Below are 72,089 nucleotides of genomic sequence, written 5' to 3'. Positions count from 1 at the left end.
TTATAGCGTAATAGCCTGAAGGCCGTGTCGCTGATTGTTTCAGCGTGTTTATAGTAGTTTTTCGACGACTGTAAATGTGATTCTGGAGCTATCCTGAGTAATATTTTATCAAGTGTCGTCGTTACTCATTCCAAATCCACGAACCCATACGTAAGAATATTAAATTCTTAGACTGACATTCCTTTCAAATAATTCCAGCATGTTTAATTAATCATTAATTAATTTACTTAAATTTAAATTACAAATAAACAAATTATCAAAAATTTCCAACTTTTCAGAGAGATTTTTCTAAATGAGACCAAACTTGAGAATAAGCGATAAGCAACGGAGGACGTGGGCACTGCCCCTTTACCAAAAGGTTAATCGGTATAGCACCACGTCCACCTATATCTAGAGCCTAAAGAGGAATCACAAGACGCCACTCACCGGGCGCCCAAACCCAGAGCCAAATTCAACCCGGGGGCAGTCCAACAGACCAAATGCCCACGAAAGACAGTCCCAACAACCGCCCAGGCCCCACATTTATTAAATAAAATAACAAAAGCATGCAGGGCTAAAAAGGGCGAGTTTTGACAATAAGCAAAAATTTTACAAAGGTGTAATACACACAAATATAGAATATACATAAGCTAAAGTACAGTCTGATGTTGGGCAGCCCAATAATATACAATGAGTAAAATATAGACAGTAGAATTAGACTTAATGACAATATAACATAAAAATAGAGAACATAGTGAAATAATGAATGTAAATGATTACAGCAATACACAGAGGATATACCAAAAGAAATAAAATTAAAAGAATACAATGTAATAGAATGCAATAGCGGTACAATACAATTGATCACGTGGTATTGTGGGAAAAACATGCAATAAGGCTAATTATACGATTATGAGGAATAAAAATAACATATTTAGCCTGCATAAAAGTTAACGAATATAAGATACCATACAATACTATACAATATTACAATACAATACAATACAAAAAAAAAAAAAATAACATATTTAACCTGTACTAAAAGCCAACTGATATAAGATACTATACAATACTATACAATACCACAATACAATACGATACAGTAGATACAATACCACAATATAATAAGATACAGTAGATGCTATACAATACTATACAATGAAAATACAAAATACATTCAGTGTTGGTGACATAAAAATACATTTAAAATTGTCATGACACTAGTGATGAAAATACAAAATACATTCAGTGTTGGTGACACAAAAATACATTTAAAATTGTCATGACACCAGTGATCCTAATGCAGCAAATAAATAGATGCAGTTACCTGCATAAAAGATAACTTATATAAGATACCATACAATACTATACAATACTACAATACAATACAATACAAAAGCTAATTAAACGATTATAATGAATAAAAATTAACATATTTAACCTGTATAAAGCCAACTGATATAAGATACTATACAATACAAAACAATACCATAATACGATACGATACAGTAGATACTATACAATACTATACAATAAAAATGTAAAATACATTCAGTGTTGGTAACACAAATATACATTTAAAATTGTCATGACACTTGTGATCCTTATGCAGCAAATAAATTGATGCAGACAGTTAAATGTGTTACTATACATTTGCAAAGGATGAAATATAGACTTAAGTATGCTACAAATTATGAACATATATTATACCGTGAAAAACACAAAATACATTCAATGTTGGTATAAATACAATGGATATATTTAAAACAATGGATGTATTTAAAACAATGGATAATGGTTGGATATATTATACAATGAAAATCTCTAGTGACCCCAATACATTCAGTGTTATTATTACACAGAGAATTAAATGTATGATATTACATGGGCAATTGATGAAAAGAAGACAGTAACAGTATAATGTATAGCCAAATATGCAAGTATATGGTATACCGATGTTTAACAGCAACTGGCAAACAATGTACCATTAATACGCCCAACTAGATATGCCAAGATATTATATACTATTATACAGTGAAAAACGCAAAATACGTTCAATGTAGATATTATCATAGTGCATTGTGAGGGAATACAGACAGTTATATGTTTGATAATACATGGGCAAAAGATAAAAATAAAGACAATAACATTATTATTCATAGGTAAATATGCAGATTTAATATATTCAGATATTTAACAGCACCTGGTAAAAAATGTACCATAAGTACATTGATAGCTGCTATGGACAGCAAAGAGATTATTAGGACGGGACATATGTAACAGATAAATATGCGAATTCAATATATTCAGATATTTAACAGCACCCGGTAATAAATGTACCATAAGTACATTGATAGCTGCTATGGACAACAAAGAGACTATTAGGACAATACATATGCAACAGATAAATATGCAAATTCAATATATACAGATATTTAACAGCACTTGATAATAAATGTGCATATGCAAAAGATAACATTATTATTCATCGGTAAATAGGCAAATGCAAGATATACAGATACTAAACAGCACCTGGTATTAAATGTACCATAGGTACAAGGACAGCTGTTATAGACAATATTACCTGGTTGCACTTAGAAAAAGATGCTGAGAGAGAATATACAAATATTTGACTGCTGCTATACACAGCGACTTATAACAGATGGATTACAATAGATCACAATGGTTACAAACACTTCAGAGCATAAAAGTAGATGGATTATAATATATACAAGCAGTTGAAGAAGTTGAATCATATGTCGACATTATAAGGCACAAAGATCAAGTCCCAGATTCATCAGTTTTTCAATTAAACGGACTATCTTTTTGACTTGATGCCGTTGCTTAATCAAAAAACGACTAAAGGCAGTCCTATCCGTTGGTGGAAAAGGAATATGGAATTCAGTAGTAAGTGGACAATCGATTAGATAGTGTTCTGGATTGCCCAGTTGTCCACAACTACAGAGTGCTGAGGAAAAGAGTCCATGTCTCTCGAAATATAAGGGAAAAGGCCCGTGGCCCGTAATGTAGAAGATCAGCTGTGGTGGCATGATTAATCGGTCTAAATCTACTTTAGGGACATGGGCAAATGCTCGGCGACCAGTTTCCTCCGAACTCCATGCATTTTGCCACAAGGAGATGGCTGTGAGAAGTAAGTGACGCTTTAGATTAGATACTGGGCGTGAAACCGTCAAAGTCTGTGTTATCTCGTGATTCTGTGCTGCTTCTTTAGCAAGCCTATCGACAGTTTCATTACCGTAGTTCCCCACATGAGCTTTTGTCCATTCTAAACAAATGTGTAGATTTTTATGTCGAGACAAGCTAGTTTGAATGTCCACAATAATGGGGGATGAATGCAGAGGATTTAAAATGGCATACAATGTGGAGAGACTATCGGTAAGAACATAGGAATGTGAATATCGATGATTAATGATTGTTTGTATGGCTTGTCGAATAGCAATAGCCTCACTCTGGAAGACGCTGTTAAAAGAAGACAGATGACATTTCCACTGGTGAAGAGTTGTTTGATCTTGTAGTGTGGCTATATATGCACAGCCAACCTGATCTTCCAATTTAGAGCCATCAGTATAAAAGACCAGATCAGCATGAGAAACTTGATGACTCGGTTTGAGATTAACTTTAACTCCCGTACCATAGAGGGAGGGGTGTTGATCTTCTCTGTTTATTGCTGCTTCGTAATCATGGGAGGAGAAAGAGTGATCTCCAAACTGAACTGAACAGCCAAGTTGTCTAATCAACTGATAAGCTGCGTCCTTTTCAACCGCAATAGGTAAAGGCAAGACTCCAGCTGCAACTGCGAGGGCGTTAGTTGGTGATGTGCGGAAGGCACGAGTGATATTTAAGAGAAATGGTCTCTGTATACTATTTAAATGTCGGACTTTGCGTCCTTGCATTGGTGCTGCCCAAATTGCAGCACCATATGAAACAATCTTTTCAGTTACTGTTGCATATAAAACTTTAAGAAGATGTGGATTTAAGCCCCAGTGGATTCCCTTCATAAGTTTAAGGCGTTGAGCAATCATAGCAGTACGCTTCTTGAGATCTAACACATGGGAATCCAATTGAGTTTGTCGTCGAAAATAATTCCAAGGTATTTAAGTTCACGTTTAATACGAAGACGCTTGCCATTTATGGTTATTCTCGGCTGACGAGTCATAGAACCACCCTTCTTAGGAATGATCAGAATTTGCGATTTCTCTTCAGAGATTTGCAATTTAAAATCTTCACATCTAGTCTGAAACAAAGAAAAGGTCTCCTGTGAGTTTGCTTGAAGTTTATCACGAGTCCTACCTCGCACTATGAATGCGGTATCATCGGCATAAGTAACCACAGTTGTATGTTCAGGCCATGGCTGCTTAAGGATAAGATTGTATGTCACATTCCAGAGAAAGGGGCTCGCACATGAACCCTGCGGGCACCCTCGAGTCTGACATCTATGTACCAGGCCTCCATTATAGGAAATGATCAAATGCCGATCAGACAGATAATGTGCAAGAGTATTATATAAATTGCGGGGGCAATTGGCATCTCTTAATGCATATAGAACTGCCGGCCTCCACAGCGTATCGAAGGCGCTCTTTAAATCCACTGAGATAAACGCTGTGTGGTGGCCGGAGAACTTATTGCGCAGGATGGTATCTTGAACTTCCTTTAAAGCGCGCAGTGTTGATCTTTTGGTGCGAAAACCGTATTGAAAAGGACACAGATAATTTGTTGAGTGCAAATGAAATCTCAATCGTCCCATAAGAAGTTTTTCAAAAGTTTTGCCAAAAGCTGACAACAAACAAATAGGGCGATAAGAATCGGCACGGGCTGAATCACGGTGTTTCTTTAAAAATAAGGTCACTTGGCCAATTTTAAAACATTGAGGAAAAGTTCCACTATTGAATAGCTTATTAAACAGGCTTTGGAAGAGACTGAGATTGGTGCTAATAATCAATTTGACAATACGATAGTCAACACCATCTCGACCCGGTGCGCGCTTATTAGGGAGTTGGCGTAAGACTTGCCGAATTTCTTGAGTAGTAAAAATAACATCGTCTGGTGTTTGAAGACTAGAAGTTTGATTTCGAATAGTCTGATGAAAGGAGGAATCAGTTGAATTATCATCTGTAGAAAAAACCGTATCAAGGACTTTTGATAGAGTTGATTCAGTCAGGTGATTATTAGAACTAACTGTAGGTAAAAGATGGAAAGTTGCTGGCTTAAACAGCTTGTCGGTCGCAATCTTATGATGAATACCATAAACAGATGTTGTCTCAGAACAAAATTTGCGCCAGCTAGTTAATTTGGCACGTATAATCATTTGTTTGTAACATGCTCTTTCCTGTCGGTAAAGAAGCAGAGTATTGGAGCTGATATTATTTCGACGCTCTTGCTTTAGCCGACGTCGAAGAGCTCTACATTTTTGTTGTTGAGTACGAAGCTGAGCATTCCACCAATTTAATGTACATAACTTCTTAGTGGTACGAATAGGCAAAACACTATCACATACTATTCGAATGGTAGCCATAAGATCACTAGAAAAATTTTGTAGATCTTCACGAGAATGCAGAGATTGAAGACGAGAATGATAAGAGGCCAAATTGGCTTGAATGGCTGCAGTAAACTGTCTGACCTTTCGGCCAGGTAAATTATAACGCCGTATGATTGAGGTGGCTGTAGTTCCCGCGAGTGAAAAACGTATATAGTTATGGTCTGATAGACTTAGACCCTCAATTACTCGCCAATCTTGAAGAAGAGAGGCCATAGGCAAAGTAGACAAAGTCAAATCTGGCCAACCATGTGAATGTTGACGATCAAAAGTCGGAGGAGCATCATGTGAATTATGTTTCACGAGATTAAAACTGGATATAAAATCTTCCAGAAGTCTACCCTTTACGTCCGTAGTAGCATATCCCCACGAAACATTATGAGCATTAAAATCACCAGAAAAGAGCAAATTTGGAATTTGAATTGAGGTCAGTAAATCTTGCATCGCAGAGAGCACAGGTTCAATTTCTGAAGACGGTGAGGAATAAATGGAAACCAGGAGGACTGTCAGATGATGAACTTCCAGAAGAACAGCAACAATATCTCGCTGCGCAGTGACAAGTAAAGGAGACCAGGAAGAATTACAATTGACAATAATTGCACGGGGTGGAAGTAAAGGATCTTCCTTTTGATATAGTGTCCAGTGCAGTGGAAAGCCAACCGCCTTACCATTTAGACAATACGGCTCCTGGATTAAGATGAAGTCAATATGCTCAGAAGTAGCATATTCTACAGTCTGTGCCGTCGCAGCTCGAGCATGTTGAAGGTTTATTTGTAGACATTCCGCCGGTAAAGTTCGTTGCAGAAGAGTGGTATTAAGATCTTTTTGTATATGATCCAATGAAGAATCAGATACTAAGTTACCTGATGCTAGACTATAAGGATTGAAGTTAGTAGTCTGTGTTTGCCCTGATGAGCTGGACGCGACGTTGATACTCTGGACAATCGGGGTGGTAGGCGGGATGGGCGAAGTCATATCTGGCACCGTAACGATTATTGGCTTCGCCACAGTTGATACATTCAGGTGTTTGAGCTGTACAATCTTTGAGCCCGTGATCTCCTGCACAGTAGGAGCAGTATTTTCGCTTACTTTTGCATTCTGTTTGCACATGGCCATATTGCTAACAGGAGTAACATCTTTTAATTCCAATAAATTCAGTGGCTCTGTGAGCTTGCCAGCCGACGAAAATTTTTCGCCGACGCATGACCGCAGCAAAACCTGGGGAGTCGCATTCAACAATCCATTTAATGTATTCTTTCCGTCGTTCCCTGAGACGGAATTGCATCGTGAATGCTGTTTCTGGCAATCCCGTGGCTCCGCTGAGTTCTGAAAGTACTGTTTGCGGTGTGATTGATTCCGGCAAGTCATGGATAGCAATTCTTGGTTTTCGTCTGATTGGTCTACTGACATCTGCTGGTACATCAGAGCGCGTGAGTTCTTGTTCGAGTGTCGCAACATCATCAGGGGTTTGACAGAAGACCTCCAAACCTCCGTTATTTATTTTAGTAATACGATCTATTCCAACTTTAAGTTGTGAGAGCGGAACTTTGGTATTAAGCTGTTCTTTAAGCGTATCACTAGTAGTGTCAGCTTTAGGACGAATAATAAGGCTAGGCTTTTTAGGTCGTCGAACAATATCCGCAAAAGATGGAGCAGGAGCCAAAGCCTGATCAGCTGTAGATGGGAGAACAGGTGACTGGAAAGAATGTTGTCGAACCGCTTCACAGCAAAGTATGGTAGATGTATTGACTTCAGCGTCCACCAATTCTGGAATAGGTAAGCCCTCAGGCCCCTGTAAGGCCAAAGTTTGCAAAGTTGTCAGAGATTGTAACAGATGTTCTCGAAGGTCCGAAGATAAGAGAATTCTGCCACCTCTGCTGGTGGTAGCTACTTTGCGTATATCAGCACAGAGTAGTGTAATTTTATCCGCATAAGGTAAGTCAGAGTCTAACAAATCGGGTGCGCTAGTAGCCCCCTGTGATGTTTCTCTGGCAGTTGTTAAAACAGATTTACGGGACATTATAAAGTATTAAAGAGCAGTAGTAAAACATAGACTAAAAGTGCAATGTCCAAAAGTCACTAAGAACGATCAGATTAAAATGTCTATGTGACACGTGATAACAGAGAATAATACAAGCAAAATTCCTGTATAACTAATCAATATACACAAAGTATATTATGTTTAGACAGCAGAATGACTAAAATTTTAACTGACTCAAATACATATCGAGGTATATTATCAGCAGTTATAATAGCAAGACACTAAATATAGGCAGAGAATATAGATTTCAATCTTCACAATATGAAACAACTAAGTCCAGTAAAATTAATTAAATTACATAAAAAAAACCCATAAAATAAACTGAAACAATGCTTAAGGAATATTATAAGACAGTTGAGAGATCAAGAAATATACTTAAAACACTATTTTAATCAATACAAATGTCAAAAAACGAAAACCGAACACTTGTCGAGTGAGATTCGACAATAGTCTAATGACGAGAACTGGATCTCGACAAAAAGTTCAACTTCTCGACAATGTTAAAAATTTCGCGAAAAACAACTGCCAAAAGGACAAACCCTTTGAAGCAAATACATATGAAAATACAGTTAAGCCTATTTAAATACAGGGTGAAATTTAGCATAAGTGCATATAAACATAGCTATTATATACTAACTCGTTAAATATCAATACAAGATTATATTAAGTAATACAAAAAGATAGAACTTAAAATTTAACACATTTTGAACAAAACCCGGTATGAAAATCACTAAAATTTGAAGAGTTATGGATTTTTGAAAACAATTGTCTAATCTCTGGACTTACAAAATTTCAAGCAAAAAGTTAAGCCTACCTCGGTGCCACGTGTTTGGCCGGCGGGAACCTTCCGTAGGGAAGGCGGCGATGTAAGTGAACAGAAGTCCGCTGAAATTGCAGCAGCCTATAATCCTTTGTTATTGCACTAAAACACTTATATCTCCGTAAAAAATGGTCACACACACATAAACAAAGTATCCACGCATGTAGCAGATATTCATACACACTTTAAAACCAACGGCGCACTTTCGGCGGCAGAATTTCCAATAGAAAATCTCGAAAAAACAGGAGCGAAACGACACACGTCCGATCTCTCAAACATATTGGCAACAAGAAACTTGAGAATAAATAAGAAGTAACTATAAACTCTTTATTTCTTGACTACAGTTTCACACTTGATGGTATTTGATTCTCATAAAGTTTGTAGCCTTGGCGAGAAATTACTGAAAATTATCTTTCTTCCATTGCGGTTTGTACATACCAGTCGGTCAATCGGGTTATTTTCTTACCAATTTTCAGCAGTGAAAAAAAAGCTGTTCGCATATAAATAAATTCTCAAACATTATTCTTTTTGTGTTATTCTTTTTGTAAATGTTCGTAACTGAGCTTATTTTAACAAGTACAAATGAATTTTATGCAATCTGTATTTTGGAATGTTTGAATAAGACTTATATCACATTTAAATTAATGAACTACATTCATAGATATTTTGGCGCGTTGATCATGTTCATTTTCACTGGAAATGAAAATAATATCAGCTTGGACTTGAATAAAATCTTTACAACACCGTATTTGTAACAAATACCATAATTGAAACGTCTTCGCGGGCCGCATAAAATTGCTTCGGGGGATGCCAGTTTGAAACCCCTGCTACATATTCTAAAAAATGTAAGGGGATCGATGAAGAAAACGATTCCTTTAAAAGGGGTGGGTGCAACAAAAAGGTTGAGAATCCGTGATTTAAAATATCTTAAGTAACGACGATTAAGAGGCCATAAAATTAAATTTGAGAACCATGTACAACAGTGGTTCTTAACCTTTTTGAGCCGCGACCCAAATTTGAGAAAAATGTTTATGTCGCGACCCAAAAAAAGTCAATATTTTTTCATTGCTTTATTTTAGAGCATATTTGTAAAAACCTTTAATCTTACAATGATGACTTATTTAACTTACAATTTTTTTATTTTTTTTATAATAATAAAGTTAAACAAAAGTACTTTTGATCCAAGAAAAAATTAATAAATAATTAAGTGTTTTTAATATTTTTATTGACCAAACTAAATAAATTTAAAACTTTTTAAAAATAATTGAAATTTAATCTTATAATAACATTTTATACGCTTTTAATGAGAACCTTGTGCTTGAATACATTTTGAAAGATCTGCAAACCTGGGTTGAATGCTTGTCAAGGAGCACCTTAAATCTATTTCTGGATTTAACTTGTTCCGGTGGTTGTTTTTGATTACACAGACAGCCGAAAAACCAGCCTCACACATATATGTTGTTGAAAAAGGTAATAATACTTTTAGGGCTTCTTCAACAATTATTGGCTTTTCGGTTTTTAGATTTAACCAGAAAGCACATAAAGATTGAGTTTTTCTGTAAAAATTGTATCGAAGTGCTTGGTCACTTTGAATTTCTATTAATTGTTCTTGAAATTGATTAATATTAACAAATTCCTCATGCAAATCACTTACGTCAAAATCAAATGGCATTCGAACCCAATTATAATAAAAAACATGGTCTGCAGGAAAAGTCTGCTATTAGTTTTTCTAAATGATTGATAATAATTTTCTGTATTTCAAAATCTGTGATATTAATATTCTTGTCTTCAACAAGTAAATTAAGAGTCGGAAATGAAGCAAGTTTCTTTACTTCAACCTTATTTCTCCATAATTTGAGTTTATTTTTAAAACATGTAATTTTTTCAGTTAATTCAATAATAATATGATTACGTCCTTGCATAGACGTATTTAGATTATTTATTTCAAACAAAATATCTGCCAAATAAGCAACTTGAGTAATCCACTTCAACTCGGAGAATTTAGATGCTAATGGGTGTTTCTTTTCTCTCAAAAAAATTCGACTTCTGTCCGCAATGATAATACTCTTTGAACAACTTTGCCCCGGGACAGCCATCTAACTTCACAGTAATATAATAAATGTTCGTATTCTGCACCAAATTCTGAACACAGTTCGCGGAAAATTCTACAGTTAAGAGCTCTTGATTTTATAAAATTGACTACCATAACAATTTCATCCAAAACGATACTTAATTCGGGCGATAAATTTTTTGAAGCAAGATTTTGTCTATGTAAAAAACAATGAACCGATAAAATTTGTGAATTCATTTGTTTTGCTCTTGTCGAAAACCCCTTTTGAGATGCTGTCATGGCAGCTGCACCGTCGGTGCAAATACTGAAACACTGATTCCAATTTAATCCTTCTTCTTTAAAAAACGAATCGACAATGAGAAATATATCTTCACCTCTAGTTTTTGTTGACATTGATTTGCAAAATAAAAAATCCTCCTGTATATCTGTTAACCCTGGATACCGCACGTAAACCATTAGTTGAGCATCGTTACTTAAATCTGTCGTTTCATCCAGTTGAATACTAAATAAACCAGCAATTTTTATCGCAGAAATAAGTTCATTCTTAATATCAAATGACATATCATTAATTCGTAAACGAATTGTATCATTTGATAATGGTACCTTTTGTAATTTCTTTGAAATTTCATCTCCGCACATGATACGTGCCATGTAAATGGCAGCAGGTTTTATAAGTGTTTCAGCAATATTATGGGGTTTCTTTTGTCTTGCAATATGCCAAGCCACATAAAAAGAAGCAAGTGTAGCTTGTTTGGTAGAAATTAGAAAACTATTACTACTTGGTGCATCTAAACGCTGTCTTTTTAAATCGGCTTCGTTTCTTTCGAAACGAAAAAAAAGTACGATCTTTTCCCTCAAAGGAAAAATTTTTATGTTTTGCATCAAAATGTCTTTTAAGTTTGTTCGGTTTCATCGATTCATTACTTAGTATTTCACTGCACAAGACGCATTGCGGCTTGTTCATTCCTCCATCATAAATGCAAGTAATAAATGCAAGTGATTCTAAAAATGCTTCCTTGTATTCACGTTTTGCCATTTTAGGGTGATTACAATTTTACAAAACGCACTGCAGCTTGATCACTCCACTTTTAATAAACAGACAAAAATTAAAATGCTTGTATTCACGTTTCATGATTATTACACATTCCACTGTTATTCACAACATAATACACAGAAACGAGTTTTTGACAAAGAACTTGCAGCGGAGTGCAACTTTTTTACGTAAATATCATTAATATGCAAACAGAAATTAACAGAATACAATTTTCCGTTATTACTTCTTTATTCACACGAGTTAAATCGATAATATCTGCTTACATGTTTACAACCAACGGAAATTCCCCGGTTTCTTAAAAGTCGAAGTAAAAGTAGCTGATTGAAAGCGCTTTTAATTTTTACCAAAAGGTGTCACTACCAGAGAATGACTATGTTACCTACAATCTTATTGTGTCTGCGCGCACGTAAAGCAATGGCGTGAGTATTACTAACACCTCATAGAAGAAAGCTATAAGACAGAAATTGGATGTCACTTCTAGAAGGCCATTCGCGAAGAGCGGTAAAACCAATGCATTGTTTTAGAGAATAACTTGTATTAGAAATAATTTGACTTAGCGCGACCCAAAAAATATGCTTCGCGACCCAATTTTGGGTCGCGACCCATACGTTAAGAACCGCTGATGTACAACATAAGACGTGTCTGAACTTAGAATATTTTTAATAATTTTTAAATCTAAATGCAGCTGAAATTAAAATCTGTAATCTATGAATTTCAAAAAAAAGGTGCGTAAATAAAAAGGTTACAAAATGTTGACTGAAATTGCTTTCTATTAAAAGCCTATTGCGAAGAAATCGTCAGTTTTAAAAGAATGATAGATTATAAAGTCTGATAAATATGTAACAATAATCGATACGTAAAATCTGATTATCGGACATATATCAAACTGATATCCAGATTTTTATCTGCGACGTATTTGTAATGGACTGCGAGATTTCAAGAACATGCATAATAACAGAAATTATTTCACTTAAGAACTTATTTCTTTGAATATTTAATTTAATTTTCATGTAATTTTTTAAAATATCATTTTAAGCAAGCGCCGTCTAACGTGATCACGTTTATAACCAAATGATAATATTAAATGATGAGAAAAGTTATCATTCAAAATAACAATGGAAATTAACTAAATTAATACAAATTTTGCTACAAACATATAAATATGTATTTTCGCAGCATTTTAATTTGGAAGAAAATCATTTTAATTACGAAGACGAGGAATTTGTGCAAGTTATTACGAAAAATTTCATTTATGAACTGTTCATAATGTTGTAAAATCTCACCTTCTTGGGAAGCAATTACTAAATCGAGACGGAATATGGATGTAAGCGATTTATCTCTATGTCCCCAGTAAGGAAACAAAAAACCTTAAGAAGAGTGCAAAAGACCTTTATTAAAGATCCAAATAATTTAACAGAAGGCATTCCTTGTGATTACAAACCAGTCAAAATTTATGGTGTAACTCAAAAGTAATGAATTCAAGTTAAAACTAAGTTAAGTCGTGAGTTAGTGCCACGCAGAACTGTTAAATGCGCAAGTTGGCTTAAACCTCTACCGGCGTGACAAGCACTATGGGCAAGAATAAAGCAACGCCGCAGAGAGACTGCTATAGTAGAACTGTAACTACCAGCGTGGCCTTCAGCAGGCAGAACACGCTTTGAGTAAACAGTCTAAAACCTTCCTTTTAACACTGTCTCTTTCGACTTCATTCGAATAGCGCGAACTAAAAATTCGCATTCTGGCAGGAAACTGGAGAGGGAGAATGACAGTAAAGTTACTGAACATAAAACAATTGGTTAGATAAAAAATAAATAAATATTTATAATGTTTCTGGGAATTATTTAACGGATTCTATTTTCCCGTAATCTTAATAACTGGAATCCCATATCTCAGCATGTGTAGGAAATTCACCAATTTCATCAAAATCTTCCCAAAGTTTGTCACACGATCTACTTAGATTTGTTTCCAGAAACACTTGGTGGATTTCATCCCGTTAAGCTGGTTAAAATTGGGCAAGAAAGCAACCTTAGTAGATTTTTTTCCTCGGAATTTCTTTTATAGAAGAGGGGGGAAAAAGAGATTTCTAACTGGCCTCCGAATTCCCCTAATAAAAATTTGCCTATATTCTTCCACCATAGCGAGGCCTGTCCTCTTAGTGCAGATGTAGCGATGGCAACTTTTTGTCTTTCAGGCACAGGGTAGAGCTGGAAGTGATTTTCGAGGCTTTCTAGAAATATCGCCACCGAATTTTTTCCGTCGAAATTGACGTTTGGTTTGATTGACGCTCTCATCGTCTGGACCAGGTATCCAAATCCTTCCAATTGGCTTGCCATTTCTTGTAGTTGTCCAGCAGCTTCCATCCAGTTTTCGGCCGTTTCAGTTCGACAAGTGTTCGGGCGCCAATGTAATGTTGCGCGCTTCCAACCTGCACGCAACAATAGTGGTGACTGCTATGAACTGGAAAGTATACAAAGTCTTGAGAAGGGTTTAAATCCCTTTTTATTCAACTTTAGAAATTACAGATGCGTGCTCTTGACGCTCACAAACTACGCCGACCCGGCGATAAAATAAAAATAAGAAACTAAAAAGGAATAATAACAAGTGACTGCCTACGAGGCTCTCTAAAACGTAACTAACCTAACCGCGTTCTAAGATACCGCTGATAATTCAGCAAACTTCTGAATATTACGTTGAAAGATTTAACTATCTACCGAGGCAAGCTCACAGGCCGAAACGCGTGGTTCTTCAAATTTCTACCAAGCCATCTCCACGCTCGTGAAGCAAGAAAGCACACTTTCGAACTCGTTTCCCTTCTATTTAACTCAGATTACTTCCGCTGACAATTTTGAATACATTGCGCGTTCTACTAAAATTTACATACTCTGGCATAGGCAATTCCAGGGGAAAGTAAGGCTTGACAGGAAAGATAGTTTAAACTTAAAATAAATGTTAGTTAAAATAAATATAAACCCTACAACTTAATTTCTCCCCTGTCCCGTCAGAAACAAAAACCATTACATTCTTAACATTGAGTTATAAAAATTGCCGTTATGCAATTTAAGTACACACATTACACCGTAATTAGTAATACTTCAAACTGAATTTTCATTTAATTCATTTCTGTGCAATGACGCAGAGTGACAAAAACGGTACTTAAGTGAAATTATTTGGATTAAAGCAAAACTCTTGAAGGTCATCTGATTGAAGGGAAGGGTGGAGCATTTCTTCGTGGAGCATTTTCTAAAGTTGAATTTTATTTAATTATGGCAGTGAACACGAGGTCTGTTTACTTAAAGGAATGGATGCTTTCGTGGAGGCTCTTCCTAAGGAAAACTAGCTCGTATACATATAAAACATGAGGAAAACGATGAAAGCCAATCATTTGGGCATACGGGTTTGCTGCATGGTTGATTTTCCCTATGGGTAATGTGAATACGAGCTAATTTCTCTATGCAAGTCTTCACGAAGGCAACCCTTTCCTTAGGCTGTCAACTCTCGTTGAGCTTTGCCATATTCGAGAAATCAAAGTCTTAGAAATTCAAATAAACAGTTTCAGAAAACTTTGTGCAAAGAAAAATAGGCATGATTCAAGGCCTATTTAATGAGTTTTTGATTACCTGAAAAAGTTACAATTACGATTACGGTAATCAAGGTATTTTCTTAAAAAAAAAGGTCACTTTCAAAGGTGATCGTCTAAGAGAAGTTTCTACCATACTAATCTGCTTATGCTTGATAAACTAGATCAAAATTTTAACGAGGGAAAAGTTATGACCAGTTGCTCAAATAAAAACAATTTACAAAAAATTCAAAAATAAATAAATCTGGCCAGGGGCGAATCGGTGCGATCTACCGGCGGGACTAATTTGCATACATGTGCCGGCATCGTATGCAAGTTCACCATAGTACAAAGCTGTCGCAACATGAAGACATAAAGGTGCTGGTACCCTTATGAAGCTCAGTATATACTATGAAGAATACAACTTTCGCCAGACTTCGGGATATTCCTTTGAAGATTTAAGTGAGCAGTCGCTGCCGAATAAAAGTACCGGCACCCCTTTGCAAGTTAGCCGTTGTTCCTCAAAACACAAGCCCACCAGCGGCCGAGCGGTAAAGTCGCTGAACACTGGTAGTTCGGTCCGAGGTTCGAATCCCGCGAACGGGCTGGCTGCATGGGCGTTTTCGTGGTTTTCCCCATGTGTAACGTGAATACGAGCCAGTTTTCCTTAGAAAGTCCTCCACGAAGGCATCCCTCCCCTTAGGCAGATAGCCCTAGTGTGCTTTGCCATAATTAAATACACCATTAAACACCTCAAAACACAAGGTGTTCCCGACGCCCTTATGGAGTTTAGTTTATACCGTGAAGAATAAAACTTTCATCAAAGTGACAGGAGCCCACGACTTCCATAAAGGTGCTGGCAACCATATATATTTCATTTTATACTACGAAGAATGCTGCCTTCGTCAAGATGCCGGGACGCTAGTCTGAAGACAAGTGAATAGTCGTCGACTTTTGACACCTTTTGTTAAGTTAGCCATTGTTCACAAAGACATAAGAAATGCCTGGCGCACTTATGCCTGGCACTTCATCAAAGTGCCATACATTTACGATGGTTGTGTCCTGACAAAATCTTCATCCTAAAGGTGCGGGCACCAAAGTGTGCTTCTGTTTGCCAAAGATACCTTGACATAAAGATGCCCATACACTTATAAAGCCGGAACCATTATATAGTTTATAATTAGAAGATAGCGTCCTATGTCCTTTGAGGTGCTGGTACCTTTATATCATACCAGAACTCTTGGCAAAATCCTAGCATAAAGATACCGGCACCATTATGAAGCTCAATTCATAAGAAAGCATATGTCGTCAAAGTACCGGCACTTTCATGTCAGAGCACCTTTATAATGACTTCTACCCTGACAAACAATCGCCGATTAGTTTAAAGGTGCCGGCATCTTATAGTTACAAGGCAGACCTGTAGCCGCCGGCGCTTCAGGAAATTTCGCTACTTCCCCATCCGCCCCCGAACGTAGCGTTTGTCAACAAGAAAACTTTTTTTATCGCTGTCGTGGGCAGTCGCTAGGATGCGCCACTTTAGATTACCGCACAAAGTGTGGTTTAAAAATAAATTCTTGTGCGATGACGACGTCACAGATTTCAAAAAAAGAAACCGGTATTGCGTGGAAACAGTGCAAGTGTAGGAACTTTTCTTGGTTAGGTCTCGTAGTTGTTTACGATCGGGAAAGGCATGTATTTTGATCGTTAGGTCCTTGACACAAGCGTCTTTCCTTTCTGCTCACTCTTAATATTTAAAAAGTAAATACTCGATTATTCCACGTAAATGGGATCTTAACCACTTCGGATAATTGAAGATTTTATTTGGTTGTAAAAATATTTATGAGAGGGGAAGGAAGAAAGAAAAAATTTTGAAAAGTTTCAGATTTTAACGGTCTCCGAAAAGGGTTTGTTAAGGTTTTCTACGTTCTCGCTGAGCTCGCAATCTATCAGTCTGCTGTTACACTCAACTCCTACTAACCTTTTTTTATTTTTCTCTCTTTTTTTTGGGGGGGGGCTTTTTTAGCTTTATTATTGAGTATCATTTTCTCGCACATACGCCATATACAATTTAACAGCAAAATTACAAAAATTTCGAAAGCAGTATACGTTTAGAATTCTCGATGCATATTTAAATGTTGGCATACAATTTTCTTCTTCTTCTTTTTTTTTTTTTTTTTTTCTTCCCCAGTCTTTTCTTAGTTCATCATATCAATGTTAAGTTTTCTTATTAAGCTAGCTCTAAAAAACTTTTTTTTTATCTTTTTATTATTAACGTTTTGTGTGTTCACTTTGTTTATTAAATACCAGTTTCTTGGCGCTTACCCCACATAAAATTCGATTCAACAGTAAAATCGCAAAATATTTAAAAATTGCATTTCTTTGGAATTTCCGATAGCCAGTCTCGCGCGCTGGAGACAAAAATATTTTATTTCGTACAGTGTTGCGCTGCTCGCTTTGAAATCGTTGAGTGTGTTAATAAAAAAACCATTAAAGTTTTTCAAAATATGAAATAGATAATAAAGCAATTTCGAAATTCAAAATTCGAGCTTCCATATTCGTGTTCAGGTGGAGAACTACGTTATTTAAAATTTGATGGTTGTAGGTTGGAAATTAACGTCCTTTTTGGGCTAAAAAGAAAGAAATAAAATTCTGAAAGGATCTGATTTTACATCGCGATCTGAATTTACATCTGAAACATCGCGACATTGCTCTAAATCTGGAGTTTCCAACGGGATCTCCGTTGGTGCTTTGGGGATTAAAGGTATCCATGAATGTCTCTACCAATTATGTGGAGATTGCCAGCCGAATTTTTACCACAGATGATCGGCATAATCAACATTTCAATGACTACAAAAAATTTGTCAATAAAACTGATAATTGTTTTTTCATATAAAGCTATATCATGTAGTAAGAAAGAAATCATATGAAATACTATATAGAGAAAAAACGCTCTTCTGCTACAGATGCATTTAAAGTCTTGAATCTTAATGAATCATCACATTGGTTTAAGTCGTCATTAATTTTGGTCAGATCGGCGGATTTTCACTTGTTACTTAGGATTTAACTTTAAAAACAGTAGATACCTTTCTTCAGGTATTCATTTGAAGTCTTTATTCCGTGTAGAAGTAATGATAGACAGTCTTCCTTTTTCCGATTAACAATGCTGCTTATTTTGCATTTAGAAATTTTAATACCAGGCATTTCACAACGTTTTCGAATTATATGGAATAGGACTATTTCTCTTCAGCAAGCTCAAAATACCAATCTTTTAATGCACAGGCTTGTTTACAGACGACAGTTTTGAAAGAAAAATTAATTTATAAGTAGCAGACGATATGCCTTATATCAAAAGATAAGCTGTTGCCAAAAATTTTATTCCAAAACATATGCGTCTTCTAATTCTCTATCGAAATCCTGCTAAAAATGTGTAAACAGCCTCTATATTTGTATTATGATTATGCTGTATGCTCTACATTATAAAGAAAAATGTAAAAGAGGTCGATGAAGAAAACCATTCATTTAAAAGGGAGGAGTCAATAGAAAGAAAGGGCTTGGGATTTCCTGCTCTAAATATTGTTTTTGTTCACGGTTTTAGCGCTTACTAATAGTCGAGCATCAAAACTACTAAACACTAATAATTTGACCCACGTTCAAATCTCGTCAGGCTAGCTGCACTAAGTTTTCATCGGTAGTGTAAATATGAGCTAGTTTCCCTTAAAAATCGTCCCTGAAGTTATCTGTCCCTTAAGACACACCTTGTGACCAGAGAGACCTTGTGATTAAGACTCATCAACTTGGCTAATATTCACGTTGTCTGTTTCCATTTCATTGTTATCCTCAGCATCAGTACAATTTTTGTTGTTCGCTGGACCTATCCTTAAATGATTTCTTCCTCATTCAAAATCTGAAAACTTGATTTGTTGTTTTCTGCATTTTATCCATTCCGAAACGACTTTTTAAATGGTTGCCAACAAATAGTATCGCCCTGTATTGTATTTAAAGAAATTAAATAATGAATAATCTGCATGAATACATGTAGCATGTTTCTCGTATTGTGAAAAAAAAAAAAAAAAAAACAGTGCCTAGAGCCATCAAATTTTGAATAACGAATATCAGCACCTGGAAGCCCGAATATGGAATTTCATATTTGTTTTATTGTCTCTTTTGATTAACAAATGATTTCAAAGCGAACAATGGCAACACTGTTCGGGCGGGGAGGACATTTTTATCTCCAGCGCTCGTTACGTTCTATCAGAAATTCTGGGTCTATTCTGTTTTTGAATATTTATAGCATAAAGGGACGTTAGCGCAAATGCTCTCGAAATGTGTGTGTGCCCCTTTGAGCATAATATAAAATCTGAAAGCTTTCGTGTTTTTTGTTTTTCAGATTTTGTAAAACTTTAACGAATTTTTGATTACAAAACTCAACGATTTCAAAGCGAGCAATGGCAGCACTGCAAGGAATAAAACATTTTTATCTTCCAGAGCACGAGACTGTCTGTCAGAAATTTTAAAGATGTGCGGTTTTGAAATATTTTGTGCTTTTGCTGTTTTATGTGGCGCAAGCGCCAAGAACGTGATATTTAATAAAGTAAACCCACAAAACGTTATTAACAAGAAGACAAAAAAAAAAAAAAAAAAGATTTGTAAAGCCATCTAACTAAGAAATCTGTACATTGATATGACGAGTTGATAAAAGACTGAAGATAACAGAAAAATATTTGCCACTAACTTAACGCATACTGCTATGCTGCTTTTAAAATTTTTGTAATTTGCTGTTGAATTGTATATGGCGTAACTGCGAAGAAAATTATGTTTAATAATAAAATTAAAAAGAAAAAAATGCGCTAGTAGGGAGTGAGTGTATTAGCAGACTGGTAGACAGCGAGATCAGAGAGAGCACCGTAAAAAAACCTAAACAAATCCTTTTTTAGGCGACAGTTAAAAATCTGAAACTTTTTTTTTTTTTTTTTTTTTTTTTTTTTTTAAATCTTGATTTTACTCTTAACATTAAGCAAATTCTCGAAAACCCACTTAAAACGCGGAAAATTATATGGGAAATATATTCACTAAGTTTATTTGAAGTTTACTTCCATAATACTTACGCCATAATATTTAGGCCATAATACTTACGCATCTTCGTTGTGTGAGATAATTTGATTTTTTTTTTTAAATTTTATTTTGATAAAGGATACGTGGTAATGTTCTCGCACATAACTGTCTGTTCCTTTTCAACTGTAATGAAACTTCTTAACTTTTGTGGAAATTTCAACAGTCGGATATTAGGATTAAGAAACGTTAAGAGATTCTATCATCGAGATTACGAAGATACTCGAACTCTTCCTGATTCGATTATTAATTAAATGGTTACAGCAAATCAGTGATATTTATCGGCGCAACAAATTCTATGTTCTTAACATTTTTCTCATATCAAGTTTACACTTCTTAAGGATGTGCGCTTCGAAGACATAACTTTGAGTTTCTTTTTGATTTATTTTTTGTACGAATTTAAAACGAATTTTTGATTAATAAACTCGGCGATTTGAAGCCTGGAGTGAAAAGACTGTTCGAAATAAAATATTTTTATCCCCATTATAAGAGACTGTTTCCGTTCTGCAAAATGTAAGATATTAGTCTTTCAATTCTAGACAAAAAAATCCGCTATTAGAAAACAATGTGTTGCCCATTTCAGAAATACAACACTCTTATCTTTCACGTGCCAGCGTGGTCCTATTCACTACAGTGTAAAATACTTAGCTTTCAAATTTAATCTGTCTATTATTGAGTAGCCAATGAAGCGATTTAAAAGCAACGAACGTATGACTTACAGACTTACACAAAAACGCATTTAAATCATGAGATATCTAGTTAGAAATGCTGTAACTCCTCAAGAGAAGAGAAACAGAAGATTCTTATAGCTGTAAAGTAAATACAGGGTGTTTATAAAGTCCCGGAACCATTTTGATGTTTAATAACTCATAAAATAATGAAATATAAACAAAGTTATGGCATTTATTGATGGAATAAATTATATACTTTCCTTTTCAGGTTTGAATATCTTTACTTTTGTAAATATCATCTACGCGTGTAGTTAATTTCAGATAATTTCCAGTCTAAATATCTGTAATTTTCTAAATATCGTCTGCTTATTAATTGCATTTTTCTCTCTTTTGTTTTTGGCATCTTTCTGGCATTGTTAATCGCCATAATGTGCGCATATGGGGATCTGAAAACCCCCATGAATACCGTGAGGCACAAAGGCATTTCCCAGAGGTTAATGTGTGGTGTGAACTAATGCACGACCGAGTCATTGAGCCTTTCTTTTTTACAGAAAAGACGGTCTCATCAGTCGCATACTTAGATATGTTAGAAAACTTCGTATTTCCACAACTAGAAGAGCTTCAGCCACATGTCTTTTTGGAACAAGATGGTGCACCACCTCATTGGGGTACCATCGTTCGTAGTTCTTTGAATGACCATTGTTGGCGCATTTCACGCCAACGAATCTCGCCAAATCATTGCCTACTACGATTGAGGAGCAGACTGAAAAAAGAAGTCTAACCGGTCTGACGTGAGCAATTACTTGTAACCGAAGCTCACAATTAAATTGTATTTTGCTTCACTGTAAATATTAGTATATGATGTTTTTCTAAATAAAATAATTAAAAACGAAGCAGTGAAGCTGGTCCGTCGATAAAAAATAACCTTTAAGAAAAATAAGTTTATTCATCTGGTCCGTCGAGCCGGAGCCTACTTCAGCGGTATCGATATATTAATGAAAAGCAAAGCATCCCTAAAGGGGAAAATAACTAGATTCGAAACTTTTGTGCAAACTGCAAATAATGATGTGGACTTAGTTGAACTTAAACTAAAAAACATTCAAGTTCTTCAAAAGAAAGTTGATAAACTACGAAGTGCGTGCTACGCACAAAGTGAAATGAAAGATGATGATCTGACCAAAATTGATGACGACTTAAACCAATGTGATGATCGTCTGGAAAAATTGGAGGTAAGATTTGAAATTCTCATTAATTCTTACAATAAGTTAAATTCTGCAAAAACAGTAAATGTTACTGAAAGTAATGTAGATGAAAATTTTCAAATCAAAACTAAAATCCCAGCGTTAGTTTTGCCTGAATTTTCAGGAAAATATGAAGAATTTAGTTCATTTAAAACTCAATTTGATGATTTAATTACAAATAATGTTCAGCTGAGTCATTCACAGAAATTGTATTATCTAAGATCTTGTCTTACTAATGATGCTAAGCATTTAGGTAGTAACTTTGATAATTTTGAATCTTTGTACAATGCTTTAGAATCTCGCTATGATAATGAACGTCTAATTGTTGACATTCATGTGCAGAATATTTTAAATTTTGAAAAGATTCAATCCGAAAATGCGAAAGATATCAGAAGTATGATTGATTGTATACAAAAGAATTTACGCGCTTTGAAAGTATTAAAATATGAACAGAACAAGTTATGTGATGTTTTTCTAATAAATATTCTTCTTCAAAAACTAGATAAAGAATCTAGAAAAAATTTTGAATTATCTCACAAATCGAAAGTAGTTCCAACGTTTGACGAGTTTATTAGATTTTTGGAACAGCGTGAATCAGTTTTGTTATCTATAAATAGAAATATTACACCCGGAAGTAGGGTTAATATAAACTAGAATTCCACTCCTTCCCATAAATCGAAGGTTCTTTTGACAAATGAAAATAAAAATAAAAACTGTGTTGTGTGTAGGAGCCTTCATCCTATTTTCCTTTGCGATACATTCTTAAAGTTAAGTGTTCATGAAAGATTAAAATTAATTCGTTCACATAAACTCTGCGAATTATGTCTAAAGCAAAATCATAAGAAAAGTCAGTGTCTCTCGAAATTTAAATGCGCTTGCGGGGAGAAACACAATAAATTAATATGCATGGATAAGGAAGGTCATTCGAAGACTCCTTGTCGCTCGGTGACGCCACTTAGACAAAACAAAAGTGAGCTCGATGCCGCCGCTGGAAAAGGTGACTCAGAATTGAAAGCGTTGAGTGTTTTAAGTAACAAGAATAAACAAAAAAGAAAAAGTGTACTTTTTTCTACTGCAGAGATTTATGTCCGTGACGCCAATAATCGAAGAATAAAAATCCGTGCGATTTTAGACAGCGCATCTAATATATGTGTTCTTACAGATAAAATAAGTCTATGCTTAGGAATAAAAAGGGAGAAAATTAAAATGCCTGTTACAGGTCTTAATGGATCAATTCAAAATATTAAATGGAAAGTGAATACATTTATTTCAAATGAAGAATGTATCTGTAATGAACCAGTTGAATTCTTGATTGTAAATAAGATAGCAGGACTAACTCCGTGTACTACGTTAGATATTTCGAAAGTAGAAATTCCACAATTTTTAAACTCAGCTGATAAATCATTTTATGAAGCTTCAGAGGTACATGCCCTTATAAGTGCTGATTTATTTTTTAAGGTTTTGAAAAATAATACGTATAAAATAAATGATGATTTATTGTTTAAAGAGTCTGAATTCGGATGGATCGCATGCGGGAAGCTTAACGAAATACAACCTTCTTATGAGGGACATTGTTTTCTTGCGCAAAATGACTCTCTTCAAAATACTTTAAAACTTTTCTTTGATTTAGAGGGACTTGGTATTCGTGATGATCTAGTTTTGCATGAAAAGGATCAGGCAATGGAAATTTTTAATGACACCGTTGAATTTAAAAATGGACGTTATGTAGTACAATTACCTTTTAGGAAACATTATGAAGAATTATCTGATAATTATTCCTTGGCGCGGCAGCGTTTTCAGAATTTGTGGAGAAGATTTAGTCATGATCCTGAGTTACATCAACAATACCGTGAAATTATTTGCGATTATTTAAAAGAAGGCATAATCAGCATCGTAAATCCTGATACAAAAGAAAATGCTTTAAATAGGCCTATATATTATTTGCCTCATCAGGCTGTGCGGAAAGAAAGTAGTTTAACGTCGAAAACTAGGATCGTCTTTGATGCGGATAGTGATCAAAATAATGAACTTTCTTTAAATGACTGCTTGTGGCCAGGGGTTAACTTAAATCCAAATCTTTTGGATTTACTAATTAATTTCAGATTGAACAAAATTGCATTTTGTTCAAATGTTAAACAAGCTTTTCTGCAGATATGCCTCTCTGATGAACATAAGGATGCAGTTCGTTTTCTTTGGAGTAGTGATGATCCAAGTGTTGATAAAAGGCCCAATTTACAGATTTACCGTTTCAATCGAGTAAATTTCGGGGTCAGTTTGAGCCCATTCCTGTTAGCAGCTACTATTAGACATCATATTAAAAAATACAAGGAAGATTTTTCCGAAACAGTTGAAATTTTAGACCAGTGTTTTTATGTAGATGATCTCATTTCTGGAAGTGAGGATTTTGAAGAAGCACTTGAAGTATCTAAAAATGCCAAGAAAATTATGGAAGAGGCTGGAATGGTCCTCAGGAAGTGGAGTAGCAATAATGCTGAATTAATGGAGCAATGGAAGAATGAAGAATTCGATACCTATCCTGCAGACGCTACTCTCAGCTTGGGCGCACACCAAACTAAAATCTTGGGACTTTCTTGGAAGACGCACGAAGATTATTTAACTATGGATACTAAAAATCTTTTGGAATTTCTTTCTATGGACAAAAATACGAAACGCTTTTTACTTCAAGCAATAGGGAAGATATTTGATCCTTTAGGATTAATTTCGCCTTTCACCATTCGAGTTAAATGCCTCATCCAAGATCTCTGGAATGAAAAAATTCAGTGGAATGAACCTTTACCAAAGGAAATTGAAAAGGAGTGGAAGAAGTGGTGTGCTGAACTTCATCACTTAGAAAATTTGAAAATACCTAGGTTGGTTAATGATTCTGCATCAAAGGAAGATACTGTTGAAATACACAGTTTTTGCGACGCAAGTAAAAAGGCATATGGCGCTGCCATATATTTGAAGGTGAAGACACTCAGTGGAATATCGGTGAAACTCCTAACTTCAAAAAGTCGTGTGGCTCCATTAAACGGTGTAACCTTACCAAGATTAGAACTATTGGGTGCTCTAGTTGCAGCTCGTCTTAGTTCTAAGGTAAAGAGAATCGTGAATCTGAAAAGATCTGTTGAATACCATTGGACAGATTCCAAGATTGCACTTTTTTGGATAAAGGGTGCAAAAACCCGATGGAAGCAATTTGTAGCAAACCGAGTGAACGAAATCACCAGCTTGACAGATCCCAACTCTTGGCATCACTGTGCAGGTAAAGAAAATCCTGCCGATCTTCTCTCACGTGGAATGAATGCTGATTCCTTGGTGACAGATTCTAGATAGTGGACAGGTCCAGAATTCTTGATGCAGCCTGACAGTTTCAAGAACTTTCAACCATTTATTCCTGAGATTGAAACCATCGAACAAGTCGAAAAAGAAACTTTGCGGGGAGAAAGGAAAATTCCTTTTGAAGATGAGACTTGTAAAGAGACAGCCCTGCTAAATGACAGCTCTCAACATTTTATTGTGGACGACCTCTTAGAACTTTCAAACAATTATTATAAAATTAACCATGTTTTGTCTTATATTTTCAGGTTTATTTTCAATTGCAGGAGTAATATTTCGAATTTATTTCCGTTTTTTGATGACAAAGGAATAGTACGTGTAGGAGGAAGGCTGAAGAATGCTTCAGTGCCATATTCTCAAAGACATCCTCCTATTTTACCTAAGGGTTCAAGATTAAGTAAATTATATTGAAAATTATTTTTCTCAATAATTTTGTATTCATGTTTTGTTCACTTATTTTATATTTTTCTATACATATTTTATACTTGTTTACATGAATAACTGAAACTTTAATATTGGTATTTCATAATTAAATTTATGTTAAGTTCTTGCACGTGAACATAGCAAGGCCGGGCGGGATGTTGGCGCATTTTACGGTAATTCTCGGTAATTTGTATTTAAAATGAATAAATGTAATTGACCACTATGTTACCTGTAACCGTAATTCCACCCTCGTATCGCTTTCCAGTAATTTCCAGAAGCAGAAATATCTCGCGGCCGCTTGAAAACTATTTGAGCCCGAAGAGAGATCATCTGCTCTCAAATTTCCTAATCTAGATTTTACAATGTACTGTAAATACTATTGTATATAATATTTTATGAACTTGGTGTTGAATTCATAGCCAAGAAGGCAACTTTTGCATCTCATTTTATAAAATTTTTATATATTATGATCTTGTATTTGCTTGTAAATTCTTATTGCAGCTGAATTTACCTCATCCAATCAAATGCCTCAGCGAGGTTCGCGTAACTTGGTCACAACCCCTCCATATCTGCTTCTCTGGCCGAGTGTTATCTTTCTGCGCTTCTCTAGTTTAAGTGCTCTAAGATGCAACTATATGGTGATAGCCGGAAAACAGCAAGCAAACATGCTTGCTATTCGCGGCAATAGCGGAACTTGGAATCTGATTTCAGTTATTTAGTTAGCTGCTGTTGTTATTATCGCGAGTGCAGCGTAAGATCGGATTAACTTTCTCTTTAGATGTGCTTTACATTGCGTTGTATTTAACGTTCTTAGTACTTTGCAGTGTAATTATAATGTGTCAACACTTGTACGAAGATTTCTGTAGAAAACTCCAGAATTATGAAATAGTTAGAATAGAATTTATTTTTACAATTTTGATAAAAATAAATTCTATTAAACCATTACCGGACTTGTACATTCAATCTAGTACGAACCCGTACGCACGCAACACTTTTTGGTGCCAGAACTGGAATTTAATTCCATTGACAAAAGCAACAGAAGAACAATTAAGGCAGTTGGCAGCAGCCTTTGCTGCGTTCAAAAAAGAGATGAAGGCAGGCCAAGAATCCGTTGAAGAAGAGATGGCAGCCGTTCAAGAAAAGATGGAAGCTGGTCGAGAAAAGATTGAAAAGAGAAATTATCTACATAACAGAAAACAAATTTGAGGCTATAGAAGCAGAATAGACGCGGTTGAAAATAAAGTTGGACAAATTGAAGAAAAAGTTTCTTCTGTCAAAATGTAGGGTTTATATTTATTTTAACTAACATTTATTTTAAGTTTAAACTATCTTTCCTGTCAAGCCTTACTTTCCCCTGGAACTGCCAATGCCAGAATATGTAAATTTGAGTAGAACGCGCAAGGATTCAAATTATCAGCGAAAGTATTCTGATTTAAATAGAAGGAAACAAGTTCGGTGTGAGAGATTTTCTTACTTAGCGAGCGCGGAGGTAGTTAGCGAGAATTGAAGAACCCCGCGTTGCGGCCTATGTGCTTGGCGGGAAGTAGTGGAAATCGTTCCAGTGAGCTTCAAGTCTGCTGAATTAGCAGCGATATTGTAAAACGCGGTGAGTTAGTTATTTGAGAGAGCCTCGTAGTTAGAATCTTGTCTTTATTTTCTTTTCAGGTTATTATTTTTATTTGACTGCCAAGTTGGCACCGTCTGTAAGCGTCAAGAGAACGCAATTGTAATTTATTACGTTGAATAAAAAGGGACTTAAACCCTTCACAAGCTTCTATCTTTTATACAAGTTTTCACAGTCACCTCTTGGTTGCGTGCAAGTTGGAGGCGCGCAACGTTATAAAAGAACAAATAGAAGAGAGAGTTTCTGTCGTGGAACAACATATTTATGATAGGGTTTCTGCGGTCGCCAAAGACGTTGATACTTTAAAGAAATTCGTTAATTCTGATGGTTTTAAATTTTTATCTATGCCTGCTCGTCCCTCTTATGAAGTTAATCCACATATGATGGGAAGACCTCTTGGCAAGTATATAAAACACAATTTTCTTTATTGGAGGAAGCAAATGGATAGGATTCTCAAGCTAAGGCCTTTCGTCTCGCCGCTTCTCTGAGAGCAGAAGCAGTGGATGGCCTTCACACTCTTCTCGAAAACCAAAGGTTGGATTTCGAAGCTTTCTCCGGCGTTATGGAGCTATGCTTTGGGGAGAAATGTTTAATAGACTACAACATGCTTTAAATAAAATCTCGTCAACAGAAGTCCACGGAAACACTCCAGGAGCTCGCCACGGATGTTGAAAGGCTGTCTCATCTCGTCTTTTCGGAGTGCCCGACGGAAACAAGGAAAATCCTGTCCTTGCAGTGTACGGTTTATCTTACAAGATAAGGCTTTCGTCTCGCCGCTTCTCTGAGAGCAGAAACAGTGGATATCCTTCACACTCTTCTCGAAAACCAAAGGTTGGATTTCGAAGCTTTCTCCGGCGTTATGTAGTTCAATTAACCTATTGTTCAAATTTTTGTTATCTTTCCTCAACTTATAAGGTATTTCTCCCGCCTTCTTAGTATGCCTTCGTGGTGAAATGGTCAGCACCCTCGGCGCGTATTCGAATCCCGGCGAGGGCATTGCACATTTTTCCTGTCTCCTGCTACTAAAATAACCTAATGTCTCTACAGTGGCGCCCGAAATAAATAAAGGTTCAGGACGATGATTCTCCACCACCAGGATTTGGCGACTGGATCCCCTAATCCCTAATTCCTTTAAAAGAGAGAGTATACGAGTATAAGGTATTTCTCCCGCCTTCTTAGTATGCCTTCGTGGTGTAATGGTCAGCAATGTTAAATTCCATTTCCTGACTAATATCCCGTTAGGGACTAACGTCTCTTTTGGGCTAATAAACAATAAATGATAAGCAAAATAAAAATTATTCCTTTTGCTAAAAACTTTACCATCTTAAGTTTTAAACAAATATTCTTCAGTTTTTCCTTTGGTTAACTAAATTATTTAATTTAATTTAGGTAATACTTTTTCAGTGCAGATGCTATTTTTCTTTCCCGCAATATTACCGTTTCAGCATTAAAGTCGAGCATAGAGAGTTCACAACTCTTCAAAATGCAAAAGTATTCATGCAGTTGGCTAAAATCCCGCTTTCCCATCAGATTTGAGCCAACCGTAAGAGAAATTTTGTTTAAACATTTTGTACATCCGATGTAGTTCTCAAAAGAAAATTTTTACCAACGACACAAAATAAATGTGTTGCATTTGCTTAATAACTCAAATAACATATAACCCAATTGAAATGGGGTTCTATTGAACGTTTACGCTGCCTTTCACGTGCTTTTGTAAATATACGGAGAGTATTTACAATTTTTGGGACGATTTTGGGAACGTTTATTTTCGATGTGATAGTCGATGTTTCGACGTTTGTCCAAAGGGGCGATTTGCCCTGAAGGACAATTAATTTTGTTTTGGCATTTGGCGTCGAAAATTTTAAAAGGCTGCATCACTTTTCAAATCGTTGTCACCATAAATTATTGCCCTGTCTTATATTTAAAGAAATTAAATAATAAAGAATCTGCATAAATGTATGTATGTTTCTCGCATTGTGATAAAACAACGGTACTTAAGCCATCAAAATTTGAATAACGTAATGTTCCATAGAATATGGCATGTGGAAGCCCTAATTTAAATTTGAAATTTGTTTTATTATCGATTTCAGATTTTGTAACACTTCAACGAATTTTTGATTAAAAACTAAACGATTTCAAAGTGAGCAATGGCAACACTATACGAAAAAAAAAAAATTATCTCCAGCGCGCGAGACTCTGTATCGGAAATTCTAAAGATATGCTCATTTTAAAATTAATTTGCGATATTACTGTTGAACTGAATTTTATAGTTTGAGTACGTAGAACATGATATTTAATAAATAAAGATAATATACAAACGTTTAAAAAACGCCTCTATGGACGTGATTTAAAATCTGAAACCTTTCTTTCTTTCTTTTTTTTTTTTTTTTTCCTTTTTTTCTGGACTATAAGTCTGCATAGTGACTTCCGTGATAAAAGAGCAATTCGTAAAATTTTCAGGAGCACTGGTTTCCATCCCCCTTCCACTACTTTCTAGAGTTCATCCATATGATTTGTGTTTAGAAAAAGCTCTTTCAAGATACCAAAGGCACAAGAGTCCATAGGTGATACGTCAGACGATTTCGCAGGAATATGTTGATGAGGTATATATGCAATACGTGTACCAGCCTTTATTTTTGCAAGGAATCCAGTCGTACTTTTCGAATATGATTTGTTGCTTTGTTTTGATAACTGCTTTTATAGTAGTAATTTAGATAAACTCATGCATCATCAAGAGTCATGATGTATTTCTGTTTGTGTCCTGCTAAATAGTTTTCGTAAAAAGTTCTGCAAATTGTTCCGTGTTGAGCCACATGTCCCTGTGACATTATAATTTTTAGCTCTTTTAAGTAGTATACCTTGGTTTATTATTTCATTCATTATTGCTGCAGATGTATTTAAAGAATTTGGAATTGATTTCTGCGCGGTGGACTTTTGTTATCAACGAACGATTTATCTTTCTTTTTCAGTTATTCGTTTGAAGTCTTATTTCCATGTAATGAAGGACGCTTTTCCCCTTTCCAGTTAATAATATTGTTTATTTTGCACTTCAAAATTTTAATATTTCGCAATATTTTTTAATTATGGAGCAGATATATTTCTGTTCGGAAAGTGCAAGACATATCCTTGAAAGAAGTATAAATTTAAAAGTAGCAGATGATATTTTTCATTCCAAATAATAAGCTTGTTGCCAGGAAGTTTTATTCTAAAACATTTGCTTTTTTTTTAATTCCTTATCGAAATCTTTCTAAAAATGTGTAAACATCCTCTGTACATCGAATAGAAAATACAGTAAAAACTTCCCTAATATAACCACCTATGCTCGGTCTCCTGTGAAGGTGATATTCTTAAAAAAGGTCCAGTATCGATTCTCTCAGAAACTCTCACCACTTTTCAGAGAGGGTCGTCTTATCACCTGCATCTGGGATAAAGTGACCACACATCCCAATTTTGGCGGGACAGTCCCGCTTTTTGGAGGACTGTCCCACGTCCCGCCGATTTTTAAAAATGTCCCACTTTTTAGAAAATATCTGCATTTCTTATTTTAAATGTACTGTAAAAATAAATTACATATTATTTATTAATTATTATAGTAAATATAAATAAATAAAAAATACATAAATAAAAAACACATAAAATGCATGCAGAGTAAACGAAATTAGAACTGGATGTAACGAGTTAGATTTACTCGGTGGCGTTCGATCAAAACGTTACATCTCGTCAAGGAATATGTTTTGTTAATGCAGGAACAGTAACGTATTTATCTAATATAACTTTGATAACTAATTCCAGGCACATATCCTTTTCTTACATAAATATTTTACAGTTAAAAAAGTAATATTCGCAGAAGCCACAAGGCACGTACGTTAGCGAAACAATTTTGTTATCACAGCCCGCAATTTGAAATCAAAACTTTCAGTTTCATAACATGGCAGCGTTTCCACCGAAAACCAGGGTAATGTCCTTCACATGCCGTCAACAAATGATTGTTTTATTGAGGTCGAAGGAAGCATCAGTGATATATCGGATCCAACATAACACTGAGTAAGCACATCGGAAAAGTTACTATTACTGTAGTAAACAGACACGTTTGTACTCGTAGAAGAGGACACTGATAAGAACTCATTCTTCATATAGTGGTGTATCGAAGTATTCATTGACCTAAGGTCTGAAACTCAAATTGCATGGGGAGTAAATGCAGGATATGAAAACAGCTGATGGAGCCAGAAATTTCTTTTTAGCAAAATGAAAATTTTAGCAACAGAATAAAAAATATTTAAACTCAATTTTAAATTTCTCTTATTAAATATTTATGAAAACATACATAGAACAATAATTATAATGACACAAAGGGGGAAAATCAAATTTATATTTATTTTCTATCTGAAATCTAAAGTTTGGTACCTGCGGATTATTACGTTGGTTACTTTCATACGGTATTGGCAGCTAAATAACAACATTTGAGACTGACACATTTATTTCAAATAATTCTTACATGTTTAATTAATGATTAAATAACTTAACCTTCAATTAAAGTAAAAATAAACAAATTATGAAAACTATCTACGTTTTCAGAGAACATTTAGAGATTGGCACATAATTTATAAGAAATGACAACCTTGCCTCTTTCTCTTAGTTATTAAAAATTATCCATAGCATATAAATTAAAATACATAGGTTTGCATTAAAATAATTATAACTACAAAATTTCTTCGTATAATGTTCGTGCGCTGGAGAAAATTACCAAATTTCTCACTGATGGCATATGCTGATCGGTCCATCGGGCTCTTTTCTTATTCACTTCAACTGTGAAAGTAATGTAAACTCGGATTCAAATAATTCAGATCTTGAAATCTTTGCAGCGGCGTATTTGCCACAAATAAAAAATAAATTCCAAATTCAGGCTTCGTGGTCAACATGCTCGGGGAAACACTCTGCGTGTGTTTAAAATTTGTATGCCATTTTTTCACAATGTGGTTTCACAGTCTCATTCAATTTGAAGCATAAATATATATTACTAGAAAGCACGGCGGTCAAAGGAAATGACCGCTGTTCTAGATATTACAAATTGTAATTAAAATGATTTGTGCAAAGGTGTCTGCTAATTTAAACTGAATTACCCAGGGCAGGCGGCGAGGACGCCCCTTTGCTTACTGCCCCACGCGGTTTCCCCCTTTTACTTGCTTAATTGCTTAAAGTAGAGTACAGTGAAGGAAACTAATGGCGGTACATTTCTTAAGAGCCCACCGCTAGCTCAATCAATAAAGGTGATTTAAATAATGAAATGTTAATTCACATTTCAAAGATCTCTTTGTACACAACATTTCTTATGAAGATCTTTCCATCATTTTTAAGCTCGCCTTGCAGAGGACCATCCATTATTTTTAATTTTAGGTCCGTTCTTTCATGAACTCTTGAACAGGCAACATAAAGTTGACCGTGTCCAAATGCAGGCTCAGGTAAAAAAATGCCAACACGCTTAAGCGTTTGGCCCTAAGACTTATGGATGGTCATAGCAAATTCAAGTTTTACAGGAAATTGTCTACGCCTCAATTGAAAAGGCATCCCTGTGCCGTGGCAACTTCACCCCATTGGCTAGTACAGTTACGCAAGCAACCAATAAAACATCGGCGACAAACAGACACTTAAGACGCATATATATATATATATATATATATAATTATTAATTATAATTAATTTCCTAAACCGTATTGATTAATTGATTATATTATCTCCTAAGTTTAATTAAAGTAGAATTATTTTAAAATTGTGCATCCATACTGGTAAGTTATATTTTGAAAGATGTTTTGAAGTAATTTGAAAGCAAAATGTTAATAATGTTTTAACGGGGACTGGAGTTAAATCATCACGAAGAATAATATTACAATTGCAAAAGTAAAAATTAAAACATGTAATTATTGTCATTGATCGGAAATTAGTTGACTTTTCAAGGGGAACAAACCAACTCCCGTTCAATGATCAATAATTGATAGAAATACGTAAATATGAAAGTGTTTCGTCTTTACTCGAGTTATAAATTAAAGCCAAACCGGCAATTCTAGTCAGGCCAAATATTTCCGCGAATAGTTGTTACTCAAAGAACTGATTCTCATGAAGCATTTTAGTCAATTCAATGTGGAGTAAAAATCAATTACTGTAGAGAAATCTTGTAAAACTCGAGTAATCGTCCCCGACACTATCATCTTTATGTATTTGAGTACTATATTATTTGTAGAAATTAAACATTGGAAATTGTCATTATGAAATCGAAATCAAAGTAAAGTTGAAATAAACATAGAAGATTATAAAAAAGATAAATAATGCAAACTTTGCAAAAACAAATCAAAGAGAACATAAAAATAATATAAAAATAATATAAAAATAAAATAGAAAATAATATAAATAAGATCAGTGAATGTACATGAAGATATAAAGGCCAGAAAGGTATTAAGTAACTTACATTCTTTCTAGTGGGGGAGTTGGCAGTGTGTTCTCTTCGTGTCTGATTCAGAAGTGTAGGGTGTCCGAAAATTCTTAGCGGCAGTAGGGGCTTTGAATTATATCAGTCGGCAAGACTTGGGTGAAGAAATTTATGGTAGTGGGTGGGACTTGGAATTCTTGAGGGATGTATTTTGTGGAGTTCTTATCTGAGAGAGACCGTCTGTTAAGATTTTTTTAAAAATACTAGTGAATGGAAATTAATTAATTTCTGGCTAATTGTCGTGTGGCAATGATTAAGAATTTAAGAAAGGAAAAAAGCATTTTCGCTATCCAAGAGCTAGTAGACAGTCTAAAGGCAGGAAATAGGCCCATTTTTTTAGTAACAGTATAGTAACAGTATATGTCTGAAGACAATTAGCTTTTTACAATATATACAATTGAGTAATTACACTATATACAAATCTTTCAACTGACAGTCATCCAACTTATACCGCCTTCTCAGGTTTAGGAATAAATTATCATATCCCTATCAGTTAAATGATTTAGAGTGAGTATTTAACGCCTGCTCTTTTAAGGCAATGGTTGATAAATTGAAAGGGAATTAGATTATTTTTGAGAATTTTGATAAGGATCAAAATTTCGCGTTGTAAATCTATTGTATCTGTGCATATAGTTTTAATTCGTTGTATTTGATTAATTATAGTATTGTTAATTACTTTTTTGGATATGTTGGAGTTCCAATTTATTAATTTGTTAGTATTGAAATTGAAGTTTCTTGTTTTGTCAAAAAGTAAAATTTTTTTGTAGTTAATGATTTAAAGATCTAGAAAGTCTATGCTATTTTGTGAATTATTAGTTTTATTAAGTTTAAGACAATTCGGATAAATGTCGGAGTTTTCAATTTTACCAAACCACGCCATTTTGACCATTCGTGTCTTCTTGGGACTTTAATTAGCCGAGATATTAATTAAAAACTAATTTTCTCCTACGTTTTCCACTTTCTTTCTTGGGGTTTCCCTATTAGAGGGATTTGGCTACGTGCCAAATTCTTTTTTCTCGAATATCTACGGAACGGCGTCGAGTTGGAATTCAAGACGCGTATTCTCGGATTCCAAAAAATTCTCCGAATCCATCGGTACCGTCATCATCTTCGTACGACTTAAATCGATTGATATATTAATGAAAAACTGCGGAAACGTTAATTTTGGGCTCATTTTTCCGAGTGGCAACAATAAACTATCGGCGACACACACTTTAGTCGCTTATATATATATATATATATATATATATACAAAAGAAGCTTTATGGAGTGGTAACAAAGAATTTTCAAATCCCTGAATTTTAATTAAAAGTTCCTTAAATTCGCACAAAATACGAAATAAATAAAAAAATCAAATTCAAAAGCCGAAATTTCGCCGAAATTCACAATTTCGGCTTTGAAGTGCACGTGCTCCGGTGATGGACTATGTGTGTTCAAAACTGGCTGGATCTAAGCGTCGGTTTTCTTCACGACGAGAGGATCATACAGACGTACATGCAGATTTTTTATTGTTTAATAGGGATGAATTTGAAGTAAAATATTTTAATAATATTGTGCAGTGCTCCGCAACCTTTTCTCACCTGCGACGCACAAAAAATCTTTTTGGAATTTCGTGGCACACCAAAAGCTAATGTATATATGTATTGATTTATACACAAAATTTACAATAAATTTTTGTTTTTAATTTGAAAAATATACAATTATAAAACCATAACATATTTATTTTATATGCAATCATAATAATTATCAATGTGATACCTGCGCTTGCTTCAATGAACACAAAAGTTTTATATTCGGCTCAATATCTGACAACGCAACACGAAGTTCTTGGTCAAGATCTTTTAAGCATGACCGCTTATCATTTTTAATTAATAATAGAGTTGAAAAACTTTGCTCACATAAATAAGTCGTAGAAAATGGAAGTAATGTTAAAATTGCTTTTTCGGAAATATGAGGATATTCTTTTTTTTTTTTAAGTTAAAAAAAAAAAACAAAAATTCTTCAATTTGATTGGTTTATTTCAAATTTTTAAAAAAGCAGTTTTAGAGCTATTATTTTTAATTAAAATGGTCTGAAACCAATATATTTCGTTTAAATTTATGTTTAAAAAAAAGTTATATATTTTTTAGTTCCGAGTTATCAAGGAAGTGCCGAAAAAATTCAAATGCTGACACACTTACAATCACACACACAACAGTGAAATATATAAAAACATTTAAAATAGACATTATTAAGGAAAACAAATTGTCATTGTGTATTAAATACATGATAAAAAATTGCAAAATGTCAAATACATGTATTTGATTGCGGCACACCTATATCCTACTCATGGCACACCAGTGTGCCGCGGCACACCGGTTGCGGAGCACTGATATTGCGTACAAATGGGTTCATAATGGATTGAATGCACACAGAACCGATGATAGCTTGATAAAATTTATTTTATCAAAAGAAACACTTTACAGTTCTGGAAATTTCCACAAGAATACTGTTACAACTTTTCTCAGTATTACAGAATACAATCAGTAGTTATACTTCTAACTACTAAGAACGTTAAAGAGAAGGCAATGTAAAGCGCGACAAAAGAGCTCACGCGGAGATTACTCGGTACTCCGAAGTCAACTCTCAACTGAAAAACTTAGAATTGATGCTTTCTCCAGGTTTATATATTTTTCCCGTAGCCGCTGAGAAGTCTCTAGTATCTTTCTTTTCTCGAAATTACTGCATGGCATATACGGGTAAAATTCTATATAAGGGCCGGATGCGGTTACAGTTACATACATGGATTAACCACAGTTATTCGATTACAGTATCAATTATCTTAGAGCAAAATGTCCCCGAATGCGGTCACCAATTTTGATTCACTTTTGGAGATTTCCGGCCAAATTTGGCGACAAAAATTAATCGCCAAAATCATCGTCAGCTTGACGATATTTCGCCAATTTACCTCAATGTTAATTAGACTTGCTTCTGCAATCTTATTTTTGCGGCCCAGCTTCGACTCTTCAGATTTTCAAGTTACATTACACAAAATGTACTACAATTTTTAAACATAACTTCTGTAAAATAAATTATATACATACAGAAATTCGTAATAATATTTAATCAGATATTATGCAATTTTTGTTCTTCGATTAATTATATTTTGTAATTTTCTTATTCATCTGTAGTGAGAGAATCCTCAGTAGGGAAGGAACATTTTTATTTCTCAAAGTACTTTTAAAGAAGATGAAAATATAACAAATAAATAAATAATGTTAATACTAATCTGTTACAAAATTTAAAAAAAATCTGATGTGTGCATTACATGACTTGTACTCCTTGTACGGAATATTAAACTATACGCAGTTTTTCCTGCATTTTATTTAAACTTATTGAATTAAATTAAATCTACTTCCTCGATAGAGCATAAACCACGATAGAATAAATGCACTGTTTAAAATTCACTATATTTAGTTACCATAGCAACACTCTGGCGCTAGGTTCACTTAACAGCATTACATCTCATTCATTTTATAACTCAGAATGCACAAAAATTATATCATCTGAAGAATTATCTAATCGTTGCAACATGCTCTATTCAAATACTATAATAAATCTAAAGCGACGTATAAAAGAAATTAAACAAATAAAGAAGAAACAGTTTTTCACAGACGATTCAGCGCCACTTAGTTAATGCGCATGAGCTATTCGTAAACATTCTCCTCTGTCCGAGACAGACTGGGGACATTATTTGCTGCTGATACGAAACACTTATTTCCTCAAATTTTATTAGAGATATATTTCTCATTCAATTAATTCTGTTCTCAGTTCGCGACAAGGCAAAAATACATAAAAAATCAAAATACCTTCATTAAAAAATATAGAAAAAAATAAAACACCAAACAGCTAATTTAAAAAATAATTTAGAATTAAAATTAGAATGTCTGCGCAAAAACAAGCAATTCGGCCAGCAGGCAACAAGGCAGAGTTTTCGGTTTAGTCCCACTCGGGAAAAAGACACTGAAGGTGCAGAAACTGAATTCACTATTCCGCTAAATTTCAAATATAAACAAATAAAGCTGCTATGGTAAACAAAAATTAGACTTAACCGCACTAAAACAACTTTCAAATTGTTGATAATTCTACAACTATCGCATGCAGATTAACTAAAGGCCTAAAAATTTAATCAGAAGACAAGAACAACATAATTAAATCATTTTTAAAGCAAAAAATGCACATTTCACCAATATATAAGAGTAAAAAACTGAGCTCACAGAGCCGAGTAACATAGTGGGTATATATATATATATATATATATTTAATATACTTTTGGTGCGGCGGATTGCAACCAAAAAGGGAGGTGTACAACTACATATAGCAGTCCTATGTACAAAATTTCAAACGAGAGAAATCTGACTGAGACTACTCGTTTTTGAGTTATGCGAGATACACACACACACACATATATATATATATATATGTGTGTGTGTGTATATATATAATTAAAGAAAAGAAAACAAACTATAAAAGACCTATGTGGTCAAAAACTATTATTAAACTAACGTTGAGCTGCAAAACGTACGCCAAAAGGTTGCTTAGATACTGTGGTTCCGTTGACAATATTAACATAAGTAAAATAAAGTGCAATGAGATGTGTAAATATAAAAGATTAAATAAGCAATATAAACACTTGAAAATTTACAAATAAAATTCAATACTAATTATAAGCAATATGCTGATCGAAGTAATGCATATTTTAAACATTAGAATTTAAGTGTGACAAAAGACTTAAGCAAAAGTACAAAAACAAAGAAGCGGTAAATGGTGGATTAGCCCAATTCGAATTTCATTAAGGCTCTTCAGGGGAAATTTTTTAATGATTTTCGAATCCAGCTAACTTCATATCGCGTTTCGCTGAAATAGACAATTGAAACTGTATACGAAACTCTTTTTTAAAAAAGTTAATTGAATACACTTAACCATAAACTTTAGTCTCAATTCTCTGTTCCAATTTCCCGACGCGTCCGCTTGAAGAAACACATTAAGGTGTAATAATAATTATACATAATGGATTGAGAATGCCAATGTACAAAATAAAATAAATAGCGATTTGCTATTAGTAAAAAAATACAAGATTTTATGGGAGGACCTACTAGCTTATAGAGTTTAGACTTTGTGAAAGTACTAGAAATTAAGTTTAATATTTAAAATTATAATAAAAAAAACTGAAATTTTTGAAAGGATCTTGCTAAGACCAAAAATCAATATAAGGGAAAGAAACATTTTTTAAAACCAGACCTTGAACGTTGATGTCTTCATTGCTGTAACTATTCAAACTCAAATAGGGGGTGAAAGCCTCGAGCAAGGAAGTTGCTAATCAACTAGGCAGTATGACGTAAAAAGGAGAAGAAACGTCATGAGGAAAGAGTCAATGAAAAGTGACTGACTGTTGGCATAAACCTGATTCAGTGTAAGGGGGGAGGCAATGTGCTGAAGAATGCAAAAATTGTTCAAGATGGCGTCTTGCTCTACGAGTTTGAAGAAATTTGAGCGTAGCTGAAAGAAAAAATGGTTAATTCAACAAAACATTAAAATATGGCCACAAAAGTAAGAAGAAATTAGGAAAAAATAGTAAACTGTTAATTAAAGTTGTAATTCTTCAAGCTAGATAGCGATCAAGCTTCCAGAAACGAAATGGCCTATAAATTAAAAACAGGAAAGAAATGGCCAGAAATTACTTAAAATCTATTTAAGAATAGAATTAAAAGTACTGTGTCACATATGGTACAGAAGACACGAAAAATATCTGTTCTGAATCCATTTAAAATCAGTTTTATAATTCGTTTAAGGAAAATGAGGTCTTTATTCCATCCTTACGTACAGATGTCATACAAAAACATCATTAAATTGCATTCGATAGCTGTCAAAATGGATATTTTTATTGAAATATGATACCCGGAATTTTTCATGATTACAGTATTTCATTTACTTCGTACAAGGAAGTAATGAATAATGAGTTCCACAGATATCTACAGTAGAGCAAGATAACTCAAATCAAGTAAAAACTAATAAGAAATATTATGCTGACCATCACCATGGATAGGGGAATGGAATTAGTCCAAGTATAAATTTTATGAATTCAATAAATATCAGTTATTGCTAAAAAATTCTCCGTAGAAAATTCAGAAAAATCGAAAACTTGTTAATGTCAAGTGTTCAGAAATGGGGCATAAGTGCTTTATTTAGTTCAGACTCTTTCTCTGAATATCTCTTCTCTTCTTCATCCAATGTCTTTCCGCCAACTATAATGAGAGATTAAAAGTAGAAGGGGTAACACGGCACGATGCTTTATGTTCTAATCCAGAACACCTACAGAAGGGGAGAGGAATCCTGAAAGGCACATTGTTCGTTGCCATCTCCAGAACGCCTGAATTGGGAAGTCCGAAATGGGACATCATGAGTTATATGAATACATGAGTTTTTACTTACTTTTACGAAATAAAGAAAGCATTGCAATCGCGAAAATCATATTTCAAGGGAAATAACCATTTTAACAGTTTTTTTCGGGGGGGGGTGACATCTATACGTACGGGCAGAATAAAGGACTCACTTATCCAAAAGGGACTGTAAAATGGATTTAATGTGGATTCAAAATGGATTTTTTTCGTAACGTCCGTATGTATGTAAGAGCGTATGTATCTCGCATTACTGAAAAAGGATTGGCCGCAGAATACTGAAATTTTGTATATGGGATTGTTAAAACATCTAGATATAAATCTCCCTCTTTTATTGCAATCGACAGAATTGAAGTTTATATACGTATACATAGCCACCGCTCTTTCCCGGCTTAAAAGTCCTTGGCCTTTATTTTCACAATCGTTGATCGTAGCCATATACTACTTCCAGTTACAGAGGTGTTTTAAATGACGAAGATATTCATGTTTTGGGTGATGTCAAATTTTAAAAGAAAATTAATTTTAGACAAATAACGAATTCTAACTTTTATTGAGGCCCCCCAGCGGCCGAGCGGTAACGTCGCTGAACTCTGGTAGTTCGGTCCGAGGTTCGAATCCCGCGAACGGGCTGGCTGCATGGGTGTTTTCGTGGTTTTCCCCATGTGTAACGTGTATACGAGCCAGTTTCCCTTAAAACGTCCTCCACGAAGGCATCCCTCCCTTAAGGCAGGTAGCCCTCGACTGCTTTGCCGTAATTTAATAAACAAACCAAACCAAACCAAAACTAACTTTTATTGCGGTCTCCGGGTTTCAATACTTATTTTTTGGACAGTTTTATACTCGTTACGAAAAAATAAAAATACAAGAAGTTTGATACGTTTATACGATAATAGTTGGCTGGGATACTTAATTTCAAAATTTGTAGTTTTTTGTCATTTACAACTTGCTTTGAGCGATCGGTTAACTAAGTTAAATTAATTAAAGGAAAAAACGTTTAAATGAAGTGCAGTAAAAAAGTTCATAATTTAATAGGCTATACGAGGAAGGCCATGTGGTGTCCAAATCAGATTTTTTTTTCGTTCTTGAGAAAAGGTAAATAACTCAGTTACGAATTTTTGCAATAAGAGTAACCACTTTGTCTGAAAATACATTTATATGTGAACAGTTCTTTTTCCCGCAGATGGGAGGGAAAAAAAAGAACTAAGCTTATCGATGAGCATCCATGATTTCGTGCTGAAGATAGTTTTTAGTAGATTACAACCTTCCTCGAAAACGAAACGCCATCAGATGCTGCAGCCGCTGTAGACAGAAATGAAGAGGTTTAATAATTATTTACTTTCAAATAGATATTTGCTTTCTGTACACGGATCTAAGAAAATTTTAATAAATAAAAAGAAAAGTAATAAGTTGTTATTAGACTAGAAGAGAAACACGCCAATGTGACAATCAAAATTGTAAAAACAACCTTGTATTTAGCGTAAGTATAATGAAACACTCAATCGATTTCGAGGGCAGCTAAAGGTCCCTCCCCATAAGGAGAAAGAAATACCTAGAAAGAAGAAAATAAAGGAGAAGGAGTCTCAGAAACACGTGGTCCTTATCAGCACTGCAAGTGGTTATAACTGGATTTTTAATCAGAGTTGCACTGGCCGCCTACTTTTACTGAGCCAGGCTATCTGATCAAGCATGAAGGACAAGAAAAATTAGAGAAGTGAAAATAGGGAGCGAGGGGCAAATGCACCTTCACGCTCAAAATCTGAACTTCAAATAATGGAAAGCAACCACTGAACGGATTTTTATACCCTCTGGTAGTACCAAACGCGAGGAGGTAACGCCATCCATCGGCAAAAATAACTGAATTAAGATAGTAGAATTTTAGAGGCATTAGGAAGGACTGGATTGGACTTCAAATCATTAACTAAACCTGCTAAATCTTTGTGAATGTGAAAAGCCTCAAGAAAATCCAATTCACCTATGGAAGAAGCCTTTTGGATAATTTTTGCAGACCCAAAGTCAAAATTATGGTTATATGTCCAACTATGATACGCTATTGAAGACTTGTTAATTTCGCCTTTTCTGACATAAGATTCATGTTCCTTGATACGAAACTTCAACGCTCTTTTTGTTTGGCCAATATATCTTAAACCACATTGACACGATATACTATAAATTCCCCAAGAATTCAAGACAGAAACGCGATCTTTTAGAATCGAAGGGTGAATTTTATTAATAGGGGAGAAACCGACTTGAAAACTGAATTTCTGGAGAATCCGTGCAATTTTATAGCTAACAGAAGGATAAAATGGAAGCAAGAAAAGGTCATTAATATTATTTCTAACAGTGGAATGTCTTCTTTGATGGGAAGCTGAAAATTTTTTAACGGCTTTATCAATATTCACGGGAGAAAATCCACGGTCAATCGCAACTGCTCTCAAATAAAATAAGTTCATTGGTAAGCAAAGATTCAGAGGAACAAACTTTAAGCGCGCAGAATACATAATAGTACAAAGAAGCCATTTTTTGCTTAACAGGGTGGCATGACTTGCTTAACTTTGCTTAACAGGTGGCATGACTAATAGCACTTTTAACTTTCGTGAGGTCCGAAGTTGAAGGATCTTTAGAGATCAAGCAGTATGGGCCTTCATTTATCAGTTTAGAGACTCCAGTAATATATGTGTTTGTCCATAACAACGATCTGTCTGTCCTTATCAGCTTTAGAGATAATGATATTAGTATCAGAATGAATTTCACGCAAGATCTCATTTTCCTTTTTGGCTAAGATTCGAACCCAAAGATTTGTTGTTTTAAATCTTCCCAGATTCCGCCAACTCAGTTGAAGAAATCACTTATTCCACCTATTACTAATTGCACTAGGCTTTATGCTCTTCCAAAAGTCCACAAAACCGGTATTCCTTTTCGACCAATTGTTTCCAACATAGGTACTGCTTCATATCCTTTGGCCAAATATTTAGTTTCCAGATTTTCTCCTCTACTTGCTAACAATATTCACACTTAAGACACAATAACACGCCGAACAAATACTAATTCAGAAGTCAAACAACAAAAATCAGCGTTATATTTAAAAAATTTTCACAGGACTAGTTTCGATGGTTTTACCGAACCACCATCTTCAGCTGCAAAACCGCAAATGAATAAGATAGGAAATAATGATTAGATAAGATAAGAAAGCCTGGACAAGAATAAGCAAGTGGCGCCATCTGTTGGCGAAACCAGAACTAAAACATAATTTCTTTAAAAGCCGAAGGCAAATTTGGATTGGATTAGGATCGTTAACTAGAACAGAAAGATTTTTATGAATGTGAAATGCCTTTAGAAAATCCAGTTCTCCAATGGAAGATGTTTTTTGAATAATTTTAGCAGCAGAAAAATTGAAAGTGTGATTTTCGGATCAACAATGTTGAGCAACAGAAGACTTCTGTGTTTCCTTTTTTCTAACATATGCTTCATGTTCCTTGACGCGAAATTTTAAGGCTCTCTTAGTTTCGCCAATGTAAACTAAACCACACTGGCAAGGAATCCTATAAATACCCCAGGAATTCATATCCGGAATGAGGTCCTTGAGTATAGAAGTCCGAATTTTATTGATGGGAGAATAAACAACCCGAAAGTTAAATTTCTGCAAAATATGTGCAACTTTATAGCTAATTGATGGAAAGAAGGGAATGACAACAGAATTTTTATAATCTCTAAAATAAGAGTGTGGCTTTTAGTGTGTTGAGATGAGAATTTTTTAACTGCTTGATTAATAATGTCGGGTGAAAAGCCCCTGCCAATAGCTATTGCTTTTAAATAATTTAGTTCTTCATCAAGGGCTAGTTTGCAGGAGCAAACTTGAAGAGCACGGAAAACATAGGAATAAAATAAAGCTAACTTTTGTTTAGTCGGATGACATGATTTAAAGTGTGGTGGAAGGCAAACCGATGAAGGTTTACGGTAAACTGTAGTACTGAAGTTGGATGTGTTACGTGTGACCAGAATGTCGAGAATGAAATGTGAAATGCCTCTAGAAAATCCAGTTCTCCGATGGAAGATGTTTTTTGAATAATTTTAGCAGCAGAAAAATTGAAAGTGTGATTTTCAGATCAACAATGTTGAGCAACAGAAGACTTCTGTGTTTCCTTTTTTCTAACATATGCTTCATGTTCCTTGACGCGAAATTTTAAGGCTCTCTTAGTTTCGCCAATGTAAACTAAACCACACTGGCAAGGAATCCTATAAATAACCCAGGAATTCATATCCGGAATGAGGTCCTTGAGTATAGAAGTCCGAATTTTATTGATGGGAGAATAAACAACCCGAAAGTTAAATTTCTGCAAAATATGTGCAACTTTATAGCTAATTGATGGAAAGAAGGGAATGACAACAGAATTTTTATAATCTCTAAAATAAAAGTGTGGCTTTTAGTGTGTTGAGATGAGAATTTTTTAACTGCTTGATTAATAATGTCGGGTGAAAAGCCCCTGCCAATAGCTATTGCTTTTAAATAATTTAGTTCTTCATCAAGGGCTAGTTTGCAGGAGCAAACTTGAAGAGCACGGAAAACATAGGAATAAAATAAAGCTAACTTTTGTTTAGTCGGATGACATAATTTAAAGTGTGGTGGAAGGCAAACCGATGAAGGTTTACGGTAAACTGTAGTACTGAAGTTGGATGTGTTACGTGTGACCAGAATGTCGAGAAACGGAAGAGAATTGCAAGTCTCAAGTTCAAAAGTGAACTGAATAGCAGGATCAATAGAATTCATTGTTGAAAGAACTTTATTTTAATCATCTTTATTACCTTCAAACAGGGTAAAAGTATCGTCTAGGTAGCGGAACCATGCCGGGAAGTTTAAAGTTTCAAACAATTTTGATTCATAATAATGCATGTAGATATCAGCCAGGATGGGCTTCCCATGGCAAATCCCTCAGTTTGCTTGTAATATTTATTTTGGTAAACAAAATGTGTTTGTTTCAAACAGAGTTGAGTGAGAGAAATTAGCTCATCAATTTCGATGCAAGAGAAATGAAATTCGCGAAGTCTGGTTTCTAGACATCTTAATGCACCCTTCACTGGGACATTGGTGAATAATGATTTTACATCAAAAGAAACCATAAGTAAATTACTAGGAGAAATGTTTTTAACCTTTTTTACAAACTCTATTGAATTTTTTTATGGTGTAAATGTTATTGTGTAATAGAGTGGAAAATCTAGAAACTAAATATTTAGCTAATGGATACGAGGCAGTACCTAAATTTGATACAATAGGGCGGAAAGGAACACCACTTTTATGAATTTTGGGAAGAGCATATAATCTGGCACAATTCGCAACAGATGGGATAAGCGAATGTTTTAAGTTGCTTGAAATGATTTGCGAAGATTTGATCGCAGTTTTTATTTTGGACAAGTCCGAAGGTGAAGGATCTTTAGGGATCGGATTATATGGTCCTTCGTTTAAGAGTTTAGTGACACCATCGATGTAAGTGTTCTTATCCATGACGACTATCTGGCCACCTTTGTCGGCCTTTGAAATGATAATATCCGGGTTAGAATGAATTTCGCGCATTGTAGCTCTTTCTCTCGCAGTTAGATTTGGTTTCAAAGGTTTATTATTGAATTTCACATTATGAGCGATAAGATGCCTAATCATTTCTTTCTGTGAATCTGAAACTTTACTGAACTTGAAAGCTTTTTCGATAGGAGCCAAAATCTTTGGAATCGAGGGTTTACAGGTTTGTGAGAAGTTAAAATTGTATTTTAGAATTCTCTCTTGTTCTTCTGAAAGACTAACATTAGAAATATTAACTATTGGCTTGATGTTTACAATGGAAAGATTTTTTGAACTACTTGAACTGGAAGACTTTAAAAGAAGTTTTTCGAATTTAACTGCAAGGGTGTTTTTATGACGGTTAACTGCCTTCACCGATCTAGACCAAGACTTTTGTTCAAGGGCAGTGAATTTTGGATATGATTTAGAGAGTTCCAGATGAAGCTTATAGAGTTCATGTTCAATTTTGGACAATTGTTGACGTGTATCCCTTATCACGGACCGAAGTAAGGCAAGCTTGCAATTTAACAGAATTCTTGAAACGCGACTCGAAGGTTTTTGATTAGATTTGATTTGAATAAAATTGGGGATCAATTTTTTACATTTACATTTAAGTAAAAAGTCAAGATGATTCAGGAATTTATGCCGTTTCAGGCGTAATTTAGTGAAACGATTAACGGATGAAGGCATGATAAACAATGCAGAAAATCAAACTAAATTAACTGAGCAATAATAAAGTACACACTAACAGCAGAAAAATCCCTCACTGAAATGAATAGAAAACAAAACTTTTGTAAGCAAAATGCATGAAATCAGACAAGCAAAGCACAATATCCAAATGTACAAAACATAAACATAACTTGAAAATTGCAAAAAAGTACTCACCGAAACTCCTACAATCACAAAATGGCGGCCACACCACGTGCAAAAAAAGAAAGCAAAAAATAAGCCTGTTTGAGGCTTCTATAATTAAGACAAAATAACACGCCGAATAAATACTAATTCAGAAGTCAAACAACAAAAATCAGCGTTATATTTACAAAATTACGTGATAAGGGATACACGTCAACAATTGTCCAAAATTGAACATTAACTCTATAAGCTTCATCTGGAACTCTCTAAATCATATCCAAAATTCACTGCCCTTGAACAAAAGTCTTGGTCTAGAACGGAGAAGGCAGTTAACCGTCATAAAAACACCCTTGCAGTTAAATTCGAAAAACTTTAAAAGAAGTTTTAAAAGAGTCTTCCAGTTCAAGTAGTTCAAAAAATCTTCCCTTTGTAAACATCAAGCCAATAGTTAATATTTCTAATGTTAGTCTTTCAGAAGAACAAGAGAGAATTCTAAAATATAATTTTAACTTCTCACAAACCTGTAAACCCTCGATTCCAAAGATTTTGGCTCCTATCGAAAAAGCTTTCAAGTTCAGTAAAGTTTCAGATTCACAGAAAGAAATGATTAGGCATCTTATCGCTCATAATGTGAAATTCAATAATAAACCTTTGAAACCAAATCTAACTGCGAGAGAAAGAGCTACAATGCGCGAAATTCATTCTAACCCGGATATTATCATTTCAAAGGCCGACAAAGGTGGCCAGATAGTCGTCATGGATAAGAACACTTACATCGATGGTGTCACTAAACTCTTAAACGAAGGACCATATAATCCGATCCCTAAAGATCCTTCACCTTCGGACTTGTCCAAAATAAAAACTGCGATCAAATCTTCGCAAATCATTTCAAGCAACTTAAAACATTCGCTTATCCCATCTGTTGCGAATTGTGCCAGAGTATATGCTCTTCCCAACATTCATAAAAGTGGTGTTCCTTTCCGCCCTATTGTATCAAATTTAGGTACTGCCTCGTATCCATTAGCTAAATATTTAGTTTCTAGATTTTCCACTCTATTACACAATAACATTTACACCATAAAAAAATTCAATAGAGTTTGTAAAAAAGGTTAAAAACATTTCTCCTAGTAATTTACTCATGGTTTCTTTTGATGTAAAATCATTATTCACCAATGTCCCAGTGAAGGGTGCATTAAGATGTCTAGAAACCAGACTTCGCGAATTTCATTTCTCTTGCATCGAAATTGATGAGCTAATTTCTCTCACTCAACTCTGTTTGAAACAAACACATTTTGTTTACCAAAATAAATATTACAAGCAAACTGAGGGATTTGCCATGGGAAGCCCATCCTGGCTGATATCTACATGCATTATTATGAATCAAAATTGTTTGAAACTTTAAACTTCCCGGCATGGTTCCGCTACCTAGACGATACTTTTACCCTGTTTGAAGGTAATAAAGATGATTAAAATAAAGTTCTTTCAACAATGAATTCTATTGATCCTGCTATTCAGTTCACTTTTGAACTTGAGACTTGCAATTCTCTTCCGTTTCTCGACATTCTGGTCACACGTAACACATCCAACTTCAGTACTACAGTTTACCGTAAACCTTCATCGGTTTGCCTTCCACCACACTTTAAATCATGTCATCCGACTAAACAAAAGTTAGCTTTATTTTATTCCTATGTTTTCCGTGCTCTTCAAGTTTGCTCCTGCAAACTAGCCCTTGATGAAGAACTAAATTATTTAAAAGCAATAGCTATTGGCAGGGGCTTTTCACCCGACATTATTAATCAAGCAGTTAAAAAATTCTCATCTCAACACACTAAAAGCCACACTCTTATTTTAGAGATTATAAAAATTCTGTTGTCATTCCCTTCTTTCCATCAATTAGCTATAAAGTTGCACATATTTTGCAGAAATTTAACTTTCGGGTTGTTTATTCTCCCATCAATAAAATTCGGACTTCTATACTCAAGGACCTCATTCCGGATATGAATTCCTGGGGTATTTATAGGATTCCTTGCCAGTGTGGTTTAGTTTACATTGGCGAAACTAAGAGAGCCTTAAAATTTCGCGTCAAGGAACATGAAGCATATGTTAGAAAAAAGGAAACACAGAAGTCTTCTGTTGCTCAACATTGTTGATCCGAAAATCACACTTTCAATTTTTCTGCTGCTAAAATTATTCAAAAAACATCTTCCATTGGAGAACTGGATTTTCTAAAGGCATTTCACATTCATAAAAATCTTTCTGTTCTAGTTAACGATCCTAATCCAATCCAAATTTGCCTTCGGCTTTTAAAGAAATTATGTTTTAGTTCTGGTTTCGCCAACAGATGGCGCCACTTGCTTATTCTTGTCCAGGCTTTCTTATCTTATCTAATCATTATTTCCTATCTTATTCATTTGCGGTTTTGCAACTGAAGATGGTGGTTCGGTAAAACCATCGAAACTGGTCCTGTGAAAATTTTGTAAATATAACGCTGATTTTTGTTGTTTGAATTCTGAATTAATATTCACACTGTAAAAAATTCTGTTGAAGTCATTGATAAACTTAAAAATATTTCTCCACTTCGTTCCATTATGGTTTCATTTGATGTCAAATCACTGTTTACTAATGTTCCGGTCGAAGGAGCACTAAATTGTCTTGAAACTAGGCTTCGGGAATTTCACTTCACACATACTGAAATTAATGAGTTGGTTTCGCTTACTAAAGTTTCTCTGAATCAAACCCACTTTGTTTTCCAAAATACATATTTTCGTCAAGTTGAAGGATTGGCTATGGGTAATCCTCTCAGTTCGGTACTTGCTGACATTTATATGCACCATTTTGAGATGAAATTATTTGATAAACTATCTTTTCGTCTTTGGATTCGGTATGTTGACGACACTTTCACACTTTTTGACGGTTATAAAGAGTATTTATCCGAGATTCTATCTATTATGAATTCAATTGATCCAGCCATCTAATTCACTCTTGAAATTGAATCCAACAATTCCCTCCCCTTCCTTGATATTCTTATAAGCCGCAATGAAACTGATTTTAGCACCACTGAGTACCGTAAACCCTTTGCAGTTTGTTTACCACCCCATGCCAAGTCATGCCATCCTGTTTAAGCAAAAAATGGCTTCTTTTTACTATTATGTATTCCGCGCGCTTAAAGTTTGTTCCTCTGAATCTTTACTTACCAATGAACTTATTTTATTTGAGAGCAGTTGCGATTGACCGTGGATTTTCTCCCGTGATTATTGATAAAGCCGTTAAAAAATTTTCAGATTCCCATCAAAGAAGACATTCCACTGTTAGAAATAATATTAATGACCTTGTCGTGCTTCCATTTTATCCTTCTGTTAGCTATAAAATTGCACGGATTCTCCAGAAATTCAATTTTCAAGTCGGTTTCTCCCCTATTAATAAAATTCACCCTTCGATTCTAAAAGATCGCGTTTCTGTCTTGAATTCTTGGAGAATTTATAGTATATCGTGTCAATGTGGTTTAAGATATATTGGCGAAACAAAAAGAGCGTTTAAGTTTCGTACCAAGGAACATTAATCTTATGTCAGTAAAGGCGAAATTAACAAGTCTTCAATAGCGTATCATAGTTGGACATTTAACCATAATTTTGACTTTGGGTCTGCAAAAATTATCCAAAAGGCTTCTTCCATAGGTGAATTGGATTTTCTTGAGGGTTTTCACATTCACAAAGATTTAGCAGGTTTAGTTAATGATTTGAAGTCCAATCCAGTCCTTCCTAATGCCTCTAAAATTCTACTATCTTAATTCAGTTATTTTTGCCGATGGATGGCGTTACCTCCTCGCGTTTGGTACTACCAGAGGGTATAAAAATCCGTTCAGTGGTTGCTTTCCATTATTTGAAGTTCAGATTTTGAGCGTGAAGGTGCATTTGCCCGTCGCTCCCTATTTTCAATTCTCTAATTTTTCTTGTCCTTCATGCTTGATTAGATAGCCTGGCTCAGTGCAACTCTGATTAAAAATAGGCGGCCAGTGCAACTCTGATTAAAAATCCAGTTATAACCACGTGCAGTGCTGATAAGGATCACGTGTTTCTGAGACTCCTTCTCCTTTATTTTCTTCTTTTTAGGTATTTCTTTCTCCTGATGAGGAGGGACCTTTAGCTGCCCTCGAAATCGATTGAGTGTTTCATTATACTTAAGCTAAATACAAGGTTGTTTTTACGATTTTGAAGTTGTTATTATTTATTTATTCTCAAATTGTGTCCTACTTGGTTAAGTTTTTATAATTTGCTATATTTGGTCAAGTTGAATCTAATTTATTTAGTGGTTAATTCAACGTATTAGACTTATTTCAAATAAATTTTAGTATGAAAATTTAATGTAACTCTAAGTTCGGTTAAATTACAAAGTATAACGAAATGAAATTTCTTGCAAATTCCAGCCTTTAGAATTCGGACAGAAAATATATGTAAATTGGACTTTCTCTGCGTCATTGTTATTATGTTTGCGTTATGGTTTGATAAATATTTAGTGAATAAAATTTTTAATTCAGATAAAAAATTGTTTTGTTATTATTCCAAATTGGCTTTATCGCTGAAGGACTACTGTTTTCGTTTTGCGATTTTGCGTTGGTTCACTATAAATGTTCGTTTCACTTTTCAAACTGTCGCCACCAAATGTTTGAGTCCTGCATTATATTTGAAGAAATTAAATAATGAAAAATCTGCTTAAATGTATGTATATTTCTCGCATTATGATGAAACAACAGTACATACAGCCATCGAATTTTGAATGATGTAATCCTCCTACAAATATGGGCATGTGGAAGCCCAAATTTGAAATTTGGAATTTGTTTTATTATCGATTTCCTATTTTGTAAAACTTCAACGAGTTTTTGATTAACAAACTCAAGGATTTCAAAGGGAGCAATAGCAACGTTGTACCGAAAAAACATTTTTTATCTTCAGCGCGCGAGTATCGGAAATTCTAATGATATGCTCATTTTAAAACTATTTTGCGATATTGCTGTTGAACTGAATTTTATGGTTTAAGTGCAAAGAACGTGATAGTTAATAAATAAATGTAACACGCAAAATGTTAAGAAAACGCCCCTTTAGACGTAAGTTAAAATCTGAAACTTTTGAGGGTTTTTTTTTTTTTTTTTTTTTTTTTTTTTTTTTTTTTTTTTTGAAGGGGGGGCTCGTGTGCAAATAAATTAGAGCTTGAGACTTCTTTCCGAAAACCACATGTTGACCATAATGAGAAACATCCTCTGTTTCAAAGCTTGGGCATTTAGCAATGAAAGTGAATATCAAGACTATCTCATAAAATTATATATATATATATAACTGGAAATTTTTGAATCCCGGACAAAATCTCCGAAGCGGTTATAAATCCCGATTGCCGAAGCTAACTCCGAATGTCTAATAACTCTAAATATGCCATTCTTAGCCACAAACAGGCTGACACTGATAATTCAAGTTCCAGTAAAATTGCAAATATCGCGGTTTTTCTTTTTCGTACGTTCTTTCTATTTTTAATAAATGCTATAAAATTAATATTCCCAATCTCCTGAGATGAAATATTTAACGATTATTTAGGATAAGCTTTGAAACATTAAAATGGAAGGGAAAAAAAGATTCGAGTCTTCGAATGCCTTCATCCCTTTATTTCTAACACTTTTTGCTTGGGGTAACCTTTGCTTATTTTTTAGAATGCATATTAGAAACTTATGTTACATCAGCCTCGTAAATTGTACGTTATATATAAACTAACAGTTAGTGTAATAGTGATGGGACGTTCGAATCGCAAGATCTTAGAAAAAAATTCGAGATTCAAAATTGAAATACCGCAACCGCCCCGGTCACTCTAACCCTACTTAAAAAATAAATAAATAAAAAATAAACTAAAGAATAAGAATAAAAAATTAATCATTTTCACTTAAAAATTTGGGAAGATAGTTTTACTAAATATCCATTAGAAGCCTTCATTAAAAGAAAAGTGTATTTGTATTTCATTTATATAATGAATATAATTAAAAACTGTATTTTAAAATTTGATTTTTATTAATCCTAATTTCAGTTTTTTAAAGAAAATGCTTTAATATTCAGTTTTATGTGCACACATTATTATATTTACATAAAGGATTTAAGGATTTTTTAGAATTCGAATTCGAGAAAATTTAGGTTTTGTCCAATTTCTATTAACAATCATTATCAATATTGTTTTGAAAAAAGAATTTTTGATAAAATTATTTTTAGAATAAATAATTATTTTATGTTTCAGAATAAGATCAAGATTCTTTAATGTTAATGATGACGCAGAATTCGATAACAAAGCCATAAACGAGAGATTAGGAAAAATGGAGTTGTTACGTATTATTATTTTCAAATACTGGAAAATGCACATCTTGTTCTCTTTTATTTATCACACACTTCATTTTCAGGTTCCCATAAAATGAATACGTAATGACTAAATAGAAATAAGAGCAAGGACAATAGATAACGATGAAATATATCTCACTGACACAAATGCCTTTTTTTAAAAATTAGTATAGCCTCTCAATTTTCTTTCTAATTGTTTCATATCTTTTGCATTTAAAATAGTTGATGTGTAATGTTGTAATGATCTTACGGATGAATAAGGCACCATAAGGAAAACGAAACAAACATTTATTAATAATTAACGTTCAAATAATAATGGTAAAAAAATTAACGTTCAAAGAATAATGGTAAACTCGGAGCACTACCTCGCTCCTACAACATAGTTAATATACCACCTGCCTCCTCTGAGGCCTAACATGTAAACTGTCGTCTCTTTCACTTGCTGGGCTCTGCCAGGCAGCTGATTGGCTCACCGCAGCCAGATACATGACACCCCACCGGTAAGATTGTGCTACGCCAAAGCGATGCAGAATCTGAAAACTGAACCAGCAAATACAAACTTAAATTGTATACTTCACATACAATGCTTAATAATTAATACACTTATTAATATTTAAATCCTTTCACATTGAAATAAACAATTAAGCACTTAAATGACATATATAAACACTTTTACAAATGTAATACCTATACTTTCCTAGTATCTCATTATGTATTTTTCCTTAACCAAACTAATTCAAAATATATGAACATGTATACATGACGTAATAACATACTTTAAAATAAGTGCAATAACCATTCATCTCACAACATATGAACAGACGACTTGATACAATACCGGAGTTCTGTAATAAAACATATATGCAATACTATTTCAAAACACAATATTATAATGCAACATTAAATGAAAACCACTAATTTGTTTTTCAAAACAGATGGAAAGTAGCTCTCGTACAATTCCGGAACAAAAGAAAGTAACTAATGTAAAGTTTTAAACATATTAGTTTATACTTAGTTCACACCTATTTCATTCACCAACTAGTCTTGAAAGACCATCTGCATTTTTTAATTGTGCACCAGGGCAATAAGAAATATGAATATTATAACGCTGAAGTGCCATTGCCCATCTCTGGAATTTCGCGGAATGCGGTGCCGACTTATGCAAATATAATAATGGATTATGATCTGTGATCAGCTCGATATTTGATCCAAACACCCAACACTCGAACTTTTTTAATCACCACACAACGGCATAAGCTCGCGTTCAATAGTTGACCAGTTCTGCTGAGTCTTCGAAAGTTTTTGACTAGCAAAGCTGATAGGATGCAAACTGCCTTTGCTGTCTCGTTGTGACAAGCAAGCACCAATACCATATGAACTAGCATCACACTATATGGTGTAAGGTTTTCCTGGTTCTGGAGTGTACAGTTTTGGTGCTTCACACAGTCGACGTTTCAGTTCTTGAAATGCTGATTCCTCAACATGAAATTATCTCAGGAATTTTCTTTTTTGTAAGCTCCGTCAATGGGCGAGCTATTTCTGCATAATTCTTTATGTAATCATGATAATAGTTGAATAAGCCTAATGCACTCTTTAGAGCAGTCTTTGTTTTAGGACTTTTTATAATTTCGATGGCTTGTAATTTTTCAGGGTTAGTTTGATGTTTTCCAGCTCCTATTATATGTCCTAAATACTTTATCTCCGAACGTGCAAAAACACATTTCTTTACGTTCACCGTAAACCTGAGATCACTTAATGTACTTAGCACAGCATCTAAATGTTTGAGATGCGAATCCCAATCTGGTGAAAAGATAGCAATATCATCAATATAGGCTTTGCAAAAATCACTATGTTTTCTTAAGGCATCATTCATCACTCGCTGAAAAGTAAAAGCTGCATTTTTTAATCCAAAAGGCAACACTTTCCAACGATATTGGGCACGATGTGTCTTGAATGATGTTAAATCACTACTTTCTTCTTCTAAAGGCATTTCCCAATAACCTTTCAAGACATTTAAACAAGTGATAATATTCGCGTGTCCAATTTTATTGATTAGATCAGTCACATTCTCCATTGGAAAATCAACAGGCTTGGTTACTTGATTCAACAACCTGAAGTCAATACATAAACACATACTTCCTTCTTTCTTGGCAATACATACGACTGGGTATGCTATTTCAGCTTCACTTGGCTCAATAAGACCCAAGCTCTCTAATTCCTCGATCTGCTTATCTACTTCAGGTTTCAAATATTCTGGGATCTTATAGATATATGGCTTTTTTCTTTCAGCTCCAGGTAACAACCGAATTCTATGTTCACCGACGCTGGCTATTTGGATCTCACCAGAAAATAACGCGATGTGCTTGACTAAGAACTCGTGTAATTCCTTTTGTTTGCTACCCTCTAAATGACTAATATCCACCTCGATGTCCCTTCTAGTTGCATGAATTTCCTCAAACTCAGAATCATCTTCAAATATCACTCCCACAGTTTGTGCTCGAACATAAAATTTTCTTATTTTGTTTACATGAACATGCCGCACACTCCCATAGAGTAATTTAACTTTATAAGAATGAGGATTTACTCTTTCAACAACTTCACCTGGACCTGTCCACCTAACATATAACTTGTTGCTAGAGTCTGGTATAAGTAAATATACTAGATCACCATTTTAAAATTCTTTCATACTTTTGCGACGGTTAAAATAATATGCATAAGCTTCCTGTTTTTCCGCGGCAGATAAAGAAGCGAGCTCAGATGCCTTCTCTAAATTTATCTTTAATTCTTGTAGATAATCAACTGCTGAATTACTCAGATTAAGAGGTAATGGTATTTCACCGGACCATGATGATTTTAACACAGCTAAGGGACCTCTAGCTTCACGACCGTACATAAGAATAAATGGAGATACACCTGTAGTGCAATTTGGAACTTCACGATACGCAAAAAGTAAATAAGGTATGTGCTTGTCCCAATTAACAGGATCTGTGCGAATTACATGATGTAACATTTGTTTAAATACCCGATTCCACTTTTCCACTGAGCCTTTGATGCTGGGTAACCAGGAGTCGAAAAACGAGGATGAGTTCCTAACCTTTTTTCGAATTCTTGAGTTAATTGTGAGGTAAAAGTAGTGCCTTGATCACTACAAATTATTTCTGGAATACAGGTTCTCATAAAAATATCTAAAAGAGCATCACAAGTAGCTTTAGCGGAAAGACTTTTTAAAGGTATGACTTCTGGCCATTTTGAATGATTGTTTATCAAACACAAACAATATTTATGTTTCCTTCCTGAAGGCGGTGAAATTTCACCAATAATATCTATGTTGGTTTAATCCTAGTATACGGTGCGTGTGTATATACATAGCATATACTATGTTTAACTATATATTTTCGTTGAATGACCCGTTAACTACTCATCGCAATGTCCGGTTTTTACTGCTCATCATAAAATCGCCGAAAATTAGCCAAATCCCGTGTGCACCGGATACTAGGACTGTTTACTGTATGAAAGGGATATGGCGCACGAACAATAGGAGTAATCGGAATTTTATCCGATTGCCTTTCCGGACTTTTTAATTGACATCTTTCGCATGTTCTACAATAATTTTCTACATCTTTGGATATGTTCGGCCAATAAAATGAAAGCTTAATTCTTTCTTTAGTTTTTCTCATACCTAAATGATTTCCGAATATGGAATCATGAGCTAATTGAAGGACTTAGTGTTAACTTTCGGTTTGACTTTTTTTTTTTTTTGAACTTTTTAAAAGTGTTAACTTTCGGTTTGACCGGGAAATTATCGTTCTGTTTATTGGACCTCTCAAATTTATTTCGCCTGTTCGGGCAATCCTTAGCCAAATGTAAACTGCTACTACACACAACATTCTCGCGGTTTAAACGAATGTTTCTGTTCATTTACCACTGAATCTTTTCTTAGCGCTGGTGGAATATATTTAGAGTTTTTGCATGAATCACGAAAATTAACGCGTTTTTCACCTCTTATGTCATCAAAAGATTTACCTTTTGCGATTAAATAAGTGTTGCATTCCTTCGCTAGTTCTTCTGAGAGTAGCCAACTTTCACCTTGTCGAACTGCAACATGGCACGCTAAATCACTATCCAACGTTTGAAAAAGTTTGTCAGAAATTATTGAGTTAATTAAAGACTCAAAATCATTGACGTTTCTACTTTTACAATAATGGAGCCAACATGATCTTAAACCAGAGGCGAACTGCAAATGAGTTTCTCCGGTCAACCTTTGAGCTTAGCGAAAATTTTCTAAACATATAATTGGCGATGGTTCATATTCCTTAAGGATTAAAGATTCAATTTTTTTCATAATCTTTCAAATCATCATCTTTAATATATACTAGAATATTAGAAGATTTATCACCTATCAGTTTAAGTAAAATTTCAGACTTGAACTCATTTGGTACGTTCTTATGCTTAAAAGCCCTTTCTACGGAATCAAAAAATAAGTTCCATGCTTCACCCTTTTTAGGTACAGAAATCGATAATGCCTGTACAGCTTTCAAAAGCTTATCTAATGAAAGTGTATTTTCTACGTTGTTACCAGATTCGTTGCTACTTTCGATTTGTATCAAACGCAATTTCGCAATTTCTTCTGATTTTTTCCTTTCTTCAACCATAGTATTAAGAAATTCAATAACAAAATCTGGTTTAATCCTAGTATCCGGTGCACACGGGATTTGGCTACTTTTGGCGACTTTTATGATGAGCAATAAAAACGGGACATATACGATGAGTAGTAAACGGGTATTCAAAGAATATATATAGTTATACATAGTATATACTATGTATATAGTGATAGTATATAGTGTATAGTATACTATCACTATATATACATAGACGTTCTTTTGGTAATTTTTGGTGTTGGCGATAATTTTCAAAATCGCGCCAAGGCTGCACCGTATACTAGGATTTTACCCAAAATCTTTATCTTTCAAATATTCTTTAGAACTTAAAAGCTTATCTTTTAATTCTACAACTTTTAAACTAGAATCGGCTTCTTCACCGAGTTCCTTCAATACCGAAATCAAATCACTTTTAAATACTCCCTTAAACATATTTAGAAGAAATTTTCCTTAAAATTACAGCAAAAATTTCTCACCTTTTCTCAAAATCCAGTCACCTTCGTTCGCTCTGGTTCTCGTAAGAGAGCGTGTTGTAATGACCTTACGGATGAATAAGGCACCATAAGGAAAACGAAACAAACATTTATTAATAATTAACGTTCAAATAATAATGGTAAAATAATTAACGTTCAAAGAATAATGGTAAACTCGGAGCATTACCTCGCTCCTACAACATAGTTAATGGGTCTGGGTCATAATCCCGACAACCCAAAGTCCCGACACGGTCGAAGTCCCGACAAGCCAGAATCCCGACAGGGTCAGAATCCCGAGTGTCCAGAATCCCGACAGGGTCGAAATCCCGACAAGTTAATATCTAAATACAAACACTCAATTTAGCTTAATAAAATACAATTTTTAACTAACTATTACATATTACTAATTAAAAGTTTAAATCAAAAAATCATAAAAATTATGTCATTACTTAAAATAATTTTTAACAAATTGAAATGACCGTTAAAATTTGAAATGAAGATTTATAAAATTCTTTTTATTAAGGGGACTCATACACCTTAAAACCCATAAGATGTTCGAATAGGTGACTGTTGCAAGAATTGAGATAACATATTTATTTTAAAAGCAATTACTACCAACTTTTTACAGATGACTACATAATATAGCTGCTTTCTGAAATAGTAATCAGAAAGTTTGTGTTGCCACAAATATTTTTATAATTTAATCCGCTTTGTGACAACATTTTTCGTCACGTTTCCAACTTGCCCGCACAGTTTAAAACATTCTGGTTCATAATTTAATTCCATATTTAATATATAGCTTTTATAACGTCTGGAAACTACTGTGAACTTAAAATTCTACAAATTTCATGTTAAATTTTAATTTTATTTTGAGTTGAGTTTATAAAATGTATTTTATTAAAAAAAATTGTCCATAAAATGTTTTCGTCCATAAAATTTTTCAATAGTAAAATATTCATCAGATTGTTGGTTGAGTTAGAAGATAGTGCCCATATAAAGAATTCCATCAAATTTCAAGCATGTACCATTAGCCATTTTTAAAATATCATGCGCGCAAGGTGGAAATATGGCGAAATATTTTGTCACAAAGAGGATTAAATTACAAAAATATTTCTGGCAACACAAACTTTCTGGTTACTAGTTTCCAAAGCAGCTATATCATGAAGTCAGCTGTAAAATGTTGGAAGTAATTGCTTTTAAAATAAATAAAATATCCCAATGCTTGCAATAGTCACATATTCGAAGATCATGAGGAATTTAAGGTGTATGAGTCCCCTTAAGAAAAAGAAAACATCACTTACACATGCAAACGACATATTTACAGTGACACATTGTGAGCGATAGCACGAAGATATTCCATCACAGGTCGATTATCACGATCGTCCACAACAGTCATAATTCTCCTTTCTCTGTCATCATCTACCTTTCTACGTTTTCGTTGTTGTTCTCCGCGAAGAATGCATTCAACTTGGTATTCCACATGCTCCTGTTCTTTTTGAAATCCTTCTATGATGTTATAAACGCCAACAATGGTCCGTCCAATTAAGGTCTCCCATCTTCTGTGTCAATCCTCGACAGAGTGCGCGGAGCATTTATAGCTGCTTTTTCTAGATCACTAATGATTCTAGATGGCCTTAGTTCAATATTATTTTCTTCAGCGAAATCAATTAAATCTTGGAATAATCTTTTGTAATTTTCTTCAGATTTGCTAGTCATCAAAGCATATACTAGTTGCAGCCGTGGAAGTATGTTAAGGGGTCATTAGGCCTTATTGGGATTTCGCCCGTGTCGGTGTTTTGACCCTGTCGGGATATTGGACAATTTCGACCCTGTCGGGATTTTGGCTTTTCGGGATTTCGACCCTGTCGGAATTTTGGTTTGGCGGGATTTCGACCCTGTCGGGATTTTGGCTTGTCGGGATTCCGTCTGTCGGGATTCTGGCTTGTCGGGATTTCGGCTGTCGGGATTATGTCCGGATACCATAGTTAATATACCACCAGCCTTCTCTGAGGCCTAACATGCAACTGTCGTCTCTTTCACTTGCTGGGCTCTGCCAGGCAGCTGATTGGCTCACCACAGCCAGATACATGACAATTAGTATAGCCTCTAAATTTTCTTTCTAATTGTTTCATATCTTTTGCATTTAAAATAGTTGATGTGTATACCACATGACTTCCTTGTACGGAATATTATGCATTTTTTCCTGCATTTCATTTAAACTTATTGAATTGAGTTAAATCTACTTCGTCGATAGCGCATAAACACCAATAGAATAAATCACAAATTAGAATAATCACAATAGATAAATCACAATAAAAAAATCACAAATTCGGATTCCATATCTAGAAGAATAAATATATATAATTAGATATGTAACGCTGAAATTAGAGCAATGATTAAAATTAGATTATTATTCTAAAAGCTGATTCCATGTTATACGAAACAGAATGTCAAGCAATGATCATATCGGTCGCAGCATAATTCGAAGCAGCTATTAGGAATAAAATGCTACAAAATTATCATTTGATTTAAACAACTTATATTATTTTTCATCGTATATATTTTTTTCTTTTTTTTTCTTACTTTCTTTTCTTCTTTTTCTTTCGAATTATTCAAACCTTATTAACCGATTCCTCGAAGCAATGAAAATGACATAAAAAATTTCAGATTTTGAAACAGTGATATGAAAGCTGTGTATGATGATGATATACAATAATTTCTTTTGTTAATATAAAGTTTAAAATTTTTAGAAAATAATGATGTTTGTCTACTTACTGGTATGTAAGGGATTGTGTCGCTACGTAGCAATAAGGTAATTTGTAAAAATGATAAAATTAAAATGCTCTATAATATGAATTTAAATTAAAAAAGAAATATTTTTCTTTTTATTTGCAAAAATGTTAAAGGTTAAAAATTGAAAATACTGAAGCTGTATGAAAAAGAAGTATGAGAGACTGCCACGTTGTTTACGGTTTCAATAACTGGTAGAATTCACTTACTGTATCATGTTAATTTCAAACGTAAAACAATTTATTATACTTATATCTATATAGAATACATTGTGACTTCAGAATCTCAGTCCCACCCATTTATAGACGTCACGTAGCTGCGCCTTCGCAACTTTGTTTATGCAACGTATTCTGAGCTTTTACAATCTTTTCTTAAAAAAAACCTGTGCCATTTTTAAAAAATAGTTGTTAAATGTTCGATGCCGTTTTGTTTACCTCACTCGGGAAAAAGACACTGAAGGCGTAGAAACTGATTTAATTTGTTGTGGACGCTAAGCAGAGTCAATATACGAGATAATTTAATAACTTAAATGATAATTCCAGAATGGATTAAGCATGATTTAATTCGCAACAGTGAAGGACGTTAAGTTGTTGTTGCGAAACTTAGTTTGTCTAAATTGGCAACAAATCTCCTATTCTGCTAAGTTTCAAATGTAAACAATATGGCTGCTATGATAATAAAATTAAGGTTAGCTGCATTTAAACAACTTTTAAATTGTTGATAATTCTACAACTATAACATGAAGATTAACTAAAGGCATAAAATCCTTAATCGGAAGATAAGAACAACATCAATTTTTAAAGAAAAAATTATGCCATTTTAAATCATTTTTAAAGAAAAAATTATGCCAAATTGGCGATTTCCAAAAACTCGTTAAGCAGTGGGCTAAAGCACATTTTATTTAAAATGCCAAAACGCAACAGAGGCATTACGGGAGATGCATTAAGAAGGCAAAGAGCTGAAGAACAAAGGTTGCGGCGAGCTACAGGAAATGAAGAAGAAACCATTAGGAGACTAAGCAGGCAAGTACAACGACAAGAAAATTTCCGTGCTCAAGAAGCTGAAGAGGAAACGACTAGGAGACTCACCATGCAAGCACAACGGCAAGAAAACTTACGTACTTAAAAAACTAAAAACACACACACACACACAAAAAAAAAAAAAAAAAAAAAAAAAAAAATGTGCTCAAAAAAACTAAAGCAGAAACGAGTAGGAGGCTCATCAGACAAGTGGAATGTCAACAGAATATGCGTGATGAAGAGACAGAAGTTCCAAGTAGACAAAAGCACAAGACTCAGGATTACCGTCAAATTGGAGTGGAACGGTTAGAACATGATGCCGCTCGTTGACGAATGCCAGACGCTTAACATAACAGACAAGTCTAATCTGAAGAAACAATGGCTACACGAGAAGACAGGCTTCGCATAAGTACAGCACGACATTCACGTAGCACTCTTCTCACTGCAGAATGATGTGGACTCTTACGTTGAGCAAGAAGGAAGTTTACGTTGAGCAACATAGGTGTCGGCTCAATGGAAGCTGCAGTGGACTTTTCATTCCAGAAGAAAGGAGCAGGGAAGATTCGTGCACTGCTGTTACAATAGCAAAATTGTAGAAGCCAAAAGAAGATATCCAGAAGAATGGTATACTTTGATAAATGTGAACGACCAATTTTCACAAGACTTTTTTGCTAACATACGTACTTATAATTGTCTTCTTAAATTTGCTTCCTTGAGTGCCAATATAGAAACGCCTACAGGTTCAGTCCTATTGTTTTAGAATTCATGGTGCCATATATCAACGAACAAACCACCTTCATCCACATCATCCTGATCAAGAACAGTATGCCCAGTTGTATATTTTTAGATTCGGATCAAGCCCTAAGGCGGATAATGAATATACTTGGAAAAGGTGGTCTGAATGCTGAACTACACTGGTGTGCAAAAATTAAGGACGAGACGATTTTTTCAATATAATTTTGTACAAAAGCTTTCCAAATCAACACATTTAATACCGTAAGATCCCCAATACGTAAGGACATGAGTAATGTAAGCAACACTTACTAAAAGAGAAATCAGAGGGATAAAAAGAAGCTTTATTGAAAAAGTAGCATGGAGCGTAATACGACTGAAGGCCGAAACATCCCTGTGATGGGTATCCAGCAAGAAACATCCGGTCTTTAATAGGAGATATGATCTCCCCTGACTGCTAGGCAGGTTTCACAGCGTCTGCCCATGCTGAGAATGAGGGTATCAATGCGTTTTTGAGGCATTGCTGCCCATTCGCCTTGCAGCGCCAATCGAAGCTCCGGAATCGTTACTGGTGGTAAGGTACGAGCTGCCAAGCGTCTGCCTAGAAAATCCCATACATGCTCGATGGGATTGAGATCCGGAGATCGTGCCGGCCAATCCATACGTTCAATATCCTCACTCTCTAAGAGCTGTTCGGCAGCTACTGTGCGATGACATGGTTCATTGTCGTCCATGAAAAGTAACTGCGGATCCATAGCGCCTCTAAAAAGACGCACATATGGAAGAAGAATCTCGTTACAATAACGGGTCCGGTTGACTGAACCTGCGTCGAAGATGTGAAGGTCTGTACGACTACCAAGCATGATGCCTCCCCAAACGAGAACACCGCCACCTCCATACCTGTCCCTTTCAATGATGTTCGAGGGATGATTGCGGCTTCCCCGCTCTCTCCAGATGAGTATGCGATGAGAATCGCTACTCAGACTGAATCTGCTCTCATCTGTAAAGAGTACTCGTCCCCATTCATTGTCTCTCCAATTCCGGTGTTCCCGGCACCACAGAGAACGCCTTCTCCGATGGGCAGGCGTTAGAGGTACACACCGTACAGGGCGTCGTGCAAACAGACCACCACCGTGCAGTCTTCTGGCCACGGTAAAACGCGATATCGGTCGTCCAGTCGCCTGTGTCGTGTGTCTAGCGATTTCTCCCGCTGTCTGCCGCCTGTTTCTTCTGGCCTGTAAGGCAATATACCGGTCATCTGCGGGTGTGGTTCCTCGTGGACGACCACTACTAAACCCCCGGATAGCTGTTCCTGTAGTTTGAAATTGTCTCCAAAGTCGTGAAACGATGCTGTGAGCAATTCCGAACTCTGCAACCACACTTGTCACACTGCAGCCTTCCTCCAACTTCCCAATGATTCGACCTCGGGTAAAAGCATCCAGATGTCGTCTAACAGATTGATTATTCGCCATTTCTCGCTGAGGCAGCAACTCGGTGTGATTTTAACTGCTATACGGCGTGCAATCTCTTTGCCAGAAATACTGATCTTACACCGACAACATGCTTTATACTACTCAGACACTCCCCCATTACGTCTACCTACATATCTGCGCATGTGCTACCGTACATCACCTTACTTAATCTCCTGATTGGTCTTTCTGTCCGCTCTGCCTCTTCGTTCAGCTGATATGCTAATTTTTCGACTTCGTCCTTAATTTTTGCACACCATGTTACTGACACAATTGTATGTAGTTTTAAGGAATGTGAATCTATATGGAGAAGCCTACAAGATCCTGAAAAAATTTGAAGGAGTTCTACGACAGCAACTGCTGAAACTGCTGCTGCTATCCAGAAGGGCGTTCCAGTTCCCTTCAAAAAGGTTTTTCCTCTTTGAAGTGAAAATTTTTTATTATCATTTTGTAATTCTCTTTAATTTGCGTTTTACCAGTTTATATTGTAACACGGAGAAAATAGGATTTACCTTCAAATATTTAATACGGCTCTTTTATTTCTCTTTCTGATTTTTGAGTATTTGATTACATATATATATATATTTATTTGAATTTAACAAACATTCTCTATTCGTAATATATAATATATAAAATACGATAGCTGCTTAAAAAAAAAAAAAAAAAAAAAAAAAAAAAAAAAAAAAAAAAAGGTGACCTCAAAATTAACATTTCTAGATTTGGCGCTCTCCCCTTAAATTCATCCGTTCTCTCAAATTTGAGATCTTTCTACGTTATGTAACGCTACTGGAAAAGGGCAATTAAATCTAATATTAACCAATCATACCTCGTTTCTAGAATCGCACTTACTTAGGTATAAATACACTGGCAAGCTAATTACACAATTCTTCTGCCTAGCTTTATATTGCTAATATCTTCCCGCTTCGCTTCTCTAAAATGCCCGAGTCTTAATTTTAAGAAACCAATGTACATAACAATTTATCATATTTCATTATGATTGAATCATAGAAATGTATCGGATTTCATTATGACTGGATTAATATCTACGGAGATGATTTTATATGCATGGAAATAAAGACTGGAAATTCTTCAAGCTCATGTTTTGTTATCTTCGTCTGTAAGCGTTCACCATAAGCCAAAACGACTGTAAGCTGATTCCTCTTCTATGCTCCAAAAATATTACATTTATATATGACCGATTGCAATAAAAAATGAAGGTGTACAACTAAATGTTATAGCAGTTCTATAAATAAACTTTCAACGTTCGACGGCTAGCGGAAAGTGGTACGGGAGTCAAACTTCTTATTCTTTTATTTTTTCATAACGAGTATCAAACTTCCCCAGATATATGTATAGGAACCGGTAGACAGCATTAAAAGTTAGATTTAATTTTTATCCAAAATTAGTTTTTTTTTAATTGCTAAAACATAAATGATTGCCATTTAAAACATAGCAGCCAACAAACCGCATTAAAAGTTAGACTTAGTTGGTAAGAGGTATATGTTTATATATACTTTTGCACTGCCATTTGCAATAAAAAAAGGGAGTTACTGAAATAGATGTTATAGTAGTCCCATATACAAAATTCCAACGTTCTACAGCTGATCGTTTTTAAATTACGCGAGATACATACATACGTACAGACAACATGACACAAATCCATTTTCCTTCCATTTTGGAATAAGGCGTCCTTTATTCTGTCCGTACGCACAGACGTCATGAAAAAATATACTGGAAATGGATTTGGGAACGGTCAAAATGGATATTTTCTTTGAAATTGAAATTTTTCGCGATTACAGTACTTCCTTTACTTCATTCAAGGAAGCAAAATAGAAAAAACATACGAAGAAACAAAGCATATGTCTTTGAGGGAGGGCTTTTAGACGGATCAGTGGGTTTCCAAATACTATTTTCTGTTGTGTCACGCCACCTCTGCCGCATTTTTCGGGCTTCTACTGCTTTTGTATTGTTGAATCTTTGGCATTTGTTCTTTGCATTTATTTTCGCAGTATAATTTTCTTACATCATGCGAAGTATAGGGAAATTTGCCCCTCAGCTTTTCAGAAGACTTTGAATTCAAAAAGGAGTGTACTTTTATTTTTCTCAAATCCTTTCAGCCAGATACTTATCTTTACAATTACTTACATTTGATATAACTTCGTAGTGAAAATTTTCACAAGGAATTAGTATTGCTTTAAATATTTTTAGAGAAAATTTTTTTCGAAACAAAGAATTTCAAAACATCTAGTTTTAAGTGCGGCTAAGATTATATGATATAATGGAAAATACTACTGGAAGCTCATTGGTCCGTTCCCTAGGTTGCGATAATGATGTGAATTTATGAACTATGCTTTCAGTGCCTACCAGCGGCTGAGGGGTAAAATCACTGAACACTGGCAGTTCGATGCGGGTACAAATTCCAGCGAATAGGCTACCTGTATAAGCTCTTTCGTAAATTTTCCTGTTTGTAACATGGGTACTAGCCCGTTTCCTTTTGAAAGTCCTCCATGAAGGTATCTCTTTCCTTAGGCAAAGAGCCGTTGAACGCTTTGCCGTATTTAAATAACCAACTAATCTGGGAAAAAGAGTGGGACTGCTACAGATATTACATGTTTACCTTTTCATCATATTTCTGCTATGTACCTTAAGATTTCTGTTATGGACTGCTGTGTCTGTGGCCTGCTCGTTTTAACCGAAAAGTTACTACGATTAACGGCTGAATTAGACTGCAGAACGATTAGAATTTTTCAGAGTCAGAAAAGCGAAAAAATCTGCTATGCCCCTCACCGGATTCGAATTCCGGACCTTCCAATTGATAGTCAGACGTGCTTCCAATTACACTACGAAAGCATGCGGCAAGAGAGGAGAAAAAACTTCCATGGCTGTTTGAGTAAGTTAAACACACAAAACAGCTATCTGCCTAAGGGAGAGGGATGCCTTCATGGAAGATTTTCTAATGGAAAAAGGGGCTCGTATTTATGTTACAGAGACTAAATTCATGACAGTTACAAGTTTGATCCGCTGAAAGTAAATCATTATGCTTCTGAGGATGTTGAAAATTTTTAATACTTAAGTGCAATTATAAATAATAAAATAAAATAAAAATCTGAAAGAATTCAAATTTTACCAGCCGCCCAAAAGGGTTTCTTAAAGTTTTTTACGCTCACGCTGAGCTCGCAGTCTACCCTTTTCTCAGTTCATCAAATCAACGTTTAGTTTTCTTACTAAAATGACTTTATAATTTTTTTTTGTCTTTTTATTATTAACATTTTTTGTGTTTACTTTATGTATGAAATAGCATGCTCTTAGTGCTTACGCTACACAATATTTGTCAGGCGTGGTTGCAAAGTATTTATTCAGTAGTATATCAGATGACATTTTCGGTTTTTTTAAAGAATTAGATAGGGAAAAATTAACTTTACGATCTGAAGTTGCTTTAGTAACATCTTCAATTGTACATTTCATATTCGTCGAAATTTTTAAAAACATGGAACCATGAAAGATACATTTCTTTCGTCAAAGCAAGTGGGTATTTTACATTAGTTATCTTGAATAGAGTTCGGCCGATTTAACTTTAATTTAACAGTCTTGCACTTATGGAAGGACTTGTAAAACTCGGTTAGAAAATATCTGAAAACTTGATAACTTGTAAAATAATGTTAAATAATTATACAAAATATAAAAATGATAAAATTAATATAAAGTGTTGAGTAAAAAGTTAAAAAAATACCAATTAATTTCAGTTATTATAAGTCACAATTATTTATTTTTATTTATGCTGTGATAAGGTCACATAAAAGAAGAAGAGACTGAAGATTAATATGGACAAGGATGTCTCGTGAGAATAAGCTGAAAATTATTATTTTTAACTTACAAACACGTTTTCAATAGTTGTTAAAATAGTCTTTATTAAAATAATTAAATCGTTGGCAATGTTAAAAACGCAAGCTCGAGAGCCACGAATTGCTCTCGCACGTAAAAGGTATAGAATTTGATTTTTAAAATAGATAGGTTTTTCTCTGCAGAATTGTATGTAGCCATTTTGCTAGCATTCAATAATTTTTTTATGCTGTGTTTTGTTTTCAATCTGATGTCACAACCCAGGGTTTGCATAGCGGTTTCGGCCACTACACCACAATGCTTTGTTTCTGCATAGATTATGTATAATATGTAGCATGTGTGTATATGATACAGCTCGAAGTTTATGAATCTATTTTTAATAGTGAAATAGGCCTGTAATTTGGGAAAACCACTTTAAAGAAAACGAGCCTAATCATTTACTTCTTGGATGGTTTGAAAAAACTGATACAACATAAAATCGGAGCTGGCACAAATAGAAGGCTGTTCTTTTTATGAAATTAGCATTTAATTCTTTGAAATTTTCTTGAAAGATTTATTTACAGCATAACATGCATGTAAGTTTATACTCAAATTTTCTAGCATTTAAGGAATTTTAATTCATTTTCTCGTTTTGACAAAACTGAGATATCCAGTTTTTATTAGAGAACGGAGTGAAGAAAGATGACTATAGATATTTGCCTTCTGAAAATTTAGCTGATGAGATGGTAGCGGCATAGATTTTTACAAAATATTCTGCCCTTAATATTTATTTTACTATTAAGAAAATCTAAATAAAATTTACATCCATAAATGTATTGAATCTTCCCCCTGATGTGGATTTTATATTATTTTGGGAATAAATTTCATTCAGATTACATAAATGAATTCAATTTTTATTAAAATTACAGAAATAAAGTGTGCATGTGGTGATTCTCAATGATATTTTTAGTTACATAAACAAAGTACAATTGTTTTAAAAATTATTGAAGATATATATTTTTACCGCCTGTGAAAATACTGCACTACGAGAAACTTAATGTAATCGCGTTTATTAATTTTACTTATATTTATTTTAAGAGAAAAACTATTATTTTCGGCAAACTTCGCGATTGTAGTGAGAGATCAACTATTTCGATCATTGTGACCTATCGAAACTGATTTCGCTTCAAGGCCATACATACAGTCAGCTGTGCAACAAACAAAATAAGGACTCTTTAATTCCAAAACAAATTCTAAAATGTATTTAAAATGAACTTTCTCGCATTACTGAAAAACGATTAGCCGTAGAAATTTTAAATATGAGACTACCATAACATCTACTTGTACCCCTTCCTTTTTTATTGCAGTCGGCAGAACCAAAAGTATATACTGTATGTATCCCTTTGCCTGGCTTAGAAATCTTTACTCGGCCTTTATTTTTGCACTCCTTTGTCGTAGACATGTACCTCTAAATTACATAAGTGTTTTAAATGACGAAAATATTCATGGGTGTCAAACTGACTGTCAAATAAAATTACTTCGGGGAGGGGGGGCGTCAGTTTGACATCCCTTGAAGTAATTTTATGCGGCTCACGGAGACATATCAATTATGGTGTTGCAAAGATTTCAAGATTTATATTTCAAGACATTATTTTCATCTCCATTGAAAATGAATGTGAATAACCGCAAAACGCAGCAGAAAATCTATAAATTAAGATAATCTTTATATATATAAGCGGCTAAAGTGTGCGTCGCCGATAGTTTATTGTTGCCAATCGGAAAAATGAGCGCGGAAATTAACGTTTCCGCAGTTTTTAATTAATATCTCGGCCGATTAGATGTCGTACGAAAATGAGAATGCTATCGATGGATTCGGAGAATTTTTCGGAATCCGAGGGTATGCGTCTCGAATTTTAACTCGGCGCCATTCCGTAGATATTCGAGAAAAAAGAATTTGGCATGTAGCCAAATCCCTCTAATAGGGAAAATCCAAGAAAGAAAGTGGAAAATGTAGGGGAAAATTAGTTTTTAATTAATATCTCGGCTAATTAAAGTCCTAAGAAGACACGAATGGTCAAAATGGCTTGCCACGGACCTGCGGAATCCAACGGTGTGCTTCGCTAAGCCCGGGAGCCAGCTGTTTCGGAGCCAGAGAGAAGATATGATGTTATTTCATCCCATATATATATATATATATATATATATACGTCTTAAGTGTCTGTTTGTCGCCGATGTTTTATTGTTTGCTAGCGTAACTGTACTAACCAATGGGGTGAAGTTGCCACGGCACAGGCATGCCGTTTCAATTGAGGTGTAGACAATTTCCTGTAAAACTTGTCTTTGCTATGACCATCCATAAGTCTCAGGGCCAAACGCTTAAGCGTGTTGGCATTTTTTTACCTGAGCATGCATTTGGACACAGTCAACGTTATGATGCCTGTTCAAGAGTTCATGAAAGAACGGACGTAAAATTAAAAATAATGGATAGTCCTCTGCAAGGCGAGCTTAAAAATGATGGAAAGATCTACATAAGAAATGTTGTGTACAAAGAGATCTTTGAAATGTGAATTAACATTTCATTATTTAAATCACCTTTATTGATTGACCTAGCGGTGCGCTTTTAAGAAGTGTACCGCCAGTGGTTTCCTCCATTGCACTCTACTTTAAGCAATTAAGCTAGTAGAAGGGGGAAACCCCATGGGGAGTAAGCAAAGGGCGTCCTCGCCGCCTGCCCTGGGTAATTCAGTTTAAATTAGCAGACGTCTTTGCACAAATTATATTAATTACAATTTATAATATCTAGAACAGCGGTCATTTCGTATGACCGCCAGGCTTTCTAGTTACTTTATAATGTGATATAAATCTTATTCAAAGACTTGAAGATACAGGTTTTATTAACTTTTATTCGCACTTGCCAAAAAATAAATACGCTCAGCTACGGATTTTTGCACTGGGAATAATCGCTTTGTCCCGGCTACTTGAAAGACCGTGAGTGCTGCTCGTCACGCCATGAATTTTTCCTATACGTGGAGTTCCGCTGAACTTCGGAATCTGCTTACACAAAAAATTGTAAAATGATATGTTTAGAACAGTTGTATATATATATATATTAACGAAATAAAATGTGTCTATAAACGGAACAGGAATGCATTTATAAGCGAACAGCTTTTTTTTTTTTTTTTTTTTTTTTTTTCACAATTAAAAACTAATAAGGGGAAAAAAATGATTGACTGATAACCGATTGACAATCTGAGAAGAAAATAATTTCTAGAAATTTTTCTTCAAGTCTACAAACTTTATCGGAATCAAAATGCTACCAAGTGTCAAGCTGTAGTAAGAAATAAAGCAGTTCGTAATTATTTACATGCAAATATAAATGTATTTTTATTCATGCGTCGAAGAAAAATTTAATAAATAAGAAAAACAGACTTGGTTGTTATATTTTATTCTCAAGTTCCCTCCCCCCTTTGGCAAATTTCGTAGATGACATTTAAGAGAAACTGACGTTACAAAGGTGTGTCGGGAGGATGATCATGAAAACCAATAGTACAACTAGCCCCTCCTAACCTAAGATCGAGCTTCCAGTATTCAGCGGTTTTAACCGCTCAGCAAATGATGATAACGAGTGACTGTTAATCTGCGTTTATTTAAGTATAGTTGATTTAAGCCAGTGAAAAAAATTACCTGCTCATATTTATTTAAAAATATTTTTCGATATCATTGATGATCTTCCTTTTTCCCCTATCGAAATTCCATACAATAATCCCCCTCCCCGATATTTAAAGTAAAACTATTTTTTTAAATTAAGGCTTTAATTGGAATGGTAAATACATAATTAATCACTTTTATTCGATATAACCATTAACTTGGTTAGCAAATGTAGATGTTTTTCATGATATTTCATACCTGCCATCGATTAGACTTTTCGGAGGATATTTTTTGGGCCTAAAGCCTCAACTTAAGA

The 72,089-nt window shown here is 34.6% G+C and overlaps 1 long non-coding RNA gene across 1 annotated transcript; it reads right to left on the bottom strand.

The window, feature by feature from the left end:
- Positions 1–53,437: 53,437 nt before the first annotated feature.
- Positions 53,438–58,799, bottom strand: LOC146996856 (uncharacterized). The gene is made up of 2 exons (XR_015041722.1): positions 58,300–58,799; positions 53,438–53,705 (listed from the first exon to the last, which is right to left on the bottom strand). It is a non-coding gene; the product is annotated as an uncharacterized LOC146996856 (long non-coding RNA).
- Positions 58,800–72,089: the final 13,290 nt, after the last annotated feature.

The sequence above is a fragment of the Stegodyphus dumicola genome, chromosome 6, assembly GCF_044657685.1.
Source record: "Stegodyphus dumicola isolate Sdum_Otavi_A_Nest chromosome 6, ASM4465768v1".
Lineage (NCBI taxonomy): Eukaryota > Metazoa > Arthropoda > Arachnida > Araneae > Eresidae > Stegodyphus > Stegodyphus dumicola.
Note: the sequence above shows the minus strand (reverse complement) of the source record. Positions and strands in the feature narration are given on the sequence as shown.